Raw genomic sequence first — 72089 nt, 5'->3', positions numbered from 1 at the left:
CATCGGGCAATGTGTTACTTGCTCAATAGATCTAAAGGCACTCAAAGAAGAGGGAGGGGAGTGAATGATGATTGTAACATGCAGTCTCACATGCTAAATTGCTTTGGTACTAAAGGAGGGGAAGGAGGCTGAAGTGTTAGCAGTTTATAAAAGAGTCATGGGAGACCTTAAAGGAAATACAGACCAGCTGAACTGCAGACCACCTGAAATCCATATTGGGTGATGTATAAAACTAGTGTACACGGGGTCAAACATGTAGGGAAAAAGCTGACATGGCTTTGTAACAAGAAATTCTGTCATGTGATTGTACAGGAGGGTTTTGGTTTATTTGATTGCTTGTCTTTTGAAACTCAAGAAGTGAGGAAAGGATGTCTGGTTAATACAGTTAAGCTGGGTATATGAAAGGTTTTCCTAAGTTAGTTCAACAAAGACTCTTAAGGCCTGTAAGCAGCCTTGGGATAAAGAGGAGGTCTTTGAATGTATAAAAGATCAAAAGGTGTAAATAAATGTCTCTAATGGAGATCAACAGATTTCTGTGCTGTCTAGCTTATTCGCAAGTGACCTAGAAAAGGGAATGAATGACAAACTGACAGTTTTGTAATGATACATTTGGGCCAACTTAGAAGAAGTGCATATGGGTTTTAGGAGGCAATAAACCAGATGAAATTTAGCATAGGTAATTGTGAAGTGATGCATGTGGATAAAACCAATCTGAATTTCATATATAACATTATCAGAGCAAATCATTACCACTCAGGTGAGACCTTGATATTTTCATGGAAATATTATAAACTCAGCTTAATGCTTAGCAGCAGTAAAAAGCAAAAATATTGTCAGAAATTACTTAAGAAAAATAAAGACTAGAATGGAATGTAAGTTACAGTGAAAATCTGTGGTTCACTCCATCTTGTAAGTTATGTGTCCTTAGAAAGTGTGTGGCAGAAGTGGAAAAAAATCAGCAAAGAGTAGCAAGAGTGAGCAATTTTGAATGTCTTTACAAGGAACAACAAAATATGCTAGGACTATAAACTTTGAAAAAGACAATGGAGGAAGAATAGGATGTAGATCAATTGTTCACTGTCTCTTCCAATATGCTATTCTCATAGAAGACATTAAATAGAGCTTGCAGTTTAAAGGAAACAAAACAAAGGACACAGATCTTCACACTATGGTTAACCTGAAGAACTCTTTTGTTACAGGAGCTGTAAATGCTGGCAGTTTACAATGGAGTTCAAGAGTTCAAGTTCATAGCAGAAAAATCCATTGAGAGCTGCTGAATATATAGAAGTTATTTCTGGAAGTCCCAGTATTATGTGTGGTTGGAGCTTAGGGGTGTATATAGAGTAAGTATCATTATGTGTTTCTCCTATTCTTGTATTATTTTTCTAACCTTATCTGCTTTAGGCAAGTGTCAAAGGTAGGATGGCCTTTGGGTATAACCCAGTATGACTGTCCTCTAGTGATGAGAGAGAGATGTTTCCTAGGGACCTGGAGAAACTGTGCAAGATTGGCAGTAACTTGAGTTGCAATTTACAGTCAGTGAGCAGGGATTGACAATAAACCTGGAGAAAAGGAGGTGACTTGCAAAGATAAAGTGGTAGGAGGGAGATATTTTAAAATGCTTTTTTATTTTTACACTATCTTCTGTAGTCTAACAAAAAAAATACCTACTATAATTTCTGTTGAAGTAAAACCTGATCTATTACTATAAAACCTCTTCTGGTCTTTTCAGTGTACTCAATTCTAAGGTAAAGTCCCTGTTGAAGTTTTAACTGACTTAGTCCTGCCATACCACTATGTGTTCTGTCCTGCATAATACTAACAGTTTCCCACAAAAACCTTTCTTTGCCTGCTGTCCTGATTTGGCAATATACAGCATACTGTAGGACTGCAATACATTCAAGTGACAAATTTGTAAGAACAGAATCGCAGATATTCTTTTAATGATAAAATAACCTTAACTATGGAAGACATACAAACAATGCCTACTTCTCAATAGGTTCCAAAGTATGGAGTTTTCTCTAATGGGTTCCTTAGGCTTCACCATCACAAATTACTACTCAAGATGAATAAAGTTTACATCTCTGCAGAAATGTTATGTTAGCCATGGCTGGGATATTTTGACAGGGAATATAAAAAGTGAGTGATAAAAATGGCATGAGATTAAATAATAGAAAATGTGGAGTCATGTACTTATAAAAATATCTAGTATGCACTAAAGCTCATCACTTGGAAATAGGTAAGTAGAATGATATCTCTGCAGGACTTCTATGTAACAGAGTGACAGGCCCCTGCATACATAGGAAAGCTATTTGCAAATAACAGAGAAAAAGCTTAGCTGAAGACACTAGTTTTGTGCAATCTATAAACAATTCTTCATAGGCAAGTTCAAGAAAGTGTGACTGAAAACAGAATAAATGCAACAATGGAAAAGACTAGAGCATAGGAACATTTGTGATGAAACAGTAAAAGAGCTTGGCTAGTTTAGTGAAAAGAAGACTGAGCAGGATTGTGTAAATGTAGGTGTGAAATGCCAAGAAGGGAGCACCGATAATTAAGCTAGAACTTGGTTTATTTAAGAACTCAAAGGTAGAACTACCTTTGAAAGTAAATTGCAAACCAGAAAGGAGTCCCAAAATATCAGTGAAGTGACGTTTAAGGATTGCTCTCAAATCAGAGTAATGGATGCAAAAAACTACTCTAAAGCTAGTGCTTTTGATATTAAGAGTGACCTATGAAAATAATGGTTTGATATGGTGCCTATGGTAGCAGGAGACCGGACCTGACAGCACAGGGTATTCTTAACCTAATGTTTCTGAGCCAAGGAGTCAGAAGTCATTCTTCTAGAAGTAACCAGGCTCAAACTTGGTTTTGATCTGTATTATAGTTATTGGAGTGGTATGTGCATGTTAACCCACCCTGTTAATTGCAACCTTGGAAAAGGTATGAGGTTGTTAATGTTAAGTCAAACTTTAGTCTTATTTATTCTCATGGGATCCAAATGAAATGCAAAATGCACACCAGTGCAGAATTTGGATTTGCCATCATCAATTTTTTTAACAAAGAGGTCATCTCTGAACTAGGAGTTTACAAGGTCAATAGCATATGAATTAATTAGGATGGTGTCATGGTCCACTCAGTGGACCACTGATGGTTCATTTGCTGTGATCTCGAAGCGCAAAATTAAGGCGACCACACCAAAGGGGTTTGCTTCAATCAAACAGTGAAACTTTACTGTTTGCCCGTAAAGCAATGTGTGATAGGTCAAGAGGGTGAAAGGAAAGTGAAAAGTAAAGTGAAAAGAGGAAAGAGATTGATAACTACTACCACGGGTCCAAGGCTTCCCTATGGTCCCAGGCACAGGCAGCATCCCTCTGGTCCTAACGATCCTCGTGATCCTTGGTGAGGAAAGCTTCCAAAGTTTGGGTGCTGAGGAGCCATCTTTTATGCCAAGTAGCACACCTTGCTCCTCCTTTGTATCTCTTCTTGGCTCCATCGATGCTGATCAGTCGTTCTTGACAGTAGTTATGCGGTCCACCTGGTCAGCTCAGGCTCGTCCCTGGTACCGGAAAACGGCACAGCACTCTTCGTGACATGCAGCTCTCCCTCCCAGGGTGTTCGTACTGCATTCCATTCTCGGGACCAGCAACTGTGTCTCAGGCAGGCCACTGCAGACTCATGTCAAGATGTTAGCCTAACTTTTGGGGTACTTTATTGTCCATATCCCTGATGACAAGGTTGAGACAATGCTGTTTTCCGGAATGACTCTTACAGATGGACCTTGCTGTTATTTAAATCACAGAACACTTCTAGTTTACCTTAATGGTAAAAGGATCTAGTTACCAAAATTTACTTTATCATTTAGTGAACTCTACTGCTTTTTGAAGCAAGTACTAATTTGAGGAGGAACAAGTAGAGAAGGGATGGAAAGAGTTAACAGGATTCAGGTAGCTCCTGCCCTGAGCCTTGAACAAGAGTAAAGGGAAGTAAACAGGTGCAGACAGAGAGGAGCACAAGCCTGCAGGATAGCAGCCAATGGGGTTAGTGGTAGTGGTGTGTGGACAACCCCTGTACAGCAATCATAGCTTGCTTAGTGGCGTGTGTACTAGTACAGAAAAGTATATAATGATGCTGTAGCAAACAATAAAGGTCTTCGGTTTATCCCAAATTGGAGGGATAAATTGTGCCCTTAATCTGCCACATTAATTCAATTAGAATGGTGTTCTGTTATAAACTATACTCAATACTGCAATCTGGAATTAAATATGAGGGGATACTTCTTGAAGTCAGATGCACACTTTTAAAGTCTGTTTAAAGCAGAACAACAATAATAGTTAGATGCAGTTAAATGTTATTATGTAGATTATTAGTACGATAGACAGTCATTTAGCCTCCTGAGTGTAACTGGTATTACCAAAGTATATTGGTGACTTCTTATCCCTAACAAGAGTTGGTACCCTAGCAAGGTAAGTTAAAGTTACCTTTCTAATACTGACATCTTGGACAAGTATTGAAGTTCAAGGTCAAGTCAAAAGTTTATTTCAAAATAATCAATTAAAAAAACCCTAAACCCTGAATGTATGGGCATATTTTTAGAAACAGAAATTGCTGCCTGAATGCTGTGTAGCAGATTAATGCATCGCTTTAATAGACCGGCCCTCTGCCTCTACAGTTAATTTAAATTCTACCAAGAACAAAGTGATTAAAAATCTTTCTTGATTTGTCAAGGGTGAAGGATGGTCATCAGAAAGCTGAGTCAAAAGGATTTAGGTTTAGCTGTTAGGAATACACATCAGAAGAAATCAGGGTTCTGTGTTCAGAGATCAAGCTTGTGACAGAAGAAAATAGTGATAACACAGGTTGGCTGGGATACCTTAAAAAGGCAATCTATGTCCAGTTGTGCTAAAGTGAAAAGTACAAAATTTTTAAATGGCAAATGTGATATTCAGTACCTAAATGTATACGAAAACACAATTTTCAGATTTGCTCACCACAGCCAACAGAGATCTATATAACTGCAAATTTTTTTTTTTTTTTTTTGCTAAAGGCAAAACAAAACTGGAAAACAAAGTTCATATCTGGTTCTGCATTACCTGTTCCAGCTCCGTGTTGATTTGGGCAAGGCTACCTGGATGTGGATATGGTGGGCTTTCTATTTTATCTGTGGAGTAAAGAAAGACAACTTTTATCATACATGCATTTTCCTCAGTTGTAGAAGGGGTTGTTTGCTTTTTGGGTTTCAATAAAAGTTAATTCCACATCGTTAAATGTCAGTAAGCATTCTGCAGTCGTATCTGTGGTAGATTTTCTTTTGGGAAATCAGAGACCAGCGCGTGTCTAGATTATCAGGATTAACAGTGGCAGGACTGGTGTGAGGGGGCTTGGAGGTACTTGGAATGAAATATCTGGACCTGCTCTGCCTTTGTAATAGTGTCATTGATAGTTATTACATAGAACCAGGTATGAAATGTACCTCAAATATTGCAGCTGACTGCACGATCAGGCAAATAATAGTTGTATGGATTGGTATGTGAATCAATAGTTTTCAATGCGAATGAAAGTTTTGATCTCTTAATTCTTTTATCCAAGGACTAGTGCATAAAGTAAAGAACAAGAAAATATTAAATTTTGCATTACTGATAGCTCTTGAAATGAGAACTGTACATAAAATGCTACATCTGTGCCTGCTCAGAATGGTAAAAATATTCAAACCAGCATACACAGACCCAGGGTCATGTGTCCAAGCCCTATGTTAGAAGGGCGGACAACATGCTGGTTTTGACTGGGATAGAGTTAATTGTCTGCATACTACCTAGCATTGGGCTATGCTTTAGATTCGTCCTGAAAACAGTGTTGATAATACAGTTATTTTCATTGCTGCTGAGCAGTGTTTACAGAGTCAAAGCCTTTTCTGCTTCTCATGCCACCCCATCAGCAAGGAGGCCGGGGGTGCACAAGGAGTTGGAAGGGGGCACAGCTGGGACAGCTGACCACAACTGACCAAATGGATATTCCATATTATATGACATCATGCTCAGCATATAAAGCTGGTGGAAGAAGAAGGAAGAGCGGGACATTCAGAATGACAATGTTTGTCTTCCCCAGTATGTTACATGTGATGGAGCCCTGTTTGTCTGGAGATGGCTGAACACCTGCGTGCCAGTGGGAAATGGTGAATGAATTCCTTGTTTTGCTTTGCTTGTGCATACAGGTTTTGCTTTACCTATGCTTATAACTTACATGTTTAAACTGTGCTTAAAACCTACGAGTTTTATTACTTTCACTTTTCTGATTCTCTCCTCCCTCCCACCACGGGGGGCAAGTGAGCAAGCAGCTGTGTGTGCCTTTAGCTGTCAATTGAGGTTAAATCACAGCAGGGGTCTATGATAAGAGACAAAAGGAGTTAAGTATAGCAAAGGGGATGAAACAGGGAACAGACAAATAAAAATTTAGTCACTTTAGAAGTTGTTAACAGGTGTCCTTCATATTGCAAGATTTACTCTTGACTTCAGTGAATTGTGACTTGGACCCCCACTAATGAAAATCTCAGGTTCAAGGGAAAAAAAAGTTGAATCCTAAACTGGAAAGAATTAATCCTCTGCACTATTTGGTATCAAATAAAATAAGGGAGTATGCATAGGTAGTCCCACAGGGGTTTCCCTCTTGTGACAATGAAGCGAATGCAGAGAACAAATTATTCTGTAACTCTTGTTCATGAAGAGACAAAGAAGCCCCCTGAGCTGGAAGATGGGGATGGAGAGCAGAATAAACCCCTCATAATTCAGGAGGAAGCAGTTAATGACCTGCTTTACCACCTGGACATTCACAAGTCTATGGGGCCGCATGGGATCCACCCGAGAGTACTGAGGGAGGTGGCGGAAGAGCTGGCCAAACCACTCTCCATCATTTATCAGAAGTCCTGGTTAACAGGGGAGGTCCCAGACGACTGGAGGCTTGCCATTGTGACGCCCTCTACAGGAATGGGTTAGAGATATTACTAGGGAACTCTCTGGTCTGTTATGGCCATCAGACTACCACCCATGGTTGGTTGTCCAGGTTGGTAGTGATGAGGTTACAGAGGGAAGTCTGAAAATAATTAAAAAGGACTTCAGGGCACCAGGGAAATCGCTCGATGGCTCAGGAGCACAGATAGTGTTCTCCTCAATCCCTCCAGTGACAGGGAAGGATTCTGAAAGAAGCAGGAAAACAACTTATTAACATGGGGCTTAGGGGCTGGTGCCACTGGCAGAATTTTCGTTTTTCTGATCAGGGGAGATTCACACTACAGAGTCTGCTGGCAACAGATGGAGTTCATCTGTCTCAAAGGGGAAAAAGGATCCTTGCATACGAATGGGCCAGATTGATTGAAAGGGCTTTAAACTAGGTGTGAAGGGGAAAAGGGAAGAACCAGGCTCAATAGAATTGAGCCTAAGGGTGGCAGGGCATTGTTGGGAGAGAAATCATTAGCCCATCTCAAGTGCATCTACACCAATGCACTGCAGCATGGGCAACAAACAGGAGTAGCTGGAAGCCATTGTGCAGCACAACAGCTATGACATAGTCGCCATCACAGAAACATGGTGGGATGACTCTCATGACTGGTGTGCTGCAGTGGATGGCTATAAGCTCTTCAAAAGGAACAGGCAAGGTAGAAAAGGTGGTGGGGTGGCTGTCTATGTTCGACTGCATAGAACTCAATGATTGTAATGGAATGGTCAAACATTTATGGGTAAGGATTAGGAGGAAGGCCAGCAAGGCAGACATCCTGTTGGGAGTCTGTTATAGACACCCAACCCTCCTCAAACAGGACAAAGAGGCTGATGAAGTGTTCTACAAACAGCTGGCAGAAGCCTCAAAACCACCAGCCCTTGTTCTCTTGGGGCTTCAACTTACCAGACATCTGCTGGAAATACAACACAGCAGAGAAGAAACAATCCAGGAACTTCCTGGCTTGTGTGGGGGATAACTTCCTGACACAGCTGGTAAGTGAGCCCACCAGGGGAGATGCCTCGCTGGACCTCCTGTTTACTAACAGAGATGGACTGGTGGGTGATGTGGTGGTCGGAGGCTGTCTTAGGCTTAGCAACCATGAAATGATAGAGTTTTCAATTTTCAGCAAAGTAAGGAGGAGGGGCAGCAAAATCTCTACCACGGACTACAGAAGGGCAGACTTTGACCTCTTTAGGACACTGGTTGATAAAGTCCCTTGCAAGTCAGTCCTGAAGGGCAAAGGGGTCCAGGAAGGCTGGACATTTTTCAAGAACAAAGTCTTAAAATCACAGGAGCAGGCTGTCTCTATTTGCCATAAGATGAACTGGTGGGGGAAAAAACTGTCCTGGCTGAACAGGGAGCTTTTGCTGGGACTTAGGAGAAAGAGAAGAGTCTAACACACTTGGAAGAAGAGACAGGCTACTCAAGAAGAGTACAGGTTATTTAGGTTAGGTAGAATGAACATTAGGAAGGGAAAAGCCCAATTAGAACTCTGTCTGGCCACTGTTGCAAGACACAATAAGAAGTGTTTTTACAAATGCATTATCAATAAAAAAAGAGCCAGGGAGAATCTCCATCCTTTATTGGATGTGAGGGGAAACATCGTCACCGAGGATGAGGAAAAGATTGAGGTACTTAATGGCTTCTTTGCCTCATCTTTAATAGTCAGACTGGTTAACCTCAAGATAATTAGCCCCCTGAGCTGGAGGGCAGGGATGGAGACAAGAAAGATTCCCTCATAATCCAGGAAGTAGTAGTTAATGACCTGCTGTGCCAACTGGATACTCACAAGTCTATGGGGCTGGATGAAATCAACCTGAGAATACTGAGGGAGCTGGCAGAAGAACTTGTCAAGCCAATCGCCATCATTTATCAGCAATCCTGGTTAACGGGAGAGGTCTCAGAAGACTGGAGGCTTGCCAATATAACGCCCATCTACAAGAAGGGCCAGAAGGAGGATCTGGGGAACTACAGGCCTGCCAGCCTGACCTCGGTACCGGGGAAGATTATGGAGCGGTTCATCTTAGGTGTGCACACATGGCAAGTGCAGGACATACATGGAATCAGGCCCAGCCAGCATGGGTTCAGGAAAGGTAGGTCCTGTTTGACCAACCCGATCTCCTTCTATGATCAGGTGACCTGCCAAGTGGATGCGGAAAAAGCTGTGGGCATTGTCTACCTGGACTTCAGTAAGGCATCTGACACAGTCTTCCACAGCATCCTATTGGACAAGGTGGTGGCTCATGGCTTAAGACAGTTGTACTCTTTGCTGGGTTAGAAACTGGCTGGATGGCCGAGCACAGAGAGACTTGGTAAATGGAGTTAAATCCAGTAGGTGATTGGTCACAAGCGGTGTTCGCCAGAGCTCAGTACTGGGGCTAGTCTTGTTTAATATCTCTATCAACAACCTGGATGAGGGGATTGAGTGCTCCCTCAGCAAGTTTGCAGATGACACTAAATTGGGTGGGAGTGTTGATTTGCTTGAGGGTAGGAAGGCTCTGCAGAGCAACCTGGACAGGCTGGATCAATTGGCTGAGGCCAATTGTATGAGGTTCAACAAGGTCAAGTGCCGGGTCCTGCACTTGGGTCACAACAACCCCACGCAGCGCTACAGGCTTGGGGGTAAGTGGCTGGAAAGCTGCCCGGCAAAAAGACCTTGGAGTGCTGGTTGACAGCTGGCTGAACTTGAGCCGGCAGTGCACTCAGGTGGCCAAGAAGGCCAACAGCATCCGGGCCTGTATCAGAAATAGTGTGGACAGCAGAAGTAGTGAAGTGATCGGCACCTCAAATCCTGTGTGCAGTTTTGGGCCCCTCACTACAAGAAAGACATTGAGGTGCTGGAGCGTGTCCAGAGAAGGGCAACGAAGCTGGTGAAGGGTCTGGAGAACAGGTCTTGTGAGGAGCGGCTGAGGGGACTGGGGTTATTTAGTCTGGAGAAGAGGAGGCTGAGGGGAGACCTTATCGCTCTCTGCAACTACCTGAAAGGAGGCTGTAGTGAGGTGGATGTTGGTCTCTTTGCCCAAGTAACAAGTGATAGGACAAGAGGAAATGGCCTCAAGTTGCGCCAGGGGAGGTTTAGATTGGACATTAGAAAAAATTTCTTCACCGGAAGGGTTGTCAAACATTGGAAGAGGCTGCTCAGGCAAGCGGAGAAGTCACCATCCCTGCAGGTGTTCAAAAAATGTGTTGATGTAGCACTTCAGGACATGATTTAGTGCGCATGGTGATGTTGGATTGATGGTTGGACTTGATGATCTTAGAATTAATTTCCAACCTTAATGATTCTATGATTCTGAGTTGCTGATTCTCCAAATTTGAGGACAACTGTGCTTTTTAAGTTTGAAAATGGGAGGAAGGATTTCCTAGGGCAGAAATCATTGGCTCTTGTCTGCCATCGTATCTGTTGGTGAAGGATTCTGAGTGGAAATCGTTCCTTCTTTATCATTCTTGCCAAAAAGGGCTTTCCTGTTGCCTGTTCTAAGAAGCTTCCTTTTAGTTCTAAGGTCTAAGAAGTCTTCCCTTGTGCTGTTTTCATTAGGTGCTTTGTGGATCTAGTGGGAAGATGGGACTGCCAAAGACATTTTTCACTGTTTTCACCTGCTCACTAACAATATTAGATTTAAAATGCAGTATCCTTCTAGAGCCTTGGCTACTTTCAATTTTCTTTTCAAAGCCAGGGTCAGAGAGGAACCCACAATTCCACACGACTCATATGACTGAGTTAAACTTCAGCACTTACCAGAATACATAGAAGCACGATAGTAGTTTTAAAAAATGAAAGAATTTTGCACCACTAACAACATCCATTGCTATAATTCACTGCCAGGGTACAGGTACCCCGGGAAACAATATTGACAGCTCTAGCACAGGCATCCTATAGGCAATATTACCTCTGTCCATGAAAGTTTTTAAACACCATATCATTGTCTATGCTATGCATAGTTATTATTCTCTTAGAAACCACACTAGGAGCGGTTTGCAGCAAGAGAGTTCAATCCTGATAAACAGAGAGTCAAACAATCAAATGAGGGTAAAGTCCTGCTGCCATCAAGGGTAGGGTGAGAGGATATGATGTCACATTGAAAGTGATTTGTCTTCCTGCATCTGAGCTTCTTTGATGCACGCATCAAAGCGCAGAAGCCAGATGAAATAAAGGAACTTACTGAAATTTAAGGAATGTTGTCATCTTACAATAATGAAAAATCAAAATAATGTTGTATTTGGCACTCAGATTTCAGATGACCAATTTCAGCCTTCACAGTACTCCAACGAGATAAAGACGTGCATTCACATATAGAGAATAAAAAACTAGGTATCATTACATCTATTTTTGTCTTGTAAACTCAGGATTATGATTCCTTTGTGTTTGCCCCCAAACATGTGTTACAATAGTGTTTGAAGGTATATAGTGGGATTACACGTGGATACACAAATCTGAGCAGTGATCAAGGGAAAGAAGAAAGGTAAAAAAAGACAGAAGGAAGGTGGCAAGTATGAATGTTGTTCCTACTATTTCCACTGTTTCAATATGTTCCCTAATGTTGGTAAAAATTCTTTCTTTTCCTTCTCTCACAACATAAACACCTTTATCTTATTTTTTTATTGTATCTGTCAAAGAAGTTTGACATTTAATAGATATTTTTCTATAATTATACCTACGCTGCTTTGTACTCTGGAAGCCTGCGGTAAATAATTAATACTGAAACTAGAAAGATAGGGGGTGCTTAACCATCTGTATGGTGTATTTCTTGACTGCTAGAGGGAGCAAAGATATAAAGAATACTGACTCATAATGATGTAAATACAAAGAAGATAGTCGTAAAGGTTTCTGGCAAGCCTATGGCGTAAATTACTCTCAAGAGATTGCAAGCTCTCACAGAATGTGTATATCCAGACAGTCAATGCTGGTAGATCAGCGATTAACACAGTCTTTCCTTTAAGAGAGCTAAAAGAAAAGTGCCTAAAATAAAGAAGACTCTTTACTTGGCTTTCACAATTGTCAAAAAAACTTCAGTCTAGATAGTCAGAAATTTTCCAGGCACTGAAATAGCTGGTTTCTCTTGAATTCTCATCTTTGACTGGATCTTCTCACACAGTTGTGCAAGTTCAGCGTGATAGCGATCTTTGTGGCAGGTTTGAAATGCACAGTGGTGTTAAACAGGGATGTGTTCTGGCAGTAACTCTCTTCAGTGCAGAATTTCCTTTGTTTCTAAATCATGTTTTCTCTCTGTTCCTCAACAGGTACATTTCCACAAAAAATTGGATGCAAAACCGAGTGCCTGCAGTGCATGTAAAGATGGTGAATGCTAAAGCCTTTGAGTGCCTTTCTATCGACTTGCAAAGTGTTTGAACTAATTGTCCATCCAAGGAAAAAGACCTTGACTGTATGCCAGATATATTAGTTGAGCTGAAAGTAGATAAACAGTAGCTCTACTTTTGTTTTACTTAGTAATTTGGTCAGGTTCAGATAACTTACTTCTAGATATTGAGATTAATTCTCCCGTTAAAAAGGTAACTAAATATTCAGTCAAGCAGTAAGCTGTCTATAGGAAAGCAGCCAATGAAGGGTGAACACCATGATCCATATCATAAGATGTGCATTGTGCTATAGGATAGTAGGACATGAAAAACTTGTAGTAAGAATGAACAAAGATTAACCACTTCTCCGTGGGAAAGGTGGAATCTTTCCTGCATTGTGAGTGTTCACCAGAGTAGTGGTTAAAGGATGTGAGAAACAAAAGCTATATAGCCTGATCAGAATTTTTATATAAAGATATATCCTTTATCTTGTTTACTTGCTGCTTTGTGAAGCTACTTGCTTGTGAAAGTTCAAAGTCTTCAAAATTTCTAAGAATTTTCTGACAGCATCTGTCATGTCAATGGTGATTAATCTATATTTTTTACAGCTCAATAGGCCATCTCCAAAATGTGTCTGTAAATTAAAAAATATCACTTTTCTGATAAGATAAAAAAATTGAATAATGTACCTTTTTTTTTAACTTGCTAGAAAAGAATCATGTACACTTTATTCTTCAGTTAAATAGTGTTGTCTTAGTGTCCTTCATGCAGAAAGGTATTTTTCCCCTTTCCCTGCTGTTCGTGGCATTTAAGTAAATGACCACCTGAAAACAGCTAGGAGATTCTGTTGCACTCTAGGAATACCACATGACCAAAACTCAGTCCAGGCTGAGTTTCTGTTATATAGACAAGAAAAAATGAAAATAAAATTTTCTTTATAGGAGAAGATGAATTCTATTTTTAATACACTGGTCATATTAGCATGAATGGTTAAAAGGAAACAAGAATTCTATGAGGTTTTGGGGTTTATTTTGTTTTGGTTTTAAAAGTGTTTTCTAACCTTGTAAGTCTAGCCCCTTTACTCCAGCTACAAAGGTTGCAATTTGTGGAAGAAATATAAAATTAAAGCTGGCACACAACTGACTGTGTCATATGTTTAGCATTGCTGCCAGTCAGTACCTTCTTTGACCTGGTGATAGGTTACACTTCCTGCTCCTTAGCTCCTTATCGCCTCATTCTGAATGTTTTTCTGTGAAACATTCCTCAACCTCATCCAGAGAAATCATCCAAATTGCTTGTATTTTCCTGGGACTGATTTTGTAGCATCTGAAGTACAACTGGCAGTTTGCTCAGTACGCTCACTAGTAACCCAAAATTGATTTAAAATGGATCTGTACTGGGTAGATCTGCTCAGGGCATAGTGACCCGCTATTGAAAAAGATAATATAAATTCTGGCTTTAAAAATTACAGTGAAGCAGAAAGCAGATGTTGATTTATGCATCACATTCTTCTTTCGTGTCTCCATGGGGTGGATAATATCATCTGAATCCAGTCATTCCTAAATATTTCCTTGCAGCTGTGATATTTTAAGGGGGCAAAATAGTTGTGTCTTTCCTGTGGCTTTCAGAATAACAGTTCCACCGTTTACCACTTTCTAATATTAATCAGCCCTCTAACACCAAGATGCTGAATACTGAAAAGCTGACATTTGTAAATGAGTTTTTTGCAGTCACTATTATGCTAATCTGCCTTATGCTCTAATTTGCGGTAACACAATCAAACACTTTAAATAGGGGCAGTGAAATTGCTACCACTGTGTACAGCCTCAAAAGGGCTTGATACAGTACCTGAGTGCATTGGTGCCACTACAATATTTTGAGCTAGCTGGTATACTGAATCCTCTAGCTGCCCAACAGATGTCCATGGTATGAATCATCTACACAAGCAGCAAGTATTCTCATATGTAAAACCACTCTAACTTCACACAAGAGGCCAAAGAACTTGAAGTTGAGTGAATTTGATGTTCACTCAATTAACAAGCTTAAACTGCCTTATTGAAATCATCTTGATTTATTACCAAAATCAAGCTGCTGCCATCACAGTGAATAACATTGTAATATTTAAATACAGGTGAAGTGAAGCATCTCTAGTGTTTTGACATTGTTAATGCATCATATATGGACATTATCTTTATAATAATGAGATCTTGGAGCATCTATAGAAAAAAAGTGTTAGCAGCCTGTCTTGTTAATTTCACTCATATCTTTCTGATACTGTTCTGATTTCTTAGGCTTTTAATTCATCTAATGAATTGTGGTAATTATCTACCTGTTGCTTCTCAATCAGGCTTGTACTGTAAATGGGGGGGAATTCTAAACATCTCCATACTTGTGGTACATTGAAGTTTGAAAACAAGCTCTGCTACATGTCTAGTTTTAGAAATCTCTATCTAGTGAGCAGAGCAAAATTATAAAAGCATGATGAATAGAATAGTTTTAAGCATCTTTCATCTGAATGTTGTCTCCCACCTCTGGTTTTGGCCCTATCACCTCTAAAACTACAGCAGTAGTGGAAATGTGATATACTAAAGGTGATGCTTCATCTTCCTTAGCAGGTTCTGTAAGTGAGATCCTGGAGTTTTCTAGGGGAAATTGGAGTACCCAGGGAAGTGCTCACTGAGGTTTCTATGACCTGTTTTTACTCATTTCTGTTGTATGGAGGTTGTTGACAGCTCACATTTCTGACAACATAGATTCATTGCTGGATAGCCATTACTAAAATTAATTTTAATTCAACTTACGTTTATATGTGAGAACTTTTTCTGGCAGAACCAATAATTCCATTCTGTGGCTAAATCTTTCAGTTTGCACTGACAGGAGCAATATGTAACTAAGACGACCAGGGGGCTGGAGCACCTCCCCTATGAGAACAGCCTGAGACAGTTGGGGTTATTCAGTCTGGAGAAGAGAAGGCTCCGGGGAGACCTCAGAGTGGCCTTACAGTACTTCAAGGGTGCCTAGAGGAAAGGTGGGGAGGGACTCTTTATCAGGGAGTGTAGTGACAGGACAAAGGGTAACAGTTTCAAATTGAAAGGGAGTAGATTTGGATTAGATATTAGGAAGTTCTTTCCTGTGAGGGTGGTGAGACACTGGAACAGGTTGCCCAGAGAAGCTGTGGCTGCCCCCTCCCTGGCAGTGTTCAAGGCCAGGTTGGATGGGGCTTTGAGCAACATGGTCTAGTGGAAGGTGTCCCTGTCCATGGCAGGGGGGGCTGTAACTAGGTGATCTTTAAGGTCCCTTCCCACCCAAACCATTCTGTGATTCTATGATATTTTAATGTCTTAAAAATTTTAACACTGGGCAAATCAGAAAGTAATGCTGAAGATACTAGAATGTATTTCTGTGGCCATATTCTTACCTGTGAATACCACTAGGTTTAAATCTGTTTATTTGTGGGTTTAAGTCTTGCATTAAATAAATCTGTGAAACTTAACTATGTATGTGCTCTTTTGCAGACTTGAGTGCTCTTACAATATATTGTTTTACCAGGTTTCTGCCTGCCACCGTGCTCACAAAGTACTTCAAAACTTTTCCGATTTCTTTAAGATACAAAGCTGGAGGTTGCAGATGATGCACAGCACATCACTCCCAGGAGATGGCGTCTTGCCTGAAATTAGTCTGCATATGCTCTGAGCACTTCTTTCCACTGTGGCACATTGATTCAATACAATCCATTTAATTTGAGGGACTCCTTATAATGTGACATGTTACTTTGTACTATTGGATAATTTCTTCTCTGAAACTAATGAGGGGGAAAAAATAATTAAAAGTTTCACATGGACAAGACTGATGGGACTTGGTGCCAGATTTCTGACCTGACAGATGAATCCCTCGGTAGTTTGATAAAGTTAACCTTCCAAATGATGCTTTGTATGTCCTGAAAGAAATCTGCTGCTCCAAGGATACAGATTCATTTTAATCTAAGGTCTAGCTGGAATTCATATGAAATTTGAGATGTGAAATCATGTAGAGTATCTATCCTTGTAACTGATGTCAAAGTGAAAAGTTTTTAGAGCCCCTTGTGTTGTGTTTTTTTCAAATGTTTGAGCAGCGGAGAGGTCATGTTATATAGGCATGGGGCAGATCAGTTCCAGAGGACTTAAGGCAATGCTCCTATCAGTAAGTTTTTCATGCATTATTGAAACCATTTAGTGTTTCCACTCTAACTTCCTGGATCTTCATTTGAACACTGGAAAGTACATTGACACATGCTTGTTAGTTCTTATCTGTCACATGCTTTGCATTTCCTTCAGACAAAATTCTTTGGCACTAGAAAAAATTAATTTTGCATATATGGACTTCCATTCAGAGAATAAGCACAGAAATAATGGTTTGATTAGCATGTTTGCCTGAACCTAGGGGTTTGCAAAGGTTGTATTGAAATATCATAGGCCAATTATTGCACTAATTTACATGTGTCTTTTTTATATAGTCTTATAGTTTCCTACTGTAAAAACATCTGTAATAATCTAAACTTAACAAAACCAAGGCTCAGTCCCTCAAAAATACTGAACTTTCTGATTGTGAAATCAACAAATTTATATATAGAATCAAATCAAATCAAATCAAATTGAATAGAATAGAATTTTCAGAATAGAATTTCTGTTGGAAGGGACCTACAGCAATCATCTAATCCAACTGTCTGACCATTTCAGGGCTGACCAAAAGTTAAAGCATGTCATTAAGGGCATTGATCAAATGCATCTTAAACACTGACAGGCTTGAAGCATCGAGTACCTTTCTAGGAAGCCTGTTCTAGTGTTTGACAACCCTCTTGGTAAAGAAATGCTTCCTAATATCTAAACCTCCCCTGACGCAGATTTGAACCATTCAAAGCTGGATCCCAGCTGGAGAAGGATCCTGGGGAGAAGAGTTCAGCATCTCCCTCTTCACGTCCACTCCTCAAGAAGCTGTAGAGAGCAATGAGGTCACCCTCAGCCTCCTTTTCACCAAACCAAAGAAATCCAGAGTCCTCAGTTGCTCCTCACAGGACATGCCTTCCAGCCCTGCCACCAGCTTTGGTGCCCTCTGGATTCATTCAAGGATCTTCACGTCCTTCTTAAATGTCAGGGCCCAGAACTGCACACAATGTTGGTGAGGCTGCACTAACGCTGAATACAGCAGGACAATCACCTCTTTTGTCCGGCTGGCTGTACTGGGTTTGATGCTCCCCAGGATGAAGTTTGCCCTCTCAGCTGTCAGGGCACACTGCTGACTCCTGTTGAGCCAGATCCCTTTCTGCAGGGCTGCTCTGCAGCTGCTCATCTCCCAATTTACACTTGTGCCTGGCATTACTCCATCCCAGGTGCAGAATCCGGCATTGGACCTTTTGAATTTCATGCCATTGATGATTGCCCAGTGCTCCAATCTGTCTGGATCCCTCTGCAAGGCCTCTTGTCTCTCGAAAGAGTCAACAGTGTCTTCCAATTTGGATTGTCACCAAACTTGCTAATGGTGCATTCAACTCCTGCATCCAGATCATTGATAAATACATTGAACAGAACTGGCCCTTAGAACTGAGCCATGAGGAACACCACTGATGACTGGTCTCCAGCCAGATGTAGCCCCATTCACTATGACACTTTGAGCCCTGCCCTTCAGCCAGTTCTTCATCCAGCGCAACATGTACCTGCTCATTTCACAGTTGGACAACTTGTCCAGAAGGACACTGTGAGGGTCAGTATCAAATGTCTTCCTAAAATCCAGAAAAGATACATCCACCACTTTGCCTTTATCCGCTAGGTGAGTGACCTTATCATTGAAGGATATCAAATTAGTTAAACAGGACTGTGCCTGATGATTGCTGGGTCTTCTCTAATGCCCTTTTTATAAATTGGACTGACATTGGCTAGCTTCCAGTCAGCAGGGACCTCCCTAGACTCCCAAGGCCTTCAGTAGATGATCAAAGAAGTGTCCTGCCATAACATCCTCTAGCTCATTCAGTACTCTGGGATAAATCCCACCAGGCCCCATGGACTTGTAAACATTGAGCTGATACAGCTGGTCACTTACAATTTCAGTGTCCAGAGATGGAAAATCACCCACCTCTTGTGGTCCTCTGACTCAGGGGCCCAGGCAGCCCAAGATCTGTCAATTTTATTAAAGACTGAGTGTCCTAGGTTACAGTGTAAGGTGTGCCAAAAAAAAAAAAGTATTCTATTACCATCTTCAGGAGCTGTTGAGACCAGGTGGGGCGGTGCTCCCTGCCTCCCCCCCTCTGGACTATCTCCTGTTAATGGGCACAACAATGCCTTATCTCATGACCCACAGATAACTTGCTCCTGGACTATCTCCTGTTAATGGCCCATCAAGGAACTGCCCCATCCCATTGTGAGATGCTCCGCCCAGGGGGGAGGAGCCAAGCATTCCATGCTAAATAAAAACTGAGATCTCGAACACCCTAGCACCCTTCTTCCACTGGATTCCCAGAGGAGTTTTTTCCCCCACTGGAGTTCCAGAGGACATGAGCTACCTACCTACCACTGGACCTTCGGAGGAAGACCAGACCCTTTTACAAGATCGCTGCTTCAACAGAACTACATCCATCACTTTAGGAGGACTGCAGCCACAATCTTATCGGACTGCTACTGCCACCCTAACAGGGTGTCACGTTGTATTTCTGACTCTGTCAGTGTAAACCAGTGGGTTGTTTTTTTTCCCTGCCTTGTGTTATATATATATATATATATATATTAGTAAAGAACTGTTATTCCTATTCCCCATATCTTTGCCTGAAAGCCCTTAATTTCAAAATTATAATAATTTGGAGGGAAGGGGGTTGCATTTTCCATTTCAAGGGAGGCTCCTGCCTTCCTCAGCAGACACCTGTCTTTCAAACCAAGACACTGAGGCAAAAAAGCATTGACTGTCTACATTTTAACTTCATCTCTATTACTCAGGTGACTATCTTCAACAAGTATCAGTCTGACATTTTCTTTAGACCTCCTCTTGTTATTAATGTACTTTAAAAAGCCCTTCTTGCTGTCTGACATAATACTGGCCAGTTTCAGCTCTAACTGAACTTTGGCCTTTTGTATCTTCTCCCTGCATACACGGACCACAGCTCTGTAATCTGAAGACTTACCTGCTTCCAGAGATCATACAATTTCTTTTTCTCTTGACCTCCAGAATTCTTTGTTAGCCCAGCTGGTCTTCTGCCAATATGCTTGACTTACAACATGACTTAAATTAATATAAGCTCATCATCTTTTAAAACAGACACAGTTAAATAATTGAGCCCCAAAACTGTGAAATTCAAATAGTAATTTGTCTCTAAATCAAATCAAGTAATGTTTTGTCATAGTAATAATCACATAGAAGTTTATTTTACTTGGTTTGCAAATTTAGCTATATATCTTTCTGGTAAAATTACATCTTTATTTTGAGCTTTTGTCAGGTTATCTTTTCTTGAAAATTCAAGAGTCAAACCCCATAATGATATACATATTTGAAAACATTAATTTATTGGGAAAATGGGTTGGGAATTAACAATTTCACTTATCTCAAGGTGTTTAGAATATTGTTCCTGAATGTAACACGCTCCCAAATATCATGTTATGACAAAGTTGGATGAGAAGCTTGCTTGTGAATTATGGTAGAACAAAGTAGCCAGGGCTGCCTACAGCTTGATAATCAGGGGGTCATACCCCACTACCCTTTTGTTAATTAACACTGCCTGTTTCAAACGTCTACAAGGCACGTTACATTCTTTATTTCTCACATCCGGAAATTAAAGCACAAACAAACACAAATTGTTTTACTGCTAAAAGAAATTCTTCTACTTCTGACATAATGATTCATAGGCAATATATCCAGTCTTACTTCATTAGCCAACCAGGATGTAATTACTTTACATCACTTGTCTAACAACAAACAAATCAACCTCATATGTCTAGCAATAAAAAGCACGACTATGCTTCAAAAAACAAACATGAGTTGGCATCAAAAGGCTCACTAAGCCAAAAAGAGTCCTTACAATACCAATAGCATTGAAATAAGCTACAAAGTCAATATCATACTCCCATGAATAAACTGCTTCAGATAAGTAGAATTTAAAAATCAAACCTTTGAAGGTAGTGGTTAACTGTTAACAGAAACATTAATAAATCGTCATTGACCTAATTTTGAATAGTGCTCAGATCAGTGGAGTATGATGTGCTACGCAAACGTGTTCCTCATTTCCAGCTTTGTTTGATGGGTTTAATAAAAAACTGCTTAAGATCACAACTGATTTAGCACTCAAGGTGCAGTGCCAGGATGCTTTTTGCTTTGCAGAAAGGTCAGTAGGGAGAAATCCACATTTCCACACATGATGCCCTTGTGCCTTTGAAATCACTGGGAATTTGGCTTCAGTAGTGACAGCATCTGAACTGAACTGCTGGAAGTGTACACTTGAATAGGAGGCAGTAAAATATTTTCACTGAAGGCAGCTGCAGAGCTATTTGCAGAAGCGATGTTATCCCATTGACACGTAACTTATCCATTTCCTCTCAGTGTGAAAAATCTATTAATGGTGGATGCTTCATCACATGAAATGAGCTTCTACATTGCACAGACAAACATGATTTCTGCACTGGGATGTCACCTTCAGCCTCCACTTGCCATGCTCTAGATGGCAAGCAAGGTAGTCAAGACTCCAGCTCTTTGCACATTAGGGTCTTCTTCCTGGCATGTTAATAGTCACTTGTCCCAATAACTGGCTTGGTGGTCCTTCTTTGTTGATGGATAATGAAGCTATTACCAGGGGTCATACAGACCTCAAACACCCATAGGTGACGTAAAAAGAGATTTTATGTAAATGAACTAAATTTTTCTCCCAAACCAGACAGGTTGTTATTTTTTCTGGCATAGGAAGAATTAAACTGTCCTTCTCTCTCTATTAACATCTTGTGGAATTATTTATTTATTTATTTTGCATCCTGCAAATTTCTCAGATTTTATCTACGGACAATACCTTTTTTCCTTCTTTTCCTTTGTTTCTCTAGTATCTGTGATTTGCTTATTGCTGTACATCAGAAAACACAGAAGCTGTCCCTACTCAGTTTGCTATAGCAAGTGAGATGCAGCAGATGGAAAAAGACAGACTGATGGAACAAGGAATACTTTGACAACAGCAGTCAACCTGACAGTTGGTAGTCTCAGATCAGCAGCATCCTAACAACTGTTGTCAAGCTTCTTGTAGGCACCGCAACAAAGGAGAATTTTAAAAGCACATTTTGAAGGAGGACGATAAGTTTACTTTGCAGTTATTTATGGAAACATATTAGCTTGCAGAGGACAGACACACAATTTAACAGTATAGGCAATCAAGGTCAGCACCACAAACATTCACTTCTACCTAAGTGTTGTACACAAGTTTATGCAGCCATATTTCTTATTTTACATTAGTCAAGTGAAATTAACAATCCATATTTTAGAAAAGTCTATATGAGTGCAAGCTCCCTTCTCTCAGTCTTCAAGAAAATTTCCCTTACTGGCATATTTTTAAAAGTCTTGGGAGCAAAAGAAAATGTTAAATTTCACTTCATTTCGGCATGGTAAGAATGCATTATTTCAAGAACAGTCAAAAATGTATCTATCTGCCCATTTTACAGGAGGTTGTGTGAGAATAAAGAGGTTATGCACCATACTCAGCCTGGGGAAAAATGAGCAGCTTCCAGTGTGAGCTCAACAATTGTAGAATTTCAGAGCTAGAGTTGTCAGGTGGCTCAGGTATTAAGGTTTTTGGATGAAGAGGAGAGGGTGTTTCCTCCTCAGACAAATATGGACTTCAAAAGCTGATTGACACATACAGATAATCTCCTCCTAACCCAAGGAACCAAGAAGAGGGAAACTGAAGTCTGCTGTATAAGCCTACCTAGATAGTTATCTTGGAGAGGACTGCCCACCCTGCTGCATGTTCACTGATATGTGTTTTACCTCTGCTATAGTGAAATACATTGCAGTGCATCAGCATCACGTAGTGCCAGTTTCCTACTTCTTTTTTTATTTATTTATTTTTGCTATGAAAATGGCAACAGAAATGAAAAGCTATCCTGTGGCTCATGTGGTATGTTTGTGCAAGGCTGGAGGAGGAACTCAGCACAATACTGGATCTTGACATTCATTTCTCCAGAGTGTGGAAAACTATCGTTCACATCTCAGGGTAAACCACCCATAAAGACAAGGAGATAGGCTCATGGCCTGTCGTGTCCCTGTCTGTAACAGCCTAAAATATATGTTATGCCTCTGGAGCAGGAGGTGAGAGGCAGGATTTCATCTGGTAGAGCAGGCAGCCTGTGATTCTTGCTGAGATACTACGGCTCCAAATCTTTTCTGCTATGTGTTTCTATTTTTGTCATGAACTATCTTCTTTTCTCTTAATTACCACAGAAATTTTGTGCAAAAAATATTTGATAAAGCATTGATATTTTAGCAAATTTCTCAGGCAGTGCTCACAATGAATTAGAAGGGTCTGTAATTTCAATAGTGACCAGAGAATTTCTATATGAAAGTTTTACTTCCCCAGCTTGAAAAACAGCCTACTTTGAAGATGTTGAAGTGCATGGCACTAACATTTCACATTCCCAAGCCTGAACCAACCAAACTTTCTTTCAAAATACGCAGGCTGTGGTGCTTATGTAAATAACTGCACATATTTTATCATTGCATATTTATGTATTTAGTTTGATACTTGTAATTGCACACACACACGCATGCATAGAGAGTTATACATACCTACCATGACAGATGCCATTCTGTACCTCCAGAGTCATTATCGTTTTGTAAACAAGGAAGGAAAACATAAGAAAAAAGAAATACATAGACCTGTTTATGGTGGCCTATAGACAATGGACAACACTGGAATTTCTTTAAAAAATTTGTTTTCTTCACAAATTCCAAATCTGTGTCAACTGTAGTATATTTTATACTTGGCTAGTCTCATACTGTTTCTTTTTAGGCAGCTCTTTAATATGCTTTTGCAGTCTGTTATCCTGCAATCACTAATGCCTTATTATTTTATAAGGCAGTTGTTTAATTCTGGACATCAGATGCTACAGGCAGGACTTTAATACATATCCTCAGCTCCTAGGTCTTGCAGCCACCTCCATCTAAATGCAGAAAAGTAGCTTGAAGATTCTGTATGTATTCATGAGTTTTCTTTCTTCCAGAGCTCTAATCTGTATTAAGAGAAGAAAGAGATGTGACTTTGGCAGGGCAGCTAAAGGCATTCTGCCTGTGAGTGATAAGTGCATGGGGTGGGGATGTTTGTTCTCAAGTTCTTACATCTGGTGTGGTAGTAAGTTTCACACTTGCACTAGCTGGTGTGTAGAAATGAGAGAGACATGGTCATTCCTTTTCCTTCAAGATGCCTCTTCAGGGCATGCTGGGGGCAGCCTTAGCTGTCGTGCCTTTCTTCTCTCGTTTGTACTTCAGTCCTGAAACTCATATGAAAGCAAAGAGCCTGCACCAGGTCTTACAGTTGTAGTTTGTCTCAAATCACACCTGTCTTCTTGGCTAGTGTCCTGTGTCTTGGGGCCAAATACCCACTGACTGCACTGAGAGGAATTTCATCCTGAGAGAGCATTCAGATAAGCTGTTGTTGCCTCCTGTGTAGCAGAATATCCTATTTTCCATCTCTTTCTCAGATCATGCAGCTTTGCTGTACCCCAAAGCATGGTGGATTTTTGGGAGTCCTAGACTTACTTCACTGACTTTTGAGGAGACATGTATTTGAATGACTCCCCTAAAATAAGTTTCTTATATATTCTCATATACTCATCTTCAATATTTCATCGAACTATATTGCTTTGAATATGATAGGCAAAAGAGGGAGGTAGCTGATTAGGCATAAAGTTCTGAATCAGTCTGGTAGGAGGGTGCTAACTGCTGAGGAAGCCTTGGTGACTTTGTTCCTCACAGCTGTAATATGCCCGAGGGAAAACTGCAGAAAAGTAACAACCCAAATGAGATAAAGTTGTTTAAAACCTACCCTTCTGCTTAAAATAAGCCACAAAGTAGGTTCATTTTGCAGTGGTAATTTGGCTCTAAAATGTCTTATGCTTGAAGTAATGTCTGATGTTGGAAAAGTGTATAATGGTTCATGACCAATGAATATTGCATACTAAAATGGAAGTAGCATATAGTAGATAACATATGTAATGATACTGCTGCAGACAGAGGCCTGGAGATTTCTGCGTTCTGATCTCCGGTTGCTATCAGCTTGACTCTAAATATTTTCTCATTTACAAAAAGTTTTCTCACAACTATTACAAAATGAACTAGTTTTACTGAGTATATTGCTAGTAGGGAATAACTTAGTATAGCTTAGTACACTTAGTAGAGCTCTTGTTGTCTAATATCTACTGAAAATATTCACAGCTATTGCAGGATCGATATTGGTCTGTGATATGTTTCCTAATCTTTGCATACAGTTCATTATTTCTCTGTATAATTCTGTAGTCTGATTATTTGTAAGCATATGCTTGAATGGACACAAAGTGTACAATCACAAGCATAGTAAATCTAATAAATTTTCCATTAATATTAATGAGTATATTCACCCTCTCTTCATTACTGAATGTCCAGTGTTAGGCATTGTTCTTGGTGCTTTGCTCCTTCAGTTAAAGGTATATTTGAAGGTCTGAATCAAATGACACATGCAGCTGCTCTCAGACATACTATTTTGAGAACAATCTGAATTCATTTGCTATTAGATATTTAATTGGCCGCTCCCCTCCATGAGCTACTCATTTGAACTACAGTAATAACATAGTAATCATAATCTCTTATTGAGATAAAGATAAATTTAAATACTGAAACAGTGTGTAACACCTTCTCCATGGATTAGAGCTACCACTGGATATCGTTGTTTATAATCTTTCATGGAAATTAAAGTAAGGGTAAATAGCTGAAATAATGTATATGGGTTAAATGTCAGATTTGTTACATTATTAGGGGATTTGCATTAGTTCTGAATCATAGAAAACAATACCTGCTAAGTTAATTACTAGGAAACTGCAAATGTTCCCTGTAGAATTCAAGCCTTACACTTACGTTGAGACGCTTCTCCCCCAATATTTCAATTATGAACATTATTGTTACTTTTAAAAAGATGTTTTATTTATACTATTTTTTTGTTTGCTTTATTAAATCATTTATCTGTATTCAGACAATTTTGAGGGCATTTCTCTGTCAAAATAATCAGTCTACTACGTTGCGGATTTTAGAAATAGCTATAGTTTTGCTGCCTTGATGTGAGTCAAAAATATAACATGATTTGCAGACATTGCTGTTTTATTTCAAAAACATGACTGATAACAGATTTACAGAATGGATTTAACAGAAGTATTTTGAAGGCATTTCTAACAGACATCATGCACAACGTCATTTTTATAGACAATTGCTTTAGGTTGCCATCTTGTGGTACAAATTCTGTTGTTGAAAGGAAAGGAGAAACTGATCTTGCTGTTGGCAGTAATATCCTGTTCTTAGGTAAGGTTAAAAGGGTTTGAAATCTAAAGATTTACATACTTCAGCCAAAAGAAAATAATCCCTAGATGAAGATTCAATTACAGACTTGCATGATTAATTACATAAATACCCAATATTGTCCTGGGTTCTCTAGATTACCATACCTTTATTGTTTATCTACTGTAAACCAAATGTTCTCCTTGTCAAGACTGTTTTCTAGTCCTTCATAATGACCAGTATAAATATTAAAAACTCTTGGAATCCAGATGGAATTCTGCACTCAAATTTGGCATACCTGCATTTGCCTTTTGGCATATATTCATGGAAGCCTAAAGTTTAAAAAAGTTTTAAAAAAAAAAAAAAAAGTCCTACATATTTTGGACAGCAGGATCAAAGCCTGTTCTTAGACACACATAGTCTCTTGATGCTGTTAATAGATTTCTGATGTCTTATAAATCAATTTAGTCCTACAGAAAGTTTTATTTGCTAACTGCTGTAACAATAGCCTTTCAGAGTGGCATAATCCAGTCCACAGATATGTCCCCACTCAGCCAGTTTTGCTTATACATGAACACCGAAAGATGTAAGAATAGCAAGATCTACTCTGTAAAGCAAAATTACCGTTTCACAATAACCAAGGAGGCTGTAGGCACTGCTTCCCCAACAAACCCATAAAATCTTATACTGTTTGCACAATATTGATTTTTTTTCTTTAAAACAGTGTGCTGAAAAGACAAGAGGGTTAGACTCTGGGTGTATAAATAATATAACCTCAAACGTCAACAAAACTCTTCTTCCAGTAGAAAATATTCTGAGTAAAATAGATGTGTGTGATTGTTCTCCCGGGTCTTCACAATTGCTGCTGATTTTACTAGAGAGGCTGCTCACACAACTCAGAAATAAGTATAGCTGCCAGCCTTCAAGATAAATAACTATGCTATATTATTATGTATGTTAGGGCTGTGCCACATGGAGGAAAAAGATGGCTAGAAAAATAGCCTAGCTTTGGCCTTCATGGTGCTTGAAAAACAACTTACTACTGTTCAGTCCTTTCCAAAAGTGAACTTGTTGCTGTTTGAAGAGACTTTTATGAGCCTGGAGGGGGAAAGGAACACGGTTTTCTGCCTGGGAGGAGAGCTCCCAGAGGACAGCACAATCACTTACAAGGGCGAGGGCAGAGTTTTAACAACAAAGGTCTCTGTCCTTCCATCCCCATTCCACAAGCGTCCTCCACAAGCACTCCGTGCTGCGTACACCCCCCTGGGTAAGGTCTTCTAGGAGTTACATGTACGTCACTGACAATCACTGTGTGAAATCCTCATGTGATGAAAAACAAGCTTTATTCTCTATTAAATGCAAAGTTATTGGTGCCATGAAGGAAAGGAAAGAAATAACAGGAACACTTGGTGATGTCCTTTAAGGAAGGCCAATCAGAAGAGGGTTCAGCTTGCTGCTTTTTGAAAGCCCACAACAAATGCTGTGCAATTGGGTCCTGACAGGTCTAGGGAGGGGAATCTTTAAAACAGATGGGGACAGAGTCAGGTAGCAGCTGTTGTGCACAGCCTGCTATCCCCCAAGCACTGTCAGGTTTACAAATGGAAATCCATGTGGTAGCTAATGCTGCTGAGGCACGTAGCTTTAACCTTTCCCTCAGAAGGAAAATAGATGCAATAATACTAGGAGATTGTGGGTGCAGAAAGAGATTTGAGATAGCTCTGTTTCCTGCAGCTGGACCAGATGGATAGCACTATGAGGCTGACAGTTTCTGAGGTTTCTGGGTTTTTTCTTTTTGTGGTGGTTGTTTTAGAGATGTTCAACCTGGAAGACAGCGAAGCGAGTGCTCTCTCTCACTGCATGTTACAGAGCTTGAAGCAATCCAGAATCTCTACACTACACTGGTTCCTATTCTGCACTAGTATTGTCTTCATAATTTATCATTGTGACTCCTTTATGATTGGTGTCAACGAACTATGTTATTTGCTCTGTAGCTCAGGAAGTTTCTAGCTACTGAAAACCTCTAAGAATTTATCCGTAATTGCTCCTGACAATATGGAAAGCCCAGAAATTAACAAAAGCTCTGAGCAATTGATTTAAGATGGTCTCATTACCAGGAAGAAATTTTGCAGTCTATTTCTCTCTCATGTCCCCCTTAAGTTAAGTCTTCAAATCAGGGAAGTTTCTTCCCTCATTCCTTCATGTCTCTGCTTATATAGAAAGACCCTCCAAACATTTAGGCATACATTTAGTAGTAATTTTATCTCAAGATCCATAAAAGAACTATCTAGACACTTATAATGCTCAAGACCATTCATGCTCTTTCTGCCCATCATTCTCCCACTGCTTTTTTGCAAGGTAAGACTTAGTGATTTTTCCTTGTTAAAGGCAAGGAAAATATTTTGAGATTTAAGTACAAGAACAGAATAAAATAATCTATTCTCTGATCCCTGAGGCCTTGCTTTTAACAATCTTATTTATTCTTCTTCACTTCTTATTAATTTAAATTTTTGTTTTTGTCTAGAGAACTGAGCCAGGGAGAGAGAAAAGAGATCCTTTCCAGAGGAGGTGGAGCAGGCCCAGGATATCCTATCCTTACCGTATGACAAAATAGAGACATAGATCTTCTGTCTCAGGCTGAGATGGATCTCTTTCTCTGGTCTGAGAAAGACTTCACTTCTTACTTGTCTCCCAGTACTCGCCATCAGACAAGAAATGTAAGAGTAATGACTTGTACCCAGCCCAGCTGCTGTATCCAGTCCAGTATCTGAGCCTGAAATGGAAGCTAGAGCACTTGAATATTGTACAGGGACAGACATGTGTGGAAAACCCAGGAGTTATAACAAAATTTTGAGATCATTTAGGATAGGATGGAACAGGATAGGATAGGATAGGATAGGATAGGATAGGATAGGATAGGATAGGATAGGATAGGATAGGATAGGATAGGATAGGATAGGATAGGATAGGATAGGATCACACAGAACGGTAGGAGTTGGAAAGGACCTCCGGAGATCATCTGGTCCAACTCCCCCGCCAGGACAGAGTAGGATAGAATAGAATAGAATAGAATAGAATAGAATAGAATAGAATAGAATAGAATAGAATAGAATAGAATAGAATAGAATAGAATAGAATAGATTTCAGTTGGAGGGGACCTACAATGACCATCTAGTCCAGCCACCTGACCTCTTCAGCGCTGACCAAAAGTTAAAGCACGTCATTAAGAGCATTCTCCAAATGCCTCTTAAACACTGACAGGCTTGGGGTCTTGATCTCCTCTCTACAAAGCCTGTTCCAGTGTGTGACCACCCCCTCAGTACAGAAATTCTTCCTAATATCAAGTCTGAACCTCCCCTGATGCAGCTTTGAACCATTCCCAAGCAACCTATCATGGGATACCAGCAAGCACCTCCCTCTCCCCTTCTTTGGTGCATTATCCATGCATCTAACAGGGAAGAGGGCATCTTCTCTGCTACACTCTAGCTAACAGGTCTTTTCTCTCACAGACAGAAAAAAAAAGCGGTTAAAGTGAACTGGAGGAGGAAAAAAGTTGATCCCAAACACACACAAGATGCATGTAATGTAAAACATTGAGCTCTCACTGCATTTTGAACTTAGTTCAAGACAGTGGGGTTGATGATCAGTCTCCTATGAAATGTGCTACAAGAGCTTAATGACTCCAGTGAGCCAGAAGCCTTGAAAACATGCTATATAAAAGATGGTATGTTGATTCCTGGAACCGCTATGACTCAGTAATAGCTTCTTAGGAAGAGTGATCCTTACTGACTCAGCAGTGCTACACCTTTTGTCACTTCATCCCATTGCTTGCAGTCCCAAAATTACCTTAACAAAAAAAAAAAAAAAAAAAAAAAAGTGTTATAGCACAATACATCTTTTATACAAAAAATGCTTTTGTTTAGCAGCTGAATGTTCTCAGAGTTCCCCTGAGAAGAAAGGGCTTTTTTTATTTTATGTTCTGTAGTACCTTTTTGCCACACAAAGGGTGAACATAAGTGGACGAGAAAACATTAAAGAATGTAGCAGATGTGTACCTGGCTGTATGCAAAAAGAAATGTCTGTTACTAGGTTTTTATTGATATAATTGTGGTACAACCAACTAAATAATAATTACATACATGCATTCAACAGCATATTAAGCCAGTCCAGGAAGTTTAACCTGAAAGTTTATTGTGATACTTTATTCTGTAGTGCAATTCTACTAGCAGAAAACTGTAATCTAATTTTACAAGATCTACAGCAGGAATCATAAAAGGCTCCTCACACACACTGAGCTACCATATTACAGTTACAAGATTGAGAACAAAGCTTTAACCTAACCTGACGCTGTTTATATTATTTATTCTTTCTGTGTGTGGGCTGTTTTTTTCCATCCAAATCTCACATTCTGTTGCTTTTTTCTAATGGGTATCTACATTTATAATGCCATCTCTTTTTACATTATATGCTTTAAGATAGCGCTTCCTCACTAATTAAAATAACTACCTCTGTTAAAATATTACTGCTTTAAGTAAAATGAATAGGTTGCTGATTAAAACAATTCATTACAACGCCAGACCAAAGGGAAGCATAACCTTTTAGAGTCTGAAGTAAAAGTAGCAATGGTTGTACTTAAACTCTTTCTTGACTACCTCTGCTCTAGCAAAGCTTCCCCATCACTCACTTCAACAACGCTGAAAAACAAATGTGCCTTTGGTACCAGGCAAACATATAAAGGTCCAGGCTTTGCAATCTGCAATAAAGCTGAGTAGCTGTCGAGAGAGGTTCTCCTCTCCCTCTGCTCCGCCCTGGCGAAACCATATCTGGAATACTGTGCCCAGTTCTGGGCCCCTCAGTTCAAGAAGGACAGGGAACTGCTGGAAAGAGTCCACTGCAGAGCCATAAAGGGGGTGGAACATCTCCATTATGATGAAAGGCTGAGGGCGCTGGGTCTCTTTAGCTTGGAGAAGTGGAAACTGAGGGGAGACCTCATCAATGTTTATAAATCCGTAAAGGGTGAGTTACAGGAGGATGGAGCCGGGCTCTTCTCAGTGATGGCCAATGACAGGACAAGGGGCAATGGGTGCAAGCTGGAGCATAGGAGGTTCCACATTAACATAAGGATAAACTTTTTCACTGTGAGGGTGATAGAGCCCTGGAACAGGCTGCCCAGAGAGGCTGTGGAGTCTCCTTCTGTGGAGACATTCAAAACCCGCCTGGACGTGTTCCTGTGTGATCTGCTCTAGGCGGTCCTGCTCTGGCAGGGGGGTTGGACTAGATGATCTTCCGAGGTCCCTTTCAACCCCCAATATTCTGTGATTCTGTGGTTCTGCGAATTACTGAATACTGGGTATGGTTGTACAGTATGACTCATGGTGAGGAACATATCATGATCTAGTTTCTCTGATACTAAGTAAAACAATTAGGAAATGGAGAAAGCACTTTTCATGTCTCTGCTTCAGTTGCACAACAAGAAAGCTCAGTGGCACCTTATGATGGGAAGGATGTGTGCCAACGCAAGATAGCACCCGCATGCTTAAAATCAGAAAGCTGAATGAGAAACTTCTCTACCTGAGTGACAATGTTGAGTCTCTGCCATCCTGAGTTGTGCCTAGTATAGCCATTACCTGCAATATTGTAAAGCTTCCACTATCATGATCAGGTTAATGGTTAAAAATAACAAATCCTATGTAATGTATTAAACAATGGAGCTACCGCACAGAAAGACTCCTTGTTCATTGTATCTTATTGTAATGATACACTCCACCATGGCTCTTGAAACGACACTTGCTCTTTATGCTTCTTTGAGTGAATGGACTCCAGTCATTTTGGTAAAGTGTCTTGGTTCCCCATCACCAGCTGAGTAGCAGTCAGGATAGTGGTCTCAGATGGGTAGTCTGTGCATGACTGCTATTCACATAAGTGGAAGTATACATCTAAAAAAGACTTAATGGAATCTGAAAAAATGAAAATGGTGTATTACAGTTTTCTTTTTGCTCTGGCAACATTAAAGTAATGTTGCTTCTCTAGTAGTTTCCACTGTGATTTATCTGTAATAAAGATTATTTTCAATAGCAAAAGCCAATGAAAAGAGAAAAGAGAGACAAAAGGAAGGAAGAGATGCTGGAAAAAAATTCAGTTCTTCCAGTAACATACCTTGCCCTTTGCCATGTCTTTGCTGACTCTGCTTTTCTACCCTTGATGTAAAAATGCCTGATGGACAACCTATCTAACTGGATGAATGAGTTTAGAGTGTTGTACTTGAAACCAAAGAAAAAGCAAGCAAAAACATCAGCTTGGATATCGTCAGGGCACAGCATGGGCCAGATGCCCCAGGAGAAATGGTGGCTCCCTAGAGCAGATGGGGCAGGAGGTGGTGGGACAGGTCCTGGCTGGTGAGGTCCTGACCTATCCACCCCAGCCCGAAAACTGGACTATAAACAGCATATTCCTACCTAGGCCACTGAAACCATGAAAGAGAGAAATCGTTCTGTGTGCTTGTCTTGGCATAACGGCTTTGCTCCTTTGCTTGAACTTCTATGCCCAAAAAGAAGAGAGAAAATGACCAGCCACTATGTTCTTGTTAACAATTAGGGACAGTTCACTTTGCACGTGATGGATATTTAACGATTACTAATCTTTAAATTGCAGTAGTGCAGCTGGAGAGGAAAGAGAAAGCTACTCAGAAGATAAATGAATATGGCAGTTAATTAAAAATATATAGTTTACACTTGAAGCAGCTCTGTGCTTTTAAGGAGGAATTGCAGGTGAGAGGGAAGAGAGCTTGAAGAAACATAAGGAAAGAACTTTGAAAAAGGGGCAAGTATAATTTCTGAGTGGTGTAAAGGATAGGAATTGCAAAATACAGTGCAATTCCACTGAGCAAGGGCACTGAATATACATGTGTGAGATCACAGTTTAGAGGCAGGTATCGTGCTGCTTTACACAGCTTAGACTAATGAAAAAAAAAAAAAGAAAAGAGGTAGTTTGTCAAAAAGTGAGGAGGAAAAGCTGTTGAAGTGAAATGGAATGAGAGGAGCTTCATGAAAATTCTGTTCTAATACGGGATGAGATACTCTGCCCAGAAATAAACAGAAATTTTGCTAGTGAATTCAAAAACAGCAGGATCATGCCCATGGTATTCAGGCAAAGATTAGATTAGAAAGGTTTAGATTTGTTCTTTTTTTTCTCCCCTCTAACAGAACAAAACCAAGCCCTTAGTGTCTAAGCCTTGGTTTTGACAGACTACTTCATATGTTAGCATCTAATAAATATTTGACAAAAAGTCATAGAAGAAAAAGACAATTTATTGGAAATAATTCTTTCCCACTTAGGAGTAAAATACTACTGCTTTTCTAAACACTGCTGTAGTATCTGCCAGGCAGAACAATGTGCATATTATCTCTGTCAAAGAAAAGTATTCTGAACACAGTCATCCAATTAAACAAATTACCTATTAGTCACTTGGATGTCAGGAAATTAAGGCAAGCTCAATAAAGACATGTCATGTAAAAAGTTGTCATCTAAAGGAGTGGATCCCAGCACTTCCTACTTTCCCCTTACTTGTTCAATTCTTTGGAGGCAAAAGTAATTGTAGAAACTAAGATTTTTGTCTATATTTCTAGATTTCATGCTGACCCAGATGCAGGCTTGGTTTTAATCTGTCATCACCCAGTAAGAACTTGAAAGTCTGGAAAGAAACCATCACCTCTGTTTCTTTGTGTGTTGGAGACACTACAGGGCAATGGGCCCTATCTGAGGGAGCTGCTGGATGTGCAGGTTTAGCTGCGCTCTGCAGGTACATAGCACACGGCTGAAGAGGAACAAGTGGCAATTTCTACTTCTTGTGGCATCAGGATCAATCAAGCCAAAGGGCTGTGAGGTCTTCTTTTGTTTTGATTTGCTTTGTTTTGTTTTTTCTCATTCTTGCAGGATAAGATTAAAAACCAAAACAACACGTTACAGAAAAGAATAAAAAACAAGCCAAACAGATTTTAATTTATGTTCCTATCCTACATTTCCATCCTGTGGCTACTTTTCCTCCTGATTTTTCTTCATGCCATTTTTCCAGTAACACACTGAGGCACTCTGTCAAAATTACTATGCTCTTTGGTCTTAGTTTCACTCTTTGTTTGCAGGAAAAGTAACAACTGAGAAAGTCGGCACATGTCTGCATATTATGGTGTCAGCAGAATCTCCACCAGATACATGTGCACATCAGTCGGTACAGAAATAGCTGTATGTGTGGGAGAGAAAAATACACTACCCATCTGGTTCTGAGATTTTATTTATTCAAGTTTTTGTAAAATGCAAATAGCATTTAACATATGACCAAAGGAATCTCTTTTTTCTTTTTCTTTTCTTTTTTTTTTCCTCCATTTTTCCACTGCCGTATACCAAAAGAAATGCCTTTCAGCAGTGACTACATCTGAGTCAGTATTGCTCAGTGCTTCTGTCTCAGCTGTTGCTGGAGATGCAGTGACTAGTCACCAGGTGCTTCCAGGATCAACAGTAGACACCGGCAAGTCTGCTCTTGCAGGTACTAGGGAAGCTTAAAGACAGATCAAACGGTAATCCAGAAACGATAATCCTTCTCCCAAATGACAGGTCACAGGCCTCTGAGGAAAACTGCATAGGAAAAGAGCAGAAGAAGCTTCTGTTCAGTTGCTGGATGATGCCCAAGAGAATACCAGGCTCCAGACATCTCTTCTTTGTAGACCTGAAGTACGATTGCACTATAACCTAAAAAGAGAACTAAAGAAACTGCTTTTCATTAAAATTTAGTCTTAAAGCAGCAGTTCAGCATATTTATTTGTTTAGAAATTAATGTATGTCATCTGTCCCTAAAGCAACTTAGTGCTATGTATCAATAAGAAAAATCCATAAGAAATCAATAGAATACAGCAGAGTCCTTATTTATTAACAAGGAAACCATATTTCTTACAATGAAATTCAGTGAAAAGTCTGCACAAATAACATGTACTGTGCCCACAATCTGGCAAATACAATCTTTGTTGAGCTGTCAGGATATAGGTCAAGCATTGAGCAAGAACTTGCTGCTTGTCTAGATTTCACAAAATAATGGGCAGATCCACCGGTAGTATGTTGTTTATATGTTGTATAAAAGGACGGTTTAGGGCTGATCCCATAACTACCCTGATTGCATAGTGTTTTGGAAGACATTTGTCCTAGGTTTGTAATTCTTATGTGCATATACGCCTTAGCTTAATTTCAAGTTCTCTTATGAACATTGTATAGCAGAAATCTAACCTTGAGTAGCACTGTAACAAGGAGGAATAGCTGCATTTTACCCTTTGTGACAGACATATGTAGGAGGATGCAGGCTAAAGGCTACAGGCTATGATGCTGAAGCTGTCATACAACTCTGATCCATTACAAGGTTGAACCCAGTACAATTGCCTTCATGTTTATACCAATCTGTTATAAGCAATTAATGAGAGCCAGATTCCCTGATCTAGTATACAACAGTATCTCAGGATCCCGTTCAAATAGCCTTAACAGACTAGAGAATTCCAAAGGACAACCAAAAAAAGTAATTTCAATTTCATATACTCCTCCAGTGCCTGAATTCCCAATCATGGAAGAGGAAGACAGGGGTTCAGAGTGGGATGACAGTAAGAGATGGTGTATTTGGATGGAGAATCGCCGCATTTTCTGCAGATTTTGGCTAGATCCTCAGCCAGTTTAAAATATCAGACCCTGCTTGGTTTGTGTCCCTTTCCTCACCACTTTCAGGTTCTCTGCACTGCTCTGACAATGCTGGCAATGTGAAAGGAATATAACCAGTACTCCAGTTCCAGCTCCAGGTGCTGGTGTCAGAGTATGTCAGATGAAAGGGACATACTCAATTGCCAATGTGCCAAAGTGATCCTTAGATGCTGCAAACACTTCCAGAGGGCTGCGGCTGTCAGACCCAGCTAAAATAAGGCTGGAGTTCAGCTGTGATGGTTGGTAGTTCCAGTCAAATTAAGTTATTGAGAGATGGGAGAACAGTGAGAGCTATAGCTGGCAGTCCTAATTTCAATTACCCATGATTAGGCTATATACGGAATGTTTTTGAATTTGAAATTCACATCTGTTCATCGAATAATGCTAATCTTGGCTATGAGGGTCTGGGAATCTGTCTTCATGAAAACACTTGCTCATGAGTTTAGCAAGCCGCCGAGCCTGCATACTCTTTCCAGAACACAGGTTATTTCTGTTAGAAGCCATTAATTTTTGGATCTCAATGCAACTTCATATAGTTTTCCAAACTACTGCAGAGAGTTTCTGGGTTATATTCTCCTTAATTCATGCAGCAGACTGTAGTCATGTTTCATCTCCAATCAGACACACTGTGGTTTTGATGTATGTGAAGGAAAAAAGCAGATTTCTCTATTGTCGAAAGCTTTAGTACATTCATATGTTGCTATCTCTTCACACAGTATTTTACCGTCCCTGAAAAGGGTTCAGATTTTAGGATTAGCTGCACTGAAGCAACACTAAGGAAAGAAAAAATTCTCTGTTCATATTGTAGTATGACCTTTGATATGCTAGTCTGATGAGAAATCATTTGGATAATTATTGTTTCAGGTCAAGAAGTCATGTTTGGTATTGACCATCAAAAGATGACACGGAGAAGGAACAGCGGGAGCACATCTTGGCCTTTGTTTATGCTGAGAGTAAGAGAACATCTGCAAAATGAAAGTGATTTCTTAATTATAATCATAATATTAATGTCTTAGTGCCTTTCATCTTCAAAAGACTAGATAGGTGAGCTAACTTGGTGTACCATGAACACAGAAAGATACAAGAAAATCATTGCAGCATAGAAAACTGAGTAAAACATAGACAGTAGCTAATCTTCATGACTGAAAATTGCCTATTAACTAAGATCATCATGACTTTTGAGTACGATCTTCTTCTCTTTGTAAACAGTCATATAGCACCATGTGTCTGAACTGCATTTTCAACTTTGATACATTTTATGCATATACCATCTCAAGTTTATTTAAACACAGTGTTATTCAGAGATCTAGTGATTATATACTTGACCAATGAGTAGAATGTGCACACATTATCTCTAGAAATGTGACTGAGTAGGATAGCTATTCCTGAGCTGTCAGTGTATTCAGAAAATGAAAGGTTTTTGGATGCAAAAGGTTTTTCTGACATTTTTAGGGTCAATTCTAAAATGTTTTTGCATAAAAAAAATAACACTGGAGATTTCAGTCACAGACATAGAATTGTAACTCACTTGTATTCACTCTGGGCAACAGAATTTTTTTATTGTGTGGCTGAAATATCAACGTTATTACTAGTCCTCCTGGGATAAAATGTTTGTTTGCTAATACTGCTGAAATCCTTAAAGTTGCCTTTGTGTGTGGAAGGACTACATGATTGGCCTGTAAAATCTTTTTTAAACACTTTGTACAGAACTGAATGATCTCATTTTATTTTCATCGCTGGTTACCTTCCTAAGAACAAAACTCCTAGAGCACCTGGTTCAAATTATTTTCACAATGCACTTTAATCTCAAGCAACATAATTCCTTATTTAAAAGCTTACTCCTAACTTGATAGTGCACTGGACTGAGACGACACACAGACAAGGCTGTCTAAATGCAAAGCATGTAAGTGTTTCATCATAAAGATCAGACCTGATCCAGACAGATTAATTTTCCTCAGAATATATTTTGCTGAACCTTTTCAGGGATTGAATTCACAGGATCAGGGTAGTCTGTAGCACTATTAAATGTAAGTGTCACCACCATGAGATAATCTGTATCTGTCTTTGCAAACAGGAGGAGAACAGAGTGTACGGACAGGTAGAAACAGTACCTTTTCAGATAGGGGCGTGCAGCTTTCCCCCCTTCATCACTCTTGTGGTGTGGATACTGCATTGTATGGTGTGTCTGTAAAGGCATCCTGGGACCAATGGGTGGAGAGCATACTGGCAAGTCTCCAACCCATGTAGCGGGTGTGAGTCCCAGGAGCTGATGGAGCTTTTGAATTTGAACTTATGCAAGGATTTGCTGGACCATTTGCCTCACCTGCAGAACAAAAAGAAAAAGAAGAAAAATCCCTGAAATCAGACAGTTCGTAGTAAGCTGCTTGGAATGAGACAATGGCAAAAATTATCCATGCCACAATCCATCTACAGAGAACTATAAATAAATGATGTAGGTTTTAATTCTGCTTTCCATGGCAGTTTGGCTGCTTCAGCCAGGAACTATGAAAACAGGCAGTTTTGTGCACAAGTGGGTAAAGCAGACCTTTGGAATACATGGTTGGCCTGTGTGAACTAATTGCACGTAGAACTGCTAACGCTGGCTTTATATAGGCAAATGAGATGTGTAAAACTGTGTATGCTTAGTTTCAGTGACTGGAAATTTTACTCTTTTCATTTCAGTAGGATGATGTACAACTCATAGCAGCTTTTATAAACATGTACAATATAACCTACCTCCAAAAACCAAAATCATCCCTCATTTCAGAAGCATGCTGGCTTTATAAAGGAGACAAATTACAAACTCTGGCTGTATTTCAGAGGAGAGAAGAGGATCTTTTCTCTTCCCATTTACTTAAGTGTACTTTTCCATAACAAAACCACAAGCCCTCTAGCATCTTGTTTCCCTTCTTGTTCTCAAGTTGGTGAAGATGTCCTTGCCTATTTTTAATTACTTTTCTTCTCTAAGTTAAAACCTCAAGTGAGATGCCCACAAGCCATATTTTTCTTGGCCATAATTTGGATATAGTAATTGAAGCTGCTAGCTTCAAAATGTCATGTAATGTTATAATCAGCCACTTTTCATGTACACAACATAATTGCTCCTTCTAGGAAGTAAATAGGATGTTATATCCTGTCAATTTTACTTTAAAATACCAATGACAACTATTTACTGAATATTATAAACCTTTATGTAGCCCTTTACCAGTCAGACAGAATTCATTTTATTTGCCTATCAATCCTTGTAATGGTAAGCAGATGGAAGAAAGCATGCTTTTCTGTGTTTATATTTCAATCATTCTCAGCATCATTCAGATCTGTTTATTTTTGTGATGTGTTTATTAATATTGTTTTATGGGTGCATCAACTCAATTAAGAAAGGAAGCGTAAAATTTATTTCTACATTTTTCCTCAGGTTCTACACATTTTAGTTTCTTTCAGAAAAGCTTTCTACTGGCATCACTGTATCATTACAGCAGTGCCAGCACTTTTGTTATAAATCCTATTTTTCCAGCGTTTGTATCAGCCGTGAACATTCCTTCTGCGTGAGATTTTGCATTTAAGTTCCCATCTGCTGTTTAGAAACAAGAGCCTGAGTATGTGTGCGTTTGTGTGTCCCTCTTCTTATGCATCAAAGGTGAGAAATACAGTTAAATATTTACTTTTCTATTTTTAATATTTTGTAAAGCTCTTTCTGGAGTTCACAAAAGAACTCTGGACACAAACCAAATACACAGGAGCTTACTCTGCACTTTATGGGAAATCTGTTACTACCATAGCTGCCCTCCCTTTTCCTTCCTTTTTGGTTGTTTTACCTTCAAATTTGCAGAGGGCCTAAGATAAACTTGAGAAAGGACTTACATACCTAAACCAGGAACTAGCAATATCATGATTACTGATAGATGTGGGGTTTGCTGCCTTCTGGTTGAAAAGGGTGAAGAACATGCTGTCTCATTCCAGCTTGCTACTGCAGGCACAAGGTCATTAAATGAAAGGTGGATGGTGCCACCACCTTCTGTGGCAAGACTTACAGAGACATAAGCTTATACCCACTGGACGACTCTGGCTTAGGTAGGCGCAGCCCTTGGTCAACTTCCTAAGCTTTAGAGAGAGGTGAATTTGCACACATACCCTTCACTCAGACTCAGCTAAAGGAAATAGTGAATGCTTCCTCTCCAGTGCACAGATATTCTTTTTTACTCTATGGATGTGAGGTTTATCCACTGTGTAGGGTCCTGGGCACCCAGCTGTGAATTTTAGATTTAATTCTTGGGGATGGATATCTAAAAATAAGAGCTTCAGGCTTCAGCATTGCAATCTAAATCCTGCATTGAAACTAAACAGAGGAACCAAGTGTCCCGCTGGCCTCTTTGAGCATAGATCCAGCATTTCCACAAAGATGATTTCTACATTACAAAATAGTTCTTCTTGAAATGTTCTGCATGCTAAGAAAGTCCCTCATGTTTTATTTAGGTTTAGCACACTGAGCTCCTCCTTGCCTGAGATTCTGTGTCTCACTGTGAAAGTTTCCATGTCACAGTCTTTTCGAGACAGGAGCCCTAGCCAAATCTCCTTAAAGCACATTAATGCAGCGTATTAAAATAGTCAAAGGAGACATAAATTAGGTCAGAAGGAAATCTCTGGTCATGTTCCTAATCTGCAAGTCTTTTTCTTTTTATTACTGTATATTTGAATCTTGAAAGTCTTCCATTAGGACAGCACATAATTTTGCAGAGCCACTAGCAATCGTCCCATGTTCTGCTAGAAATCTTTGGAAGAACAGGTCATGCCCAGAAAACTATTCGTTTCCATCAGCTTCAGTTAATGGATGAGCCATTGTCACCAGGGGTAGCAAGGAGCAGCTCTGGAACCCTTGAATCAATACCTGGAGTCAAGAATGCATTTTAGACCACAAAAATCACAGGACAGGAACAGTCGAGAATGGAAGCATCTGGGTTCAGGGGTAGAGGGGAGGTAGGTAGCCTAAAAGCTAAGGTGATTAATGAATCCATCAGCATTGAATAATTACTGTCCTTGAACCACATAGTGTGAACATGAATACAAACAAACAAATTGGAAAGCTGACTTTGTCAGAAAAATTGTTTTATTTTATGTTCTCTCTTTTCACCAATGTAGTTTACCCACAGGACACTATACAGAATATTTTCTATGTGTTTGTGTATATACATGTGTATTAGCATGGATCAACACATGCATTTCTGTATTTTTCTCTATAAAAGGCAGTAGAAAACTCCACAAAGCATTAAGAACATAGCATTTAGCCTCATGGGTCAAAAAAAAAGACAGGATTGAAATTGCATACAGGATCGAAGTTACATACATAAATGCACTGGGGTAAAGAAAGAGAAAACTTTCAATATTTCAATTTTCCTAGCAGATGGTAGAAAGTACTTAGACATGATGACTCCTCCTAGATGTGCTAGCATATGCTGTGGAATTGCCCATACAGAAAAGCCTTGCTCATTGCAAATCTCCCAGGAGCTATCAGAAACAAAGCATATCAATTAACGTTTGCTTATTATGTGACTGTGTGTATGTGGCAATTTTCTATTTTCCTTTCATACACTAGGGCCAGAATTTAGTCTGGATGACAGATATGCTAGATGAAAGTCTCAGCACTTAGGATTCTGCTCTTTTCCTTTTATTTTTAAATAGACAGGCTTATCTCTTTTCTTTCTCTATTTTTTGAAATATATGTATTTCGTAGCTACCCAAATGTTTGAGGCATGTTGCTAAACCCATGTCTGTAGCATGGGTTTGTTGGCATGATCTCAGAGTTTGTGAGAGATAGTCCAAGCAATGGAGGCAGCTGCCTGGCCCAGTATTATAGCTCAGTGAACCCTGGTACAGGTCAGACTTTCAAGCAGTTTCTACCATTATACCAGCAACTTATAGGCATGTAAATCATGCTCACTTGAAACTTGCGCCTGCAAGAAGGCATGTGTCTTAGGAAAGGCATAATCCAGATTCAAGGCTAATAATGTATCCCAGAAGGCTAGAGACAGCTTGTACAAAATACAACAGGAACTCCACATAAGGATCTGTAGAAGCAGCCCTCTTAGAGCACAGGAATAGAAGGAACAACTGGGGTCATCTAATTCCCACAGTCCCAAGCAACTGTGCAAAAGATTGAAGTAAATCCACACGGCATCTAGCCCATGAACCTTGTGGCAGTCTCATACCAGACCCTCATGGGCCAGCAGAATGTGGAGCATTACAAAAGCAACATTACAAGGGAAAAGAAATCTAAAGCTGTTTCTTCAAATACTGAAACTTTGTGGTAAGCATACATAAAAGTCATGGTTTATGTCTGCAAAGGATTGTTATTTCAGTAAGGGCTGCAATAGCAAGGTCATTGGTTTCATTTCCTTCCTGAAAGTTGAACATTAGCTGCAGTACTTCCTCTGTGTCTCCCCTACATGCAAACAGCACACTGGGCATCCTCTCTGGGACTGCCACTTGCACTGCTATCTCTGTCACTGCTTCAGAGAATAGGTGGTGAAAAACAAAATCAGTAAAATATTTCAGCATACAAACATCAGTCTGCATGCTGCTTTTCAACAATACAATGTTTACTACCAGTGTGGTTCGAAATTTTCTGCCAGATATTTTCTGCCAATAACATGTTTATCACGTCAGTGAATAGTGTCACATTGGTCATATATTCACACTTCAGGTGTGTCTGCTACAAAAAACAAGTGTGATACTCAGAGAAATGCAATCGCTAGGTGGTAATAGGCACAATGATTTTTTTTGCTGCCTTGGATCTCTGTGGTCCATCCTTCTGATACACTTCTTGCAAGTAACATGTTTCTTTACCACTAGCAATGCTTCCTGGAAGGAAAAGCTGGGTCTGAGACAGTACTGCTTCATAAAGTGCACATCAGTATTTAAAGGTGGAAAAATTGCATCCGGTGATGTTACTGACTCTGAAAGTTCCTCTAAGGTGCTGATGGAACATTGATGGTACCACAACCTCTGCATTGAGCAATGTGATTAACAGCTTTGACTGGTATTGATAGAGCTAAATATTGTTTCAAGCCTGTAGAAGGCATATGTTCTTTTGTGTGTCATTTTTCACAAGCTACTATTTTGAGGACTTACAGATGAATGATAACTTGTCAATGCAGTAGAATTGCACAGTCTTGCAAGAAAGAAGAAAGAATTTTTAAAAAACAGTTGATGTAGGTGATAGGGAGAGGGATGCGATTTTTTTTTTCTTTCCTTTATAGATTTCTCTCATCCTCCCCATTTCCTTGCCATGGAGAGGATCCTAGTGTCACCAAAATATCATTTCCATCAACAGTGCACTTCAAAAAAAAAAAAAAAACAAAAACCCACATCTGGAAGGCAGACAGGAAAGGGAAACAGCAGGACAAGATGGAAGCTTGTAGATTTCTTTGGAAAAAGTATTCTTTACTTTCATTAATTAGTAGAAAGCTAGAACTCTGTGTTAAAAGAACATCTACTTCATCTACTTGGATTAAGTCCTTTGCAGTGCCTACTCATTCCCAGCTCTAGAAACACTATCTTTTAACTCAGGGATGAAGTTTGCTGACTACTGAAATGCCAAGTCCCCTATTCTGAGCTGCCTGATGTGCAAACACATTTCCACATGCTGAGAGGAAAGGAGCCATTAAATTATCACAAACCCTCATACTGAGTGCAGGTTTGGGAACTTCAGGGACTGCAGGCAGTGCACTAAGTCAAGCGCCTGTAATTTCAGCTCTTTCACCTTCCATGAACTCACTAAATTGCTTTGCCTCTCTGACCAACCTCAGTGCTTTTCCCATTTGAGCAGAGCAAGTACTTCCAGGAATGGAAGAAGAAATGTATAAAAAAAAATTCTTACCACTATACATGAAGATAACAAGAATATACTCCAGTGTCGGCTTGCATTATTTCTTTGGAATTTCACAAGAGGCAGACATAGGATTCCTGCCTTATACTAGCCTATGGAGAAAGAACGCTTATTAGTGAACATTTTCCTCTTCATAGAAAGTGGTGTGGCCAGTAGCATAAAAGGGATAGGTTCGGTTTGTCAGAACTTCACAGGCCATCAAAGGGATGGTACATTTATAGGTCCATTGACTCTTCGCAGCAGCCACGATATCCTTCAAAGGTAGCCTTGGGAGCCAGTCACTCCAAACCCAACACTCCAAAGTGTTTGGGAGTAGCTTCAGTCAAGATCTCATAATGAACTGAATCCATTCGTTCCATTTATATGCCTGAATGTTTTCATAACATGTGCATTTCAGGATATGAACAAAGGCTGTCATGCTAAGGTTTGAAAATTACTCTTGTAAGTCCCAAGAAGTGCTTATCTCAGAAAAAGTAGTTTTTCTGTACTACAGAAAGTATTGGGATGCTTGTTACATCTTCTGTTTACTGCCCACAAGCTCTCTCCAGCTACTCATTTCACCACCACTAATGAGTTCAGAACTAGGAGGGGAACAGACAATAATCCGTGGGAGAAGTATCAAAACTACATAATGGATCAAGAAGTCTTATAGCGAATAGACTATGAACCAGATCAGAAAAAAGTAACTTTCGCTGAAGGTACACTTAAAGAGATCTGAAGAATCCAAGGCCCCTGTAGAGCTGTACCCAGCTTTCAGTAAGCATTATGCCATATGAAAAACAGCCAGAGAGAAAAATATTTTGGCACCAATATGGGTAGGGGTAGGTAGAAACAAAGTCTCTCTACAAGTTTGGCTCAAATGCCCTTACAGCCATGTTCTCAGCATTTGCATTGTGGGATCAAATGTTTAGGTCCTAAATTAATCCTAATTTCTTTCTGCTGGGTGGATAGCTGGCAAACACTACAGAAATAAGATATTTCAGGAATCCACATCTTAATACAACGCCCCAGAATGCCCAAAGGCTTCTTATCCATTATACTCCTTTGATCAAGTCAGTAATTTAGGGTGTGAAAGAGTGACCTCTTCCATGACATGCTGCAGGACAATGTAAGATTCTGCTGGGGACACATGTGCTTGTACATTCCTCCTGCCTCCAGTCGACGTATTTGAAACATTTCTCTCCCATACAGAGAACTTTCTGCAGCTCCAAAAGAAGGTAGAGGTAATGCTAAACACAACCAGGTCCCTCCTGAGTGTCTTAAAACATTACGTAAGTCTTAGTTTGCCAGGGTTTCAAAACTCTCCTGTTCTCAGAAATATTCTCACTGTATTCTCAAAAAAAGGAAAAATTGTACACTTGTTACACTTGGCACGTACAACACAGGGAGGGAGCAATCTCCATCGTCTTTCAGAACTGAAACAAACCGTTCAGAAAAGTCTGATGTTGTTGCTCTGAATACAATCGTTTCACTATGTTGATATCAAAACATGCAGGCTTTGCCCTTTTTAAGCTCTAGTATGTCAGTGACTTTCTATGCGTCAGAATCTACCTGCATTTTAACAAGAACAGAACTTATTAATATTTAAGGACATGTAGAAAAACAAAAATTAAGGAAAAAATAGGGGGAAAAAATGATCCTTCTAAACATACACCTTACACATACATGAAGCAAAACAGGCACTAATCTGCAGCAAGAAACATGAGAGGTCAGCAAGTGTAATACATACTCATAGTTGCCCTGTACAAATTTGTAGGCAATCTAGTTTTCCCTCTCATAGCATGTAACAGCCCAAAACGATCTGTCTCCTAGTTCAGTGTTGTTTAAGATTTTGAGTATAGTAGAATAGTAATATGCTAAAGTTTTATAATACATTAAAAGTCAGTATTTTAAAAGTGACAGTCAGTGGCTCCTCTGACTTGATTCTTTAAAATTATCATTGTATTTTTACTGCCTTTTAGGCATAGAAGAGTGACATGATTTTCCCAAGATGTCACACAGCAAGCAAGTACAGCTGGACTTGCAAATCATTTCTATGTCATAGTTTAGAGATCTAGCCAAAGGCATCATGTAATTTTGGGAGCACAGTATTCCCATCTTCTCCTACACGCTAATCTCCCTGGCTGGGCCCTGTCTCCCAATTCACTAAGCATTAAAACACATCACAGGAATTAAACACAGCCTTTCCTCTGTGATAGGAGGTGAAGCCATGACTTACCAGAAAAAGAAAAGAAACACAGTCTGAGCTACGCCTTCCATGAGGAAATGTGACAAGGGAAATGTTGCGTATTTCTTTATTGAACTAAACCCCAAATTTTTCTTTTTTTTTAAAAGAGTTATTCTAATTGTCTTTGAAATAAAGCATAATAATGTTTTTGGTTTTTTTTTTTCTAAATGGCAAACTGAACGTTTTTTGCAGGTTCAAAATATTCCTGCATATCATTTATATTTTTACAGAAAGTGTATTTTCAACAGAAAAACTGTTCTGATGGGATATTTCTAGAGTATGTGAGCTGTGGATAAAATTTTTAGAAACATAGAAACTCTAGGAACAGAGTAAGAAATTGCTATTTTATATCTAGAGTGATGCCTGTAATATGAGTTGATCCCTTATTTGCTCCATCTTTCTGCTCTACGTAATTCATCTGATGGGCCCATTCAGAAAAGCTTACGGTAGTAGTCTTAATAACAATGATGTTACAGATTCTTTTCTGTTTTCACAGTGTGGCAAAGGTGTATCAGCCACAATTTAAAAAGCAACTCCACCACATATCCTGGCAAACTTTAAAGCTCCTATTACTATCTTTAGTTTGACAGGTCTGCAGACCCATTACAGCTCTGAGCAGCGTTGTTGATCTGCAATAGAATTCCCTTATTTTAGTAGTTCAGCTTTTCATTATTTTGCAACAAGCCTGAAGAAACCACTTAATTGAAAAGATACATTTATATTCTGTCTCTAGTTAAGTGTTATTTGGGGAAAATTTTCTCCTTTCAAAGATTTTAACTAAAATATCATTGTGATTTCTTGCAGAAGTTGAAAATATTATTCCAAGAGAAATTGTTTTCCACAGGGACAAGTTTAACCTACTGTAGGCAGATCCATTTCATTGAGAGAAGCAGCTGTTTATTCCAGGTCTGAATTAAATCCATAGAAGTGTTCATTATTCGTCTTTAGGAAGCAGATGAAGTCATGTCTGTGGCTTTGACCATTAGCATACACTCGAGACCAGCGACTGGTTTATAGTCTAAAAAGCTGCAGGAAGAGCAGAAGGCCATCTTCAGCTTTTGTTCCTGCTCCCAGCACTGTGGATGTAAACCCAGATTCAGAGGAAATACCTCCCCACAGCAGAAGGACGCTGTGGTGCCTTCCGTGGGTGTCTGGGAGACTGCAGGGGTTCACAGGCTGCACAACGCTCCTTACAACTTATAGTGGCACTGTGCATCCTGAAGTACAATCTTCTGGGTGCTAAAATTCATGTGACAAGGTTCTTGATTATTCCTCAATACCAATCATTAGAAGCCTTATCATTCTGAGCTGCTAGCTGCCAGTCATGAAATAGACTGTCACCTACCAGTGTCCAAAGAACCCTAGCCTCAGCACTTGCTGCCTGATCTTGCTCCTAAATTAGCTATTACCATTCTGGAAAAGAATTTTCTGTCTCTGGGGACATTTCTATGGAAATGTGCTGCTCATTGTCAACAAGCAGTAAAAAAAAGAAAATAGGAATTATTAGGAAAAGAACAGAGTAAAAAGTGGAAAGCATCACTATGCTACAAAAAATATATGATGTCTCTGCATCCTGAATACTTACTGTCACTTTGGTAACCCTCATTTCAGAATCAGAAAGTTATGATTAAGCTACAAAGTATTCCAGGAAAAAAAAAAAAAAGGAAAAAAAAAAAAAGACCGAAACAGATCACCAGATGCATGGAACAGCGTTTGTATGAGGGCTGGGCTAGGAGACTTCAACATGGATAGAAGGCAAGAAGATATATGACAGGGGACTATAAGATCTTGAGTGGTTTGCAGGTGAGTAAGTGATCATTCACTATTTCTTATAATACAAGAGCTAAGGATTGCCCAATCAATCATGAAATTTAAAAGACTCAGTGGAAATACTTTATTACTTAATGAATAAATTATGGAACTTAGTGCTGTAGAGTGTTGTGGAGGTCAGTAGTGTAAATGGGTTCAGAAACAGATTAGACAAATTTATAGAGAAAAGCTCCATTATACACCATCATCTGGAGGCCTGCTCAAGACGTCCTTAAGCCAGTGACTGCCATAAGAGGGAAGGATATACGAAGAGAAAGACTACTCTGTGCTTCCCTTGTTCTTTTGTAAGTTCCTGAGTCTGCTTTTATAGGCTACAGGCTGTCAGGAAATGAGCTGGATAGTTGGGAGTAGCTGGGGAGGATTTGATTTGTTTACCTTTCTAACAGTCACAATACGTACCCGTTTTTAAAGGGCAAAGTAAGTTGTATCTTGCAGTTCTGTTGAACAAAGACACGTACCTAAGAAGACTTGCAAACAGAAAACAAATTTCTTCGTTTTCCTAGGCTATCAACAAGCTGAATGCTTGATCTCTCTGTACTATCTCCATCTTGTTTAAATAGATCAGACATTCTTATCTAATTTCCTACGGTAATAGGAATGGCCAGTGCATTTAAAACATAATCTATCTTCTCTACTGGCAGTGCTTTCAGCAAGTTTATTCTCCTTAACTACAGCTCATGTCATTTCACTCAAAAGATTCTTGCCATTTAAAGCATAGGGAAAAAAAAAAAAGTAGTATTAAAAAAAAGTTAAGTATTTAACTTCTAGTGATACTTTCCTTCTTTTTTTAATTTTGTGGAAAGAGGGAGAAAGACATCTGTCCGTAGCCTTCAGTTATCACTATATATGGTTTTTTCCATTCAATTATTATTATGCTGTGATAGATATCCAAATACATCTCCTTTGGTCTTAATCTATTTCTAGTAAGTTAAATGCAGTGTTGTCATAGAGGCATTTATGGAAGCTTTTGCCTCCTCTACACATAATAGGATTCCTAATTTCCTTTCCTGATTGAATCAAAACAGCTAATTCAAGTGAACAAAGATAAACAGTATCTTGCATAACACTATTTTTTGCCCCACATGCAAGAGAAAACTTGTTTGGCTGAGAATGTTGGCAATACAGAAATTTTGAACGTTGTTTCATTTCATATACTTCGCTGAATGCAAGCCTCTGTTACACAAAAAGATGTTTGAAATTCCTGCATTACAAACACATGAGTATTGTGTTCAGCTCTGGGCTCCCCATTAGGAGAGAGACACGGACATATTAGAGAGCTCAATGAAGGTCCACAAAGATGATTAAGAGACTGGAGCCTCTCTTCTACAAGGAAAGGCTGAGAAAGCCGCAACAGTTCAGCCTGAAGAGAGGGATCATGAGGACCTCGTCAACATGCGCAAATACCTGAAGGGAGAGTTCAGAGGACATGCCTCCAGGTTCTTTTCAGTGGTGCCCAGTGACAGGACAAGAAGTAATGGGCATTAACTGCACAAACAGAGCAGGCTCCATCTGAACATCAAAACACTTTTTCGCTGTGAGGGTGGCCAAGTGCTGGCACAGGTTGCCCAGAGAAGTGATGAAGTCTGCCTCTGTGGAGATATTCAGTCATCATTTAAGAGAGAGATATGAGTTTTTAGCATCAGCCAGTCCATGTTTTGCTGCTTCCCATACATGAAAAAAAAAGGGGACATTAAAATTACACCTGCTGTATCCAGATACCCAGTGTTGCAGTATTCCCTTAACTTCTCTGTAAAGTGATGCAGACACCAGTAGAGGAAATTCAAACCAACAATAAAGGAGTGCTTACTTCCACATAAAGGTAAATAGGGTATGGGGGTTTTATCCCATACTTATTCTCAGATCAATCCCTGTAGCTCCATGGGTTCTATCCATCCAGATCTCGTCCTTTTCCTTTAACATACTGTTATAGTTTCTGTTCACAATTTTAGCTGATTGTGACAAATTTTGGTGAAATATGCTGTTTTCTTAAGCTGAAATATATCAGTTCATGTTATATATTTTTTGAGGGGACTTTATTTATAGCTGCCTGGTGACACGGCAGACCTGAGATCAAATCCTTCCTCTGCTTGAAATTTTCCAGAATGAAAAATTTTGAGGCAGATAGTTAAGCCTGACATCTTAGGTCAGTACTCTAACCATGAAACTATAAAGTGTGACAGACATACAGTGTTCCCTTGTACAAATTAATTTTCATAAAGAAGCTCAGAAAGTATTTTTTTAATCCACTGAAGCACAAATCCCAACTGTGAATTGACAAAAGTTACCACAGGCATGCGACTCATCTTCCAGCCAACTCAACTTTTATATATATAAAGAGTTTCCTTTTTAAACATTTACTTTTCTAATACTTTTCAGCCTTCATTTACTGCTTAATCTTTGAGAAAAAGAATGGTCTGTGATGTGAGCATTTAATTAGGACTCAAGAGCCTGTGTTAATTTCCCAATTTTCACAAAACTTCCCTTTGTACCTTGTCCAGGGCACATCGCTGATCTCTGTGGGCCTCTGCTCCCCATCTGTAAAACAGGGTATGAGGGTTTTTTCTGTCTTGACTTCTGTTGTGAAAGGGCATATGAAATTATTATTGTCCTTTATTCAGTGCTGGTAGAGCCTGGTTAGAGTGCTGTGTCCAGATTTAGATAACTACACTTAAAAGAAAGATTGGGACAATTGGAAAATGCTTCATGAAAGTGGAAAAAATCATCAGAGATTTTGAAAAAAGGCTCTACGAAAAAGTCTTTAATAAACTTCATTTCTTTAACCTAAGGAAAAGCAGGGAAGTAATTGTTCTCCCAGCCTTATGGTGGACATGATAAGAAATAATGGTTTTAAATTTCAGAAAGATTTATGTTAGGTGTTAAGGATTACGTAGGTGTTAAGGACATAAGTACAGTGACGGCCTGGGGAAATTTCCCAAACAAGGGTGTAGAGCTCAGTTTGTAAAAAAAAAATTGTTAGGTTAACATCCGTTCGGAATTATATAGTATTACATGCCTCCTATAATCTTACTGTCGTGGTTTGAGCCCACCCAGATGGCAACAAAAGCCCCCCATGCCGCTCGCTCACCCCTACCCCATTCCCTGAGGGATGAGGAGAAAACACAACCAAAATGCTTGAGGGTCGAGACAGAGGACAGGGAGGGCTCACTCACCAGTTATGGTCACGGGCAAAAGACAGACTCAACTTGGGGATAACAACACACATTTCATACAAACAACCACCACCATCAAGGAGAATGAGAGGTACAACCAGGTCTTAAATACAACACACCTCCCCCCCCCCCGACCCCTCCGGTCTCCCCGGGCTCAGCTCTGCTCCCTCTTCCCCCCCAGCAGCGCAGGGGGCAGGGAATGGGGGTCACAGTCCGGCCGGCACAAGGTGTCCCCGCTGCTCCTTCCCCCTCAGGGAGAGGGGCCCTCGCAGCCCTCCCCTGCCCCACCGCGGGGTCCCTCTCCCGGCAGACAGCCCTCCAGGAACTGCCCCAACGCGAGTCCTTCCCGCGGGGCCGCAGCTCCCCAGAACCCCCCAGCGCGGGGCCCTCCCGGGGCTGCCGCCCTCCCACCGACGGGCGGCTCCAGCGCGGCCGCAGCCGCGCTCTGCTCCGGGCCCGGTCCCTGCTCCTCCGGCCCGGGGCCCTCCGCGGGCTGCAGGGCGACCTCTGGGCCACCGCTGGGCTCCAGGGGCTGCAGGGGCTCAGCCGCCACCCCACCGCGGGCCGCAGGGGAACCTCTGCTCCGGCACAGCTGCCCCTCTCCTGCCTCACGGACCGGGGGTCCGCAGGGCTCTCTCTCTCCCATCCCTCTCCTCCGCTCAACAACAAACACGAAGAAAGAACTCCTGAATGGGTTCTTTCACTCTGAAATGGTCATTCGCAGAGGCGCCATTGGTCTTGCCTTGGCCAGAGGCGGGTCCGAAATTGGAGCCGGGGGAGCTTCTCGAAGCCTTTTACGGGAGCCGTCTCTGTAGCACCATCCCCCACTACCAAAATCGCGCCAAAACCCCGACAGACACCAAACCACCACACTTACTTAGACATACCAGGCAGTGTTGCTGGTTAATACAGGTTACTGGAGAATGCTTTAATACTGCTGCATTAGTATCCCCTAAACTATAATGGTAGCTAAATAAGGGCATGCCTGCAAATAGCCCTGAGACCACAGAAAAGGGGATGGACAGCTTGTGAAAGGGAATGGTGCAGTTCTTAGTTGTCCTCAAGATGCTATCAGTGTAAACCCTAAGTTTAAATACGCAAAACAGACCATATGTTTGCAATATTCCTAAAATGTGTGAGCAGAAAGGGAAATTACCTAATTTGGTTGGCTCAGAGTTTTCTTTCACCTCATATGAAACTGGCAGGTGTTTCAGAGATTCTCAGCTGGTTTTCTCCAAAACGGACAACTCTGGGCTGTACTTGCGCAAGGAAGACCAGGCCAGGAGGATGTGTAATTTCTTTGTAATACAGACCAATCTTTTGGAGCATTTGGATGAAAAATTGTCCCTGTGCTTTTGTATTATTCGTTTACCCAAGAAGCAAAGGCCTTAGCTCTTCTTCCCAGCAAACTAAGCCACTTAAAAAATGTTAATAAATCCTGGGCCTGACCCAAATGGTTTCCACTGCCTAGATAAATGGTTAATGACTTACTCCATACTTAGCTAAACCTTAAGAATTTAATGGGCTATGAACCACAATACCCCTTTCCAGTGAGCTTGTGTACACTGGAATCCTATAGCAAGCTTTTTCATGTGTTAACCTCATGTTCCACATACATATATGTATACATACACACATTTGTATTCCTATGGGCCTGTACTCTTGCCAACACAAAGCCAGTCTGACTAGAATGAACTTTCCAAATAATGCTGTGGTGAAGGTGATATGTAACCCCACGGCACTGCGGCCAGTAGAGGTACAGCACTGATTTCCAGGGCCGCTAGGTCAGACTTCAGGAAATACTTTGTGTCTGTGAATTTTCTTTCTGAGCAGCAATTTGCATAATGGTCTTTTTACTCCTATCTGTCCATCTGCCATTATGAATACCAGCAGAATGTAAAGATATCAGCAGTTAATTGCTTGATAGTAAGAAGGTAAAACAAACTCTTCATTAATTTAGTATTATTTTTTAACAACACGGTTCTCTGTTAAAAATGCAACTGAATTCTCTGGGGATTTAAAATCCAGAGTAGTCTCTCATACAAAGAAAATCTAAAATAGGTCACTTAAGCTGTAATCATTTTACACCAATAATTAAATAAAATATCTCTATGTTGTAACAAGAATCAAAATAGGCTAATGGCATGTGTACCACTAACCAGTGTCCTTGCTAGTCTTAGCTCAGAGGAAATGCCTTTGATAGAAACTACCTGCATTTTTCATTAAAAAAAAGAAAAATCAGTAGATGAACTGCAATTAGCATACCAAAGGGGTGATCTCCTCAGCTTCGAGCATACCTCAGCTACTCTTACAGCACAGTCCTTTTGCCCATGCTTCTTTTCCCATAAGGCTTTCTGTACTGCATGCTGTAATCCTTCTCAACTCACATCCCTGCTGAGTTTGTTGCAGATCATAGTTAAACTGAAAACTAGTCCATAGTGAATAACCCAGAATAGCTCTTCACCTGCAAATAATTACATTTTGCTGCATGAAACATGCAGCATTTTTGCTACCAGCCGAATACGTTTCAGGGAGTAACAAAGAAATGAAATCTCTCATTAAATGAAACATTTTTTTACAGCACTAGCAAAATGTGCTTTCAGATCTTTGTAGGCAGAATTGCAAAAAAATCTGCCTTAGTGATTTGAGACCTCCTACAGGGGATATTTAATTTTGAAACAGAAGAGTCAAATCTCTCAGCTCGTTGATTTTGTTGGCATAAGCTATTGAAAATGAGTTTGTCCAAGGAAACAGTGTTACGTATGTGTGGAACAAAGGAGGATAGGCTTAGAGGGAGGTTAGATGATACTTATACTGGTTGTTAATGGAAATCAGTCTCCATTCCAGTTTCTAAGCTCACAAAAAGGTTTCCTTTCAAATTATCTCAGTTAACTATTCTTCAGCTGTTACGGAAAAAAACAGCAATTCCCCCACTTATTTTTTGAAACAGAGATATCACATGAATAGTAAGAGCACTCTATATATCAAAAGCAATAAAAAGGTTTGAGTAGAGCAGTCATCCCTAAACACCTTCTCCTGTTTCCTTTCAAAACAGTAACTAGTTGGATTTTTTAACGTTCCTTTCAAACTGGTAAAGAGAGCTGCATATGAACATGCAGCTGTTAGTCATCTAACAGCTTGGGCCTGCACCATGCTAAAATGTCTTCTGAAAGATGCTCAGCACTGTTAACTGCTATTGAAAGCACCCTGACTACAGCTAACTTAGTGATTCATAAGAGGGAACTCAGCACCTTTCTGGATGACTGGATTAGACAGTTATTTGTAGAGGTCACTGTGTAATCATGTTTGACTTAAACAAAGCGCCTTGAGGATTTTTTTTGTGTTTGCATAAGAAATATTCAGAATTATAGTTATAAACTGGGAAAGCTATTGAGTCTTGTTCAAATTTAGAGGAACTTGGAACATACAGACCCTATTTAAATATAAAACATACATAACACAAAGCTAGTGAAAATAAAATTTCCATATGTAATTTTTTGCATATCAGCCCAGCAAAATAGTCTATCCATGCAAAAGAAAATTAAATTAGAAGGGAAAACACTTATGTATGTAAACGGCATTACTTAATCATTCTGAGTAACTCCAACAAACACTGTTTCTGGTTTTCTTAAATCATTTTGGGATCGAGCAGTATTGTATATATATTTCTATTCAGAGTGGTCTAAATAAGGTAGGAGTACTTTGTTCCAACTGAAAGCTATCAATTTCCAAGAAACAGCTCTGTTGTTACCCTACTGTGATCATGTGTGGCTTGGGGACATCCTAAGAAAATTTAAAGCTAGCACACAAAAGTATGAATATAATTACCAAGTTTTGGATAGCATTGTATTTTGCCAGTGTCACACTACAAGAATTTGGCCCAGAACTTTTAAGCAAAATATGTCATAAGTTGAAGATGACTAACCTATTTCAAAAAATTATAAAAGACTTAATTATTATTGAGCCTAGTAAGTAATGAGTTTTTGCTGAAGACCTTTAGAAGCAGACCTACAACTACAGATATTGGATATTAAAGATAAAGATAACAAGTATAAACAGTTGCAGTTAATTTGTTCCTTCAGTCATAAAATTCTGAACTAAATGCACAGATAACAGAGTGTCAAACAGAAGCAATAGAGAAAAGAATTACAGAGTGACAGATAATCACAGGTAGGGATCACAAAATGATCACTGGAAGATTAATTAGTTGAGAAGTAGATATCAAAGCATAAGCATAAGAATGAGCAACATGTGACATGGTCTCTACACAATGCAGTCCTGTTCCTAACGAATTATATGTAGAAAATAATTTGCAAGAAATTTTGTAGCTTTCCATCAGCTATTATCATATCAAAAGTAATAGACAAAAATATTTTTCTTAATTTTTAAGAAAAATTAACATATTTTGGCAACAGAAGGGACAATAAATTTGTTTAGAAAAATGTTGTTTGGTTGGGGTTTTTTAAGTGGAAGCATCACTGATGAAATGCAGCAGGGAGGCAGGAGAAGTTTGTTCCAGATGGCAGGAACTGCAAAGAAGCCTGTCCGCCCACAGTGTTATACTTCATGAGGGAACAGACAGGAGATGGAGTACAGAATCTGAGGAGGGAGTTGAACAAAGATTAGGAGATACACAGTCCATTAAGAGTTTGGATCAACTCTGTGAAGGTTTCAGATTCTGGGAAGGAAACTTTACACTCAATCTCAAAATGCATGGGAATTGATGGCCCTACTTAACGATTCTCTTAAACTGATGAGGGTGGACAAAATGCATCTTTCAAAGTTACTCCTGGGAGGCAGGGTGGAGAGCGAGGGCTGGCAGAGGAAGAAGGATGACATAGAAGTTGGCTTACTAAAGTGACAGGAGTTAGAAGTCTGACAACAATACTAATTCTCCATGCATTTCTTTTGCTATTTTACTAACTGCAACTTGTATTTTCTGGGAATTTGTTTATACCCTGTTACAAAGGCAGAAAGCGTTTGGTTTTTTGACTTGGAAAGATTGTGCTGCTTTGAGAGAATGGGAAATAACAGCCAATTATATCTATGGCTAATGAGAAAGATATGTAAGATTGAGCTTATGTCACTGTACATATTAATTGAGCTTGTGTCACTGTACTATAACTAAATTCAATGGCTTTACAAAGTTCAATATCTTCGTAAAGATTATCAGTATACTCTTTTTCATAGAAAAGAAACCAATTTGTTTCACACAAACTGTTTCTCTTTGCATATTCTAAATCTTTTCTCAATGAACAGTGATCTATTAGAAGGATGACAGAAAAGCCATAAATCTGAATGTGATTTGCTTTAAAATCTACTAGAGTGATTGCAAATCATAAAAACGTTCAGTCAACTCTGTTCCAGCAAGTCACAATTCCTTTAAAAAGCCATTGATGATTTAATAAGAGAGCCATATGGCTCTTCTCTTGTTGATTTAAACTCAGCTACAGGCTTCTTGCAGAATATTTGTGAAGAGAACCTGTCACGCTCAAATGTCACACAGCTAATTCATCACCCCCCACCCCCCCCAATCTGTTTATAAAGACAGATGGCAATATGTTGGATTGTCATAAAAAAGTGGACTGCAGCTTAATAACCATATCTAGGCATTTGCTTGGAAACTTGACTGTTCAGAACTACTCATCCAGGTTCTCTAATGCATCACACGGCACTCTTCTGTTCTTGTGTCGGTGACCTAGTGACAGCTACCAAAAATGGCGTTCTAAATATATTGAAAGGAAATATGCCCCTGACGGCTCAGCAAGTGATATCCCAGCAAAGATATAAAAAGCTTAGCATCAGGATTCCTTACCTAGGAAAAAAAAAAAAAAGTAAGACAAGAAAATCATTAGATATCCCAGAAAGCTGAAATAATATTTTATGTTTTCTGTTTGCTTTTCTGGGGTGGTTAGATCACCGCTAATTTAATATGCTCCAGACCTAGGAATTCAATGGCTAATTGCATCTTATGACTTCTTCATATCAGTATGGTTCTATTATGAAAGCCAAAACAATTCCTAAATTATGCCAGTTTTAAATGAGAAACATTCTTCTGCAATTGACCTTTCTGAAAATGAAAAAACTATCTTGACTGTAATGCTGCAGATACCGACTTCTTCTTATATATAGGGTAAAACCTGTGGAAAAAAATGGCAGTTGACTCTCTCTGTCTTCATGAATGGTCCCCAGAATTAATTTCAGATGGAATTAACTTTTATGCATGTTACTCCCACTCAAAGTATTGTAGCTGCATTTTTACCTAAACAACATGGGAAAAAAAATGAAGTAGGTGTTGGAGGGGTACAAGAGGAATGGAATGGTAGAAGATGGAAGGCACTACAAAGTCAGTAAGCACATATAAATTTTCCCCTCTCTTGAGCAAGTAATTTACTGTGTCACCATATGTAAATTGCTGATGAAATGAATCACAGAAAAGCTCCTAGTATAACCATTCTGTCCTACCAAGGCCTCTAAAATAACTTGTCACAAATGAAAGTGTAATGTTATGCATCCAGATTTGAAAAATTTAAGTAGTTTGCATAACCAGAAGCCTTGTAATCTACATTCTACTATGCAAAGTTTCAATAAGTAATGAAATTAACCAAATATGTTCTGTACTTCATTAGTTAAATACACTGCTTTTTTACCCATTTGTCCTTTCACAGTAAAAGTTCTTGGTGAAAGTACTTTGGTTTTCTATATTCTGTATAGCATCCTACATAGTATTAATCCTTTACCAAGTATATCATGGTCTAACTCACTGTTTTAGCAGTTGTGCACTGTATGAAAGAGAGGAAGTGCCATAGTATAAATATCATGAGAAGTTAATGACGATGGTGGGATACGAGTGCTCTGGAGCCACTTTTGGTAAATAGAGCCAGGGCTGGTGGATGAACCAAACCCCAGGCTGAGGCACCCCATGCCAATGCTCTCATGATGGGTGCTGGTGCAAGTGTATGTAAGGAATTAGCTCATGGCACATCCATGCAGACTCCTAGCAGAGCCACTTGGACTCTGCCCAGTGCACAGCTTATTAAATTTCTTTATGTCTAAGCACACACATGTTTAATTCATCTCAAGGGGTATAATAAAAATACCCCAGTACTACATTTCATGAAGAAAATAAAGTTAATAGTCAAATTTAAACAAAAATGTTGCTGAAACTATGCTTTTCATGCAAAACTCTTCACCTTCTGTCTTCCATGCAAGTTTTTATGGCCCAGACCATGAAATATGAGTGCAGAAAACAGGAACAGTTATACTGGCAATGACCTTGCTGGGTTGTGTCTGTCTGTTCGTAAGTTTGTTTTCACTGAGACTTGTTATTCTAGAAATAATTGGAAATAATATCTGTGTGTGTGCTTATTTAGCTTTAGCCCAGCATTTCTAGAGCTTTTCAAAGTTATCCACAACTGATCGCATGCTCTGTTTTCCTCCAGATTAAGTTACAATGTGAATAGGTCCTCTACCCTCTGTATGCATTGTTGTCTGTATTGTGAGATGGAAAGGAATTTTTTAACTTCTTCCTCCAATAATATATGTCACACTAACTTCTGCCAGGGATGCTATGACTCATCTATACAAATATTTTATCAAATATGTTCCCTCGGGCTACCACTGCTGTAGGTAGGAAAGGTATGTACCTCTATACCTGATGATGTTGCTATGTTCCTGAAATGTATAGCTGGCCATACTAGTTTTCACTGGTGCTCATCAGTATATATGTTTTTGGTGTATTTTTACTCATACTGCAATGGAGATTAAATAGAATACTAAAATAATTGGGGTGTTTATTTTTATCACCACCTGTGGAGCTATGTTTTGTGATAGCAGTGTACTTCACAGTTTTATAATAAATTAAATTCACTGATTGAAATGAAACCTTGTTTTGAGCTCTGTTTTGTTTCAAAAAAGGAATATCTACACTGTAAATCCTAAACTAAAAACTGCTTTGGAAGGAATATCAATCTGTTCTGCACCAAGAAAAGAAAATCCAAAGGGGTTAAATTTTTGAATGTAATCTCACATAGTGTTTGAAAGGTTAAAGACAAAAGCATTGCTTGTATCATGATTGTTACTCCATGTTTGCTTTTCTTGAAGGATTAAAGAATGGAAGAATATGTAATACCAAAAGCTGTATTCACAGGTTTTTTTAACCTTCAGAAATCGATGTGACATTTTGTCAAGTATGTTATACATTCCTTTGACTGTGAGATTTTACCTTTTGAAAAATTCCTCTATAGGAATTCAGGTGTAAATTCAGACAATGATCTCTTGGGCTAGGATTTAATAACCAGTCCACTAGAGTTTTGCAATTACTGTCTTTAATGAAAAGGTGAAGATGGATCACAGACCTGCCCTCTTTAGTTTTTTTGTGCACTACAGAAGAGCGTTAAAATGCAGACCATGTTCTTCCATACTAGTTACAAAAAAGAAGTTCAAGTCCAGGCTTTTCAGCAAGGTTGTAACACTGCGTCCTGTCTTGGAGAGTTTGACAGGCCATGTCTTAGCCCATGGTATGTAATAAATATATTGTGTATGTGCAGTATGCATACGCATACACATATGGTGTATAAGAATTGTATAGTAAGTATAAAATTTCTGGTTGTTCCTATCCAAAGCAACTAGCTAAGGGGGAGTCTAAAGGTAGTTGTTAATTTGAAGGATAATGAAAAACACAGAAGTAATTGGATTCAACCACTAACAGATTATTGGTTAATGAATATCTTAGGTCTGGAATTTTAGAGGCATGCTAGCAGCATAAGCAATACAGATATTATTTTATATTTAATCATTTATTCTATTTGAGACTGATCTACCTAAAATTATCACTAGTCATTCCTACTAATATCCATTGATTAGAATTCTTGATATTCAAATCAGAATAAGAGGAGTAAGGGATTTTCAAACAGCATCACTGATGTATAACAGGTTTCAAGTTTCTCTAGTTTCTAAACCGCATTCACCTGGTGAAGTTTCTATGCTTACAGATTTCAAAACACACACACAGTTCTAACATTCTATATCTGATGATTTTATGCAACATAATGAGTTAAAACAGTTTAATCATTTCTCCTCACCTCCTCTCAGAATGTTACAGCTTTTAGAAATGTATCATTTACCTTTGGTTTTGTTTTACTAAAATTTTTTGGGGTTGCGGAAATTTGAATCCCCAAATCATTTTTAAGCTGCTCGCCCACTTCTCTTCGGTTGTGCTTCAACCTGAGATTCATAACAATGGATTCATTTCACCTATGTCCTTTTCTGTATTTCAGAAATATCCATGAGCTAGCTGGGATTTTGCTATAATTAACAAATAATCACACTTAGACCTCTCCACCCTCCCTTTTGTTTTTCTTGAACTGTTTACCAGCCCAAGTGATCTCCAGCACCTTTACTGTGGTTGTTTGCAACTGTTGGGCTATTTCCTCAATCTTAGCTGTGTGAAGTGGTTTGGAAAATATCACTCAGGAAATTAGAATTAAAGGCTTGTGACAATAGACCACGAAATAATACTATGGAATTGGAGGAAGGGAGATTTTAGTAAGTCGGTCTTACTTTCCCTTTTTGTCAGCCTCAAATTTTAATGATACTTTCTTAAAAAGAAAGAAAAGCAAATTTACACATCCAGGTAAAGTATGCTGTTATGAAGTTAATTTTTATAATGTTTTCTTAAGTGTGACAAGCAGACTTAGTGCATCTTCTCAGAATTAATTTTCCGAAAGGAATAACACATATGTTTGTTTATGACAGATGTCACTGACGTTGCTCTGTGGGAACCACCTTGGGAGACATAGAACCATTAGAGAAATAGTAAGGTTAATAATATCTTTTCTTTTGTTTTCTTAAAGAATATCTGTCAGGCAAAAGAGGAGGGTGATTCTTGAAACCCCTCACAGAAAGACTCTTAGAGAAAACAAATAAGGTGTCCTAGGCTTTTGGATTAACCTGTGCTAGTTGAAGTTATGCAGATAATTTTGAAAAGTGTTAAAACAGCCTACCATTTTCTGTTGGAGGAGCATAACTTAAAACATTGCATCAATAGCAGAATATTGGTATTTTATAGCACCGATGAGCCTTTCTTAGAGTGCAAGACACTGTACAAACGCAGCACAACTTTATCAGAAGGTGACAATTACAGTTGGGGCTCTTCTAGGTTTGATTCTGATCAGTAACTACGAGTCAGTCAAGAATACAAAGATGGAAGGCAACTTTGTCACGTTAAGAGCATGGATTTGACATCTGCCTGTCAGAGACCTCTCAGGGACTTTCACTGAGGCAGTTTCACAAAGTTGCAAATATAATAATTTATTAAGGTGACAGATAAAACAAGTACGGAATTGCTATTGATAAATACGCTTACTGCAATAGCGCTAATGTACTATAATAATGACAGCCAAGTTTTTCTGGGTAGTCTTAGCCATAGGGCGAAGGCACAATCCTTATCAAGAAGGTGGTGGAGGAAGAGTAGCACAGCCTGCCAACTGTCTCTTCTAGATCTTCAGTCCCGTTATCCAAATTTCTATCCCGTATTCTCCTCTTTTTATTCTCTAATTCTTTGTTTCCCCTCCCATGGGTTACATATAGCATGATTTAGGCAGAGTTGAGTAACATAGCCATGTATGTATAGCACGATCTCTGTAATTTTCATTAATATTTGCAGGAGTGTTAACTTTAATTTTAATTTTCTAGATAATTAAGCAAAGCTTTCACTCCAAGCACCATGGCCTTCAAAGTTTTGAGCTGAAACTGTTTTTCTGCTTGGTTCCTCACTCTTTAGCCAAACAGAACCGTCTTGCCGCCACAAGGCTTCCTCTTTCGGCTGTTATCTCCACTCGTAAGGTTTGCACAAGGGATAAGTGGATACCAGCATTCATTTTGCTGTTTTTTTTGCCATATGAGGAAATTGCTCATCTCTTGTCCTTGCTCTATCCAGGGCAAGATAAGCACATTGCTTTACTTGCTTAAGTCAACATCAACAAGCCTGGCACTTCTCCACAAACGTGTATGACGTAATGAAAGAGCTCACAATTCTTAGGAAGAGAAAAAGAGAATAGCTGGAAAACCAACAAGATACAAATGGATGAGTAACAAGAATTATAATATAACATTCAGTAGGTACAATTACAATTATGGTTGATTCGCTTCTCAAAGCAAGTCAGAGAGGACACATGTTTCAGATGAGATGTTACAGACCCTGTTGTGAATCTGATGCCATTCAATATTTCCATTAGTGATTTGGCTGATGGAGAAAAGATTTGGTACATTTTCAGGTGGTGCCAAGACAGGAATGTGTGTCTTTTACAAGACAAGAATACAAAATGACCTTGACAGATACGAGAAATAGGAAGCAGCTTGCGTGAAGCAGGTAGAAATAATAAACCACACTGCCAAGCAATGAGTTCTGCAGAAAATAACTGGTAGTTACTAATGGTCACCTGTTGTGCTTGGCTCAACAATATCATGTGGTTGCAAAACAGTCAAATATTATACAGAGACATGCACAAACCAGTGAACGTGTACAACATGAGGAATCATTTCTCCAGTCTGCTTAACAATGGTAAGTTTTCAGAAACAAAAGTTATCAGAGACCTAAAACAGATTCCTTCTGAGAAAAGACTGAAGGGTTGTTGAGTCTGGAAGAGGGAAGCTGATTGTTCTTAGTGTGTACTAGACTTAAAATAAGAAGGCAGGCTTAAATTACAAGTGAGATACAGATTCAACACCAAGAAGAGCTTTCTAAGTGTTGTAAAGATCTGGAGTAAGTGACTTAAAATCATGTATATTAGCACCACACATAATGTTCTTGAACCATGTATATGGAAGCAATATCCTTTTAAGGTGTTTTTTCTTGTACCCTGACAGTTCTCTATTGACTGGTAGACATAATCTTTGCAAAATGAGCAAGAATTTTTATGCTTTTCTTGGGCTCTTCTATGTCTGTACAGTTTATATATAGAGATTCTTTCTACTAACAAATATTTAAAATACGGAGTATGCCAGTAAGATATAATTCATTTTCAGATCTTTAGTCATTCTTTCAATGTAGATCAGTTAAAATTTGAAAGAGGTTAACTTGCACAAAATAAGTAAGTTATGCAGAAAGGAATTTTCATTTTTCTGATTTTCATTCATTACTCAATTCTGGCCTGCAATGTATAAGCTTACTACAATTAAAGTATCCTTAAATTATCATTACAGAATGATTACAGTTCACTTTTCCACACCTGTAAATTATCATTATTCATACAAATAGATTGTACACCATATGAATGAGAATAATTCCAGGGTTAATAAAATTTAGAATCAAAATGTGATAACTAAAATTAAAGGTAAGAAGCATGCCAATAGGTTGTAGTAATCAGGTTGCTGATCTTTGGTTTTACTAATTAATAACCACAGTAAAATTACTATGCCTTGTAATAAGAATTTTATCCATGGCTCTATAAACATTCTGATCCCTTTTTCCTTCTAGATTTTGAAGCAAGAACGGCTGAATGGCAGAGCTCAGAGAGCTGTGATCAGTGGCATAGAGTCTGGCTGGAGGCCAGTGGCTAGCAGTCTTCCCCATGGGTCAGTACTGGGTCCAGGCTTGTTCAAGATATTCATCGAAGACCTAAATGAATGGACAGAGTGCACCCTCAGCAAGTTTTCTGATGACACAAAACTAGGAGGAGTGGCTGACACACCAGAAGGCTGTGCTGCCATTCAGCAAGATCTGGACAGGCTGGAGAGTTGGGCAGAGAGGAACCTGATGAGGTTCAACAAGGGCAAGTGTAGAGTCTTGCACCTGCGAAGGAATAACCCCATGTACCAGTATAGGCTGGAGGCTGACCTGCTGGAGAGCAGGTCTGCACAGAAGGAGCTGGGAGTCCTGGTGGACAACAAGTTACCCATGAGCCAGCCATGTGCCCTTGTGGCCAAGAAGGCCAATAGTATCCTGGGGTGCAGGAAGAAGAGTGTGGCCAGCAGGTCGAGGGAGGTTCTCCTCCCCCTCTACTCTGCCGTAGCAAGGCCTCATCTGGAGTATTGTGTCCGGTTCTGGGTCCCCCAGTTCAAGAGAGACAGGGAACTACTGGAGAGAGTCCAGTGGAGGGCTACAAAGATGATTAGGGGACTGGAGCATCCCCCCTACGAGGAAAGGCTGAGAGATCTGAGGCTTTTTAACCTGGAGAAGAGAAGATTGAGAGGGGACCTTATCAATGCTTGTAAATATCTAAAGATGGGAGTCCTGAGGGTGGGGCCAGCCTCTTTTCAGTGGTGCAGTGACAGGTCAAGGGGCAACAGGAATAAACTGGAGCATAGGAAGTTCCACCTGAACATAAGGAAAAGCTACTTTACTCCGAGGGTGGCAGAGCACTGGAACAGGCTGCCCAGGGAGGTTGTGGAGTCTCCTTCTCTGGAGATATTCAGAACCTACCTGGATGCTGTTCTGTGTGACCTCCTGTAGGTGAACCTGCTTTGGCAGGGGGATTGAACTAGATGATCTCCAGAGGTTCCTTTCAACCCCTATCATTCTGTGATTCTGTGAAATGTTTCTGCATTTACTGAGACAAAGCAGGCATTGTAAATTGGATGTGTACTGCAGTGGTACTAAGTATTTGGAAACCATTTGGGTGTGGTTCTACAATCCATTGAAATGATGAGGTCTTATCACTGGCTTCATTAGACATTGGAGAAGGCTCTTGTGTGTCCATGCTTGCTTCTGAAGTTCCTTTAGCAACTGAACTAAGCAGTGAGTAACACATGGAGTAAGAGCTTTCTTCTCATGCAACTCAACTGTCCTTGAAAACCACTTCTACTATTTTTGGAATAAGGTAACTGTCACTTGGGAATTGGAAAATCAATCTGTATGTAACTGACCCTATGCTTCCTGCTGGTATCTTTCTCGTTCTTTGACTGCTATGTTGAAATTACAGTTTAAAAGAACACCTAGATAATTTCAATCTGAAAATGGTTAATTAAAAATAAAAATATAGCACTTAAGTGTTTTTTCTTAGCTATATCAAAAACTGTTACTGCTGGCAAATGGCACTCTTGGCAATAAGAAAAATAACTAACTTCAAATGATCAGAATTAGTCTCCCATTTCAAAAGAATAATTGAACACTTTACTTCCATTGTTTCTCTGTGTGTCAAAGGGTTCCCTGTATTACAAGCTGGAAAAAAAAAATCCAACTTGTTGCTTGGAAAGTATTCTTATTCACAATTAAATCTGAAAATACAAACTGGACTGTAAAATTTCCATTAAAAACCAAGTTATATTATTCAGATGTTTTAGTGAGGATAAACTAAATAGAAGCTCCAGTATTTTTGGACTTCTGCAGAAAAACGTCTCCAAATGCTCTGGGAAGTTAAAGGTAAATACCAAAATCTGTTTCCTGTTGCTGGGTTTCTTCTCACTATGCTTTGTAACATTACCATACATGCAAAAGTGGTAGAAATGGGGTTTTAACTTATTAGGTACTTATAGCCAGTTGCACGGTGGTATTTCAAAAGCTTAAAAAAACTTGCTCCTTTAAGTTCTCCAGGATGCTTTTGTGATTTTGTACACTCACAGAATCCAAAGAAAGTAATCTTTTGTAGCTCTGAGCTAATAGCACTTAAACAAATAGCTCGGAGCACAGATGTGTACACACAGCCTATTACCCAATGTCAGGACAACAGATTTTTCATGGACTTCTTTTCCTGTTAGAAGGAATATGAAGCTTAGATCAAACATCTAGAAAATCTATTACATTACTAAGGTTCCCATAAAAGAATTTTTCATCTCAGCTGCCTAAAATACTAATTATATTGTTGACAGAAGCAGAGAATGACAGAACAGTTGACGCTGGAAGGGACCACTGGAGGTCATCTGGTCCAACCCCCCTGCTCCAGCAGGGCCATCTAGAGCCAGTTGCCCAGGACCATGTCCAGATATTTTTTAATATCACCAAGGATGGAGACTCCATCACCTCTCTGGGCAACCTGTGCCAGTGGTCGGTCACCATCACAGTGAAAAAGTGTTTCCTGAGGTTCAGGATGAACCTCCTGTGTTTCAGTGTGTGCCCATTGCCTCTAGTCCTGGCACTGGGCACCACTGAAAAGAGCCTGGCTCTGTCCTCTTTGTACCCTTCCTTCAGGTATTTATTATACATTGATGAGATAACCCTGAGCCTTCTCTTTTCCAGGCTGAACAGTCCCAGCTCTCTCAGCCTGTCCTCATATGAAAAATGTTCCAGTCCCTTAACATCTTTGTGTCCTTCATTGGACTTTCCAGTCCAACTCTCGCTCCATGTCTGTCTTGTACTGGGGAGCGGAGCACTGGACATAGTACTCCGGGTGTGACCTCACCTGTGCTAAACAGAAGAGAAGGATCATCTCGCTTGACCTGCTGGCAATGTAGTCTTCTCCTAACACAGCTCAGGATACCATTTGCCTTCTTTTTCATTATATAGTGAGGTCTGAATACCATACGAAAATCTAATGTCACATTTATTCATGTTAACTCTCCAAAGTAACTGAACCAACTAACTTAGTAGAGAAAATAACGATTCTGCCTTTCCTCTCTTTTTATAATACAGAATTATTTATCAGATATTTAATTTATTGTAATAACTAGCCTGTTTATTCTACCCTCCATCTCAAAGTACTAATGTCAGCATCATCATTGATTTTACACAGCGAAGAAAATAAATGGTCCACTTACATTCAATTTAGAATTTCTAACAAACAACCTCCTCCTACTTCTGAATTAGCACTGCTTTTACCTGCTTCTGAAGGCACACTGAGGTTGAAACAAAATCTCTCACTAGGTCCATTAAAATCTTCAAGAAGCACAAGTTAATTTTGGCTATCTCTCCAAGGACTAATAAACTTAGTGCTGGATCCAACCCAGATATTTCAGAACAGAAGAAAAAAAAAGCAAACTTTAATGCTAAATAAAATAATAATTGATTTTTAAAATATAAAGCCTACTGGTTATTAAGAGGCAATTAGTATCCTGGTTTGCAAAAACTAATTGGATTCAGGAAATACTGATATTTGTTGGGGTCGGTTAATATCAAAGTCTACAGAGCAAGAGAAAGTGTTCTGTGTTTTTATGGAGGTTTGTTTGGTTCAGTGTGAAGGTCTGACAAAATCTATGCCCTGGAAAAGTCCTAATTTGTCAAAGTTCTTTTTAGATATGTTACAGGAATAGACAACATACCACAGGGCACTAAAAAGAAAGTGTCCATTAAGATATGTGTTACCCACCTGACTCACTGCGTTTTGCTTCAATAATAAATAATTCACTGTCAGAGCTCAGGAATACTACTGCAGGTTATTCAGACACTTCTGTTGTGCTGGTGGAGATCAGGCCATTATAACAAGAGCGTCCATGCTTAACTTACTTGGGGTCCATGACTATTGGCAGGGGTGGAGAGATCTTTGGACCTGGAGGCAGGCAGAGAAGGTCCAAATATTCTGTTGGTGTTTGTGTCCCATTTTGAAGTAGTTTGCACACCACACAGATAGACCAATTTACAGTTTATACTAGTTTATTCTAATGGAGGAGATATGTTCTTAAGGCTACTAAGTATAAATATCTGCAGGAGAAATGAATTAGACATACTTGGCTCCACCATATCAGCCTTACTGTAATATACAAGTTACTTATCTAATGAGAAAGGAAGAAAAATGATTTGCCATTATTTGTTGACAAGTAAACAAGAAAAACATGAACTGTCAATGAATTAGTTTGGGCACAGTTCAAGCAAATCACTGAGAGAATCAATATTATGTCAAGTTTTAGCATACATCTTCATTAATGACCCAGAAATGTAGCAAACATCAGTGAAGATTGACGTATAAAACAGAGGCATTGGGAAGGTTAGCACAAAGACCAGAAGTATAGCAAAATGATTCACCTTGTAAGATGCAGACTGCTATACTGAAGAGACTATAATGTGAAATTCAAATAAAATATGTATGAGCAGAAACCTGGAAAGGAATAATATTAAAAGTACCCAAAAGTTATGAATGTACAGTTAATGGGACACATGTTTCATGTGGCAGAATAGAAACAGTTCGACTTAAAAGGTAGCTTGCATCCTGTAATGGATGTGAAGGGTAATGCAAAATGCCAATGTTCCTGTTACAGTTTCATGAGGAATATTGTATTCATTTGTGGAAAACTCTGTCAAAAAATGCCAATCAACAAACCAAACAGAATTCACCAGTGAGCAACAATAGTGACTGAATGTTTGGGAACATGATGTTTGTGACTTGGATTTCAGAAAGAAAAAAGGAGTAGGGAAGTGATCTTTCCTCTGTCGTTGGCACTGGTGAGGCCGCACCTTAAATAATGTGTGCAATTTTGGGCCCCTCACTACAAGAAAGACATTGAGGTGCTGGAGCATGTCCAGAGAAGGGCAATGGAGGTGATGAAGGGTCTGGAGAACAGGTCTTATGAGGAGCGGCTGAGGGAACTGGGTTTGTTTAGTCTGGAGAAGAGGAGGCTGAGGGGAGACCTTATCACTCTCTGCAACTACCTGAAAGGAGGCTGTAGTGAGGTGGCTGTTGGTCTCTTTGCCCAAGAAACAAGCAATAGGACAAGAGGAAATGGCCTCAGGATGAACCAGGGGAGGTTTAGATTGGACACTAGGAAGAATTTCTTCACCAAAAGTGTTGTCAAGCACTGGAACAGGCTTCCCAGGGAAGTGGTTGAGTCACCATCCCTGGAGGTCTTTAAAAGACGTGTGGATGTGGCATTTAGGGACATGGTTTAGTGGTGGACTTAGCAAGGTTAGGTTTACAGTTGGACTCAATGATCTTAAAGATCTTTTCCAACCTAAATGATGTGTGATTCTATGAAAGGTTAAAAGGCCTGAGCCACATAATGTGCAGTGTTTGAAGTGGTTTGTCTGTAACCCGTTAATAAATCTCCACTTGCATACAGAATTTATCACATGGGGGCTCAAAGCATTTGTATTTGTAGGCAACTGTATTCCATCGGTCCTACAAAATAAGGCTGGCTGAAGCCACCGCCATTTTGGGGGGGAAGATAGTACCAAACTGTTGGTTCCTGCTGGAGGAAGTGGCAAACCACTGTGAGCTGATGTTACTCCTGATGCTCAGACTCCTTTGAGTTCTTGGCTTATCCAAGGTGTGTGCTTCTGTTCACCAGGAAGCTATTGCTAATTAGCTGTACTTTTGCCTCTGTGAAAGTAGGAGTTCTGAGCTTGAAATTATATACCCTGAGTTTGAGCACTGATATAATACCAAGGCTGAATAACAGCTAAGAGTCTGAGGTCCATGAGAAAATAGTAAGGCAACACAAGTCCACAAGAGTTGGCCTAATGTCACCTAAAGCTTTAGGAATAACCAGAGAGTGCTTTTGAGTTTGCATTGGAGAAAATGTCATTTATAGCTATGTTACACTGCTTATTGTAGGGAGGGTTTTGTGAGGATTTTCTTTGTCAGCTATATAAGAATACAGTTTTATGTATAGGCAGATTTATTAAATTGTCTTCAGAGTAGATAAAAGAATACAAACCAATGTTACAGGAGGAACTAGAGTAATTAATAAAAAAAAATTATCAGTGTTATTTATCAGAACATCTTAAAGTAGCTTCTTCAAATAAATAGATTCTTGTCTCACTAGCTGAGACATTGGAAGTTAGACTGGACAATGCTCTGTTGCGTTGAACAGAAAAATTATCCACGTGGACACTAAAGAGATGGTTTAATGTTCCTTAATATCTGTACATTCTACAGTTCAATGATATAAGCACTAATTTTTTCTTAAATTTACAGTACACGTCTAATAGGTTTCCACATATTAAATGTTATAGTTTTAATTAAATTACATTTCTTCAAGTTAAAAATTACTATTTTAATTCACGTGACTTGGGATGTGAGCCAGAGTTCACTGAGGACCTCAGGACCACCCGTAGATTTTAATAGATATGGTCACGGTCTGTAGAGATGATGCAAGCAGATTATTTTTGAGAGTCAGACTTAAAAATGTGTTTTCACAGAGAAGTCTATATAGAATCCATGTAAGATGAAATTAACAGAGGTATATAGAAGTTAAGGTCAACGGGGTCCATAATAACAATATTCTGTTAAAAATACTTCAGCAGCATACAGAAAACAACACACAGAATCATTCTACGTTTGATTTTAAAGCACAGGCAAGTTTTATTTTCCATTATATGTTTTAAAACTTTTCTATCAGTGTTTAAATTTTATAGCATTGTAGTATTTTTTACACAAATTCTAGGTTATTTCCACTCAGCATACATATCTCTAACTGATTATGGTGCTGTTTGTTATCACAAATTAGATCAATCCCTGAGCAATGAAGATCTATGTAGCTTTGTCAGCCTTAAGAAGTGGACTGGGTGGAGACATTTCATGATTTGTCTCAGTGTCCTACAGAAATTAGTGTAAACTGAGGCTCACTGTTGAAAAAAATGAATGGCTTAGTTCCAATATTTTATGGCTGCACGAATACCACTCCTGTCACAGCACTTTGTGTCCAGAATCAGTTACATATTGAACTTTCGAGAAAAGAACATGCTTTCATGAAGGGAAAAGACAGAAATCATAAAAGATTTCACATATGAGGAGAAAAAAGAAAATCAGGATATAGAAGTAGCAATAAAAGTGTAAGCCTAAGAAGAAGAGTAGGTGGGAGAAGCAAAAATGATCCTTAGATCATTTACTGTTCATGTTCTAAGGCAGCATCTTTGGGTTCCAGGTTGGGTAATTTCTTAAAGTATGCCCAATTGTAAAAATCTGTTGGTTTTATACACTAGATGATCCTGCTCGAAACCATAACATGTTCACTCTTTCTTATTTTTTTTTAAAGCATTTTAAACTTCTGCTTCTCAGTTCTGAAGTTGTCATTACATTTCATTACATATCCAAGAGTGTGAGAGGCTCTCAGGCTGTCGGTCTTTATCTTATACATGCAGATAACTTAGGGCTGTATTTAATTGCAGTATCACATACTGTCTTCTCCTTGGCATTTTTGAACAGCTAGCTTTCAGCATCTGTCTGCCTGGCTGTTGGCTTAGCTGATTCATATTTAACCAGATGACTGATATCCTTGGATGGATCTGGACCAAAATTTATTTGATGGTCAATAGATGGTTTAGTAAGATCGTAGACTGTAATAACCATTAAGCAAAGACAGACATCTACACGCAGTTATTGTGGGCCAGGTTTGCCAGACCTGTGTTCTAAAAAGCATGATTCAAGACACATTTTAAAGGAGATTTTGGAAATTACTATTTGGCCTGCATGATACAAACCAGTGGATAATCAAAACAGAACAAAATGAGCACTTTCTAATCTTCTTAACTGTTTTTCTCTTTTCTTCCTTATCATATGTCCAAGCTAAAAGGCAGGAACAGGCTGCCATCAAAGATTTGTGGCAACCAGGAGAGAATAGAGTAGTCACAGCTTTAGTCAGAAAAGGTACAACCATCAGGGCCCAGAGTAACATTACTAACAGTACCAGCACCTAGTAAAAGTCCTACCCAGAGAAGGCACAGTTACGGGAGAAAAGAAGCACAGGCAACTAAGAAAGAAGAAAAGCAGTTTATTTTATGTGTTTATTAACCGTACATGGAAAGCCCATGTGATTAGAGACGTGCCTTGGAAACAGAAGCTCATTTGATCTTAATGCTAGTAGATGTAAATGGAAGTACACTAAGTGCTACTAAGTGCACAGAGCCCATGTGAGACCATGGATAGGGAATAAAAGTGCTCTGTTCCAGGATTACTCTTTTAAGAAGTGTCTTCTAATATGAAGTTAATGGACAAAAATCCAGGACATTTTCCTAATTTGTGTTTCTTCAAATTCCGAATTAATTTATTGTAATTTTTAAAACTTTGAAAAATACAATTAGAACTGGATTCTTCATGTTAAAGAACACATGAAAAACAAATATTACTCCCCCAGCAAATTCAAGCTAGTTCATCACTTGTACACATGAAAATGCAGCAGCTCACATACAACAATTTTCCCAAGGGACTGAATGCATACTACATGCAATAACACCAAAAATTAAAACCAGCCTTACTCAGGAGTAGAATAATTATATTTCTAAACCATTTTTCACTTATTTAAACAAAATCCATTACACTGTTCTGCAGTCTTCACTGAACTAGCTGGCTCATATACACGCAGACACGTACATATGTATGTTTTAAATTCGCACTGGTTATTCATTTTTCCCTAGCAATTTGTTACTTTTTGGACTCTGAGCTCCACAAAGTCAAAATATACTTCTCAGAGCATCTTCCTTCTAAAGCTGGGACATTGTTTAAGATGCAGCTGTCACTAAGGTAACAAATAATAAATAATATAAAGAAGTGGCAGGGAAGATTTGGGAAAATCATTTTACCCTTCAGAGGTTGTATACAAGACCTGATTAAATATCTAACAGACTCCATTTTAGAAGCAGTGAATATGGCTT

This window comes from Leptosomus discolor, chromosome Z (genome assembly GCF_034619465.1).
Source record: "Leptosomus discolor isolate bLepDis1 chromosome Z, bLepDis1.hap2, whole genome shotgun sequence".
NCBI classification, from domain to species: domain Eukaryota; kingdom Metazoa; phylum Chordata; class Aves; order Leptosomiformes; family Leptosomidae; genus Leptosomus; species Leptosomus discolor.
The sequence above is the reverse complement of the archived record's forward strand: the minus strand, read 5'-3'. Positions refer to the sequence as shown.